This window comes from Sphaeramia orbicularis, chromosome 14 (genome assembly GCF_902148855.1).
Source record: "Sphaeramia orbicularis chromosome 14, fSphaOr1.1, whole genome shotgun sequence".
NCBI classification, from domain to species: domain Eukaryota; kingdom Metazoa; phylum Chordata; class Actinopteri; order Kurtiformes; family Apogonidae; genus Sphaeramia; species Sphaeramia orbicularis.
The window spans coordinates 8715286-8786054 of NC_043970.1; the positions used below are offsets into that span (position 1 = coordinate 8715286).

Sequence of the window (70769 nt, forward strand, 5' to 3'; positions counted from 1 at the left end):
ATATACAGAAATGTATGCAAGAATGTGGTTATAATACATGGCTTTGTTTAATATTACATTTGTACTTGACTTTGTAAATGTACATACATGCTTTCCACTGGGTAGTTTTGCACAATTGCTCTCCTGATGACCACACTGGTACTCTGAGGTCATATAGACCGACCTACAGTCAGTGATGTAGCAACAAAGCTGCCCAGAGGGAAACGTGAAATGGCAGTGGCGTTAATAGATAAACCCAGAAAGCCACAGTCATCCTGCTGGTGAGCACAGCCAATCAGACCAGCTCTTGATTCTCTGGACAAATTTAACATAAATATATAACATTTCCTACTAATTTTATTTGCATACATTAGGCCTATATTACATCTCAACAATCTTTAAATCACAAAAATCTGTAATTTAATTTATTGCAATGGTCCATTTAATTTTCTCATCATATGCCTTTTACTAATGTTAATCCTACTATTTAACGACTACCTCTGGATATATCATTGGAATATAACAACATAACACAAATATATATCACTATATAATGTTAGTAGGGTGACATGGTGGTGCAGTGGATAGCACTCATGCCTAACAGCAAGAAGGTCCTGGGTTCGATTCCAACACCAGTCGACGGGGAGTGGGACCTTTCTGTATGGAGTTTGCATGTTCTCCCCGTGTCTGCGTGGGTTCTCTCCGGGTAGTCCGGCTTCCTCCCACCATCCAAAGACATGCACTGATAGGTTAATTGGTTAATCTAAATTGCCCATAGGTGTGAATGTGAGAGTGACTGTTTGTCTCTATATGTCAGCCCTGTGATGAACTGGCGACTTGTCCAGGGTGTACCCCGCCTTCGCCCCTTTGTAGCTGGGATAGGTTCCAAGCGACCCCCATGACCCTAGTGAGGATAAAGTGGGTTCAGATAATGAATGAATGATTGAATAATGTTAGTAAAGCTTTAATACATTATCTTATCCGTAAACACAACTATAATGGCAGTGCAAACCAATTACTAAATAGTTTATTATTGTTTTGATACAGAGATCCCCTAGTGGGAGAAATTACATACTGAGTTTTTACACAATAAAATGCACAAATTCAGTAAATATTTAGCCACTGTTTAGAATGATATCATCACATGTGCTAAATATGTTTATGTTGCTCACATATAAACCTAACTAGCTAGCTTTGGCATCTCAATCCATAATGGTCGTCACTGTCCAGGTCAGTAGGCGGTTTTATATAAAGACATCCTGAACTGATAGATGTTGAGCAGTCAGTGATGTTAGACATGATCCAAACACCCCAGCAGCATAGCCAACTGGGCAGAGAGAAGGTGGGGGAGAGGCTGGGAGGCTGGAAGAAAAAAGATGAAGTGAAATAAAAGTTTGTGTCCAGATCACATGGTGACAGCAGTGATAAATGACAATTAGTGCATTGACCCATGGGGATCCATGGGTTGTAGATGTGGTAATAATGAAAATAATGGATTCGATTTCTATAGCGCTTTTCAAGGCCTCCAAAGCGCTTTAAATTATTAATCCATTTTTCATTCTCTCTCACATTCACAATCTGGTGGTGGTAAACTACGTTTGTAGCCACAGCTGCCCTGGGACAGGCTCATGGAAGCGTAGCTGCCAGTCTGTGCTAAACGGCCACTCCGACCACCACCAAACATTTATACGCATTCATACACTAGTGTGAGTGACAGTGGAGGCAAGGTAGCTGCGTTGTCTCGCCCAAGAACACAACGGCACATCACTAGAAAAGAGCGAGATTTGAAACGCAAACCCTTTGGTTATTTGACAACCCGCTCTACCTCCTGAGCCATGGCCGCCCTAAATATGACCCGTGCCCATGGTACACAGTAAAAAACAGAGTGTCAATTTAACTCTTAGAGAGTTGAATTTAGCTCTGTTTCAGATAACAGTTGGTCCCACTCAAAATAAGAGTAAAATTTACTCTATGGCCAGCGTGAAATTTTCAGAGTTAATTCTTCTCAATTCAGTGAAAAAATTAACAAGGAAATGTATTAAAAATTTTAATACTGTAGTGTTTTCACACTGTTGAGAGTAATATGATTGCACTTTATAGAGCTATTTTTACTCCAAAATTAGTTTAAAAATTACTCAGTAATATGTCAATATTTATTTCTCTTCAGTGTTATTTTCTTCATCAGTTAGCCTCCTCCGCTAATATTGAAACAATGTAGAACTGCAGGGGTTCCCAAGATGGGGGTCGTGAGATGATTTTCAGCAAATTCTAGAGATAGTGCTTGAAGTGGTAATGATAATTTAGTGTTAAGCTAACAATTTAAGGGGAGAAAATTTGGGAATGCTTTTACTTGTTCTCCTTGCTTTTGATAAAAAAACAGTTTCTCTGTGACAATCAGGTAAGGCGTTGTTCTACCTACAGGTTTGACTAATGTTGTCACATGAAAAAAAAACATAAAAAGACCAATAAATGTTGTAAAACAGACACATTAAATAAACATAAACACAGCCCCCCCCTTGAACCCTTTCACATGAAATAGAACACGAGTAAAATGTCCAGTACCCACAATGCAATGTGGCCAATTGGCACTAATTATCACTCTGTAGAGTTGAATTTTACACTGCATCTGTGCAAAACTTTACACTGACTTTTAACTCTGCTGTTAGAGGTGGTTTACTCTCCATAGAGCTATAAATACTCTATTTAGGTTTAAATAGCTTGACTCTGAAATATTGACACTGCATTTTTTACTGTGTAGCGTTTATGCTGTTATGAATTCATGCGTGCTGTACCATATTTGTCCAGTAGTCACCACCAAAGCATTCTGGCCATAGCAACGGGATTGTAAGGGTATAGAGGGTATGCACGTGATGTCACCACTAGCGGAAGTCACCGCGGTTACACCCACTGAGTGGCAGAAAGAGGGAGATGAGTGGCAGCATTGGCTTCAATACTGTCTAAACTTAAGAACAATATTCAATAAAAAAAAATGGGGAAGAGCTGTTGTGCGATTGATTGCATGAACAGGTTTGAAAAGCAGTTGGAGCTATCGTTTTACAGGCACTGAAAGACAAAGAAAAGAGAGGTAGATAGATCCACAAATCCAGGAAACCAAACCTAGATTTGTGGATCCTGTTTTGTGTCAGGTAACATTAATTTATGCTGTATTTTTGGGTAAAATCAGCCCTTAAATGACTGAGTGAATGAATGTTTTGGCAAACGTTACTTCTTAGTAAAGCTCTTGGTTTTATGATCAGATCTTTCATGGTTGTTGTCTTCATTTTGTGATTATGAACCTTGTGTCATGACTCATCAGATTTGTTAATTATGTTAATGTTTAGTGTTTCATGTCTCATCTCTGGTTTTCAGTGTTTTGTCTTTGTTTCATTTTATGTTAAGTTAGAGTTTCACATTTTGTCCTGTTTTGCACTTCCTGTTTTATTTTGTACACATTTCTTCACTCTTTTTCAGACCCTGTCTTCCTCCCTTTGTGTGTTTTCCCGCCAGTGTGATTGTCTCAGCCCCACCCCTGATTGTTGTCACCTGTGTTCCCCTACCTCATGTATAAATAGTCTTGTTTCCCTTTGTCTTGTGCCAGTTCGTCTGATTCCGTCATTGTGTTTCACATCAAGCTGCCTACCAGGTTTTTCCATGTTTGTCAAATTTTATGCTTCAAGTTATCCTGTAAGAGTTTTGTTCATCATAGAGATTTGTTTGTAGTTTTTTATATCCTCCTTGTGAGCACTTTTTGTTAATCACTTTTTCATAATTAAAAAAACTTTTGTTAAACTCTTCAGTTTTTGTGAGTTGTGCATTTGAGTCCACCATTTCATGTGTCAAGGAGTTCTAACAGAACGAACTGGCCTGAAAATGGACTCAGCCGACTCAAAGACAATTCAAACCGCCCTCTCTGCACAGGGCGTCATGATTTATCAGCATGAGACACAGCTGAACTCCATCAGTCAAGGACCTTACAGAGAATCAGCAGGATTTCCAATCCATGGTCACCTCACAGGTAAACCTCCTGGCTGGGCAACTGCACCAAGTCCTCACTCACCTGAGAATTACTCCTTCTTTAACTCCACCTGCTGAGAATCCTGCTGCTGGACTGATCACAAACCCAGCTGCTCCATTGCCCCTGCATCTGGCCTCCCCGGAAAAGTTTTCAGGAGATGCAGGTGATTGTAAAACCTTTTTAGTTCAGTGTGACTTACATTTTAAACACAACCCAGCAGCTTTTGAATCAGAACAGTCCAAAGTGGCATTCATAGTATCCCATTTAACTGGCAGAGTTGTTGAATGGGCTACTAAAGAGTGGTTCAGAGACTCTGATATTTGCCAGTCACTCACAGTTTTCAAACATGTCATGAGTAAGACATTTGACCGTACCTCTCCGGGCAGAGAAGCCTCTCAAGCCCTCATGCATATTAATCGGTGCCAGCGTCAAGTAGTTGACTACGCCATAGAGTTCTGCACTGTAGCAGCAGACAGTGGATGGAGCACATGAGTTTTAATAGACTCTTTTGTAAGTGGACTTTTGGGTCCCATTAAGGATCATTTAGCACTCTTTGAGCTTCCCCAGGATCTCAAAGCCATCATAGCTGTGGCATCCCGAGTGGACAACAGGCTCCAACAGGCTCCAGAGCGGTGCTGAACGGGAGCTCCCCCTCCCAGTCACCGGGGGCACACTCAAGAAATCCAACCTCTATCGACTTCATTACTCACGTCAGCAAGTTTCCGGACAGCCAGCACCACCATGTGCACTGGAGGAACCAATGCAGCTGGGAAGGACCAGGGTTTCTCCTGAGGAAAGGTGACGCCGTCTGCAGGAGGGATGCTGTTTCTACTGCGGACAGTTGGGCCATCGACTTGCCATCTGCCTGGGAAAAGGTAGCTCACCAGCCATGAAGAGGGCACTGGTGAGTAAGTTTACCTCTGCTTTTACCCCTCGATCACTGACTAAAGTAAGACTTTCCTATAATAACCAGACTGTATCTCAGGGAGTGTTAATTGACTCTGGGGCTGACGAGAGTCTCATGGATTGGAATCGGGCCCAACAGAACTGGATTGAGACCATTTCACTGAGCCGTCCTGTTAATGCCAGAGCCTTGGATGGACAGCATTTGTTTAAAGTGACTCATTGTACTGAACCTATTCGGGTGACACTAAATAACAACCACATGCAGTTTCATGCAGTTTCATGCAGTTTCATTTGTTTCACTCAGCACAGCATCCGATAGTCTTAGGTTTTCCGTGGCAAAAAAAAACACAACCCCCACACTGATTGGCGCTTAGGCAAGATTCTGGCATGGGGAAGTCAATGTGAATATTCATGTAAGGTTAATCATGAGACACGGACTGACATCTCTGAGACTCCAATGACTGAACTCAGCTTAGACAGTGACTCTGATTACCTAGATTTATCAAGTGTACCCTCGTGCTATCATGACCTAAAAGAAGTTTTTAGCAAGACAAGAGCCATATCACTCCCCCCTCATCGACCTTTCGACTGTGCCATCGACCTGTTGCCTGGTGCGCCCATCCCCAAAGGGTGTCTGTACTCCATCTCTGGGCCTGGAGAGAGTGGCCATGAATGCGTATATCAACTCTTCACTCAAGGCGGGAATAATCCGTCCGTCCTCCTCCCCAGCTGGTGTAGGCTTCTTTTTCGTGGGTAAGAAGGATGGCTCACTCAGGCTGTGCACAGACTATAGCCCTTTGAATGACATAATCATTAAGAACAGATATCCCCTCCCACTGATCTCCTCTGCATTTGAACTGCTTCAAGAAGCCAAAGTCTTCACCAAGCTAGATCTTAGGAATGATTATCATCTCAGGATTAGAGAAGGAGATGAATGGAAGACTGGTTTTAACATTCCTAACGGACATTACGAATATCTAGTATTGCCCTTTGGACTATGCAATACTCCCGCTTTTTTTCAAACATTTGTCAATGATGTGTTGAGAGAGTTTCTGAACGTATATGTGTTTGTGTACCTCAACGACATTCTGATTTTTTCTCCAGACACTGAAACCCATGTAACTCATGTTTGGAATGTCCTCCAGAAACTGTTGGAGTGTACCTCGAGGACATTCTGATTTTTTTCTCCAGACACTGAAACCCATGTAACTCATGTTTGGAATGTCCTCCAGAAACTGTTGGAGAATCATCTCTACGTCAAAGCTGAAAAATGTGATTTTAATGCAGCCACCGTCTCTTTCCTGGGCTATGTCATCTGTGCAAACCAGATACAAATGGACCCTGCTAAGGTCAGTGCTGTGGCCAACTGGCCAACCCTGGACACCCAGAAAAAGATACAACAGTTCCTAGGATTTGCAAATTTTTACAGTAAGTTCATTCTAAACTTTAGTTCTGTGGCTGCACCCCTGCATGCACTCACCTCTTCCAAGGTATAATTTCAGTGGACCCCCCAGGCGGAGAAGGCTTTCCAGTGCCTCAAGGAAAGGTTCACAATGGCACCGGTGCTTACTGTACCTGACCCCCAGCGTCAGTTTGTGGTTGAGGTGGACGCATCTGATGGGGGAATTGGGGCAGTATTGTCCCAGAGGTCAGCAAAGGACAACAGGATGCATCCCTGTGCCTACCTGTCATGTAAGTTGACCTCAGCCGAGAAGAATTATGATGTAGGAAATAAGGAACTGTCAAGGCAGCGTTGGAAGAGTGGAGGCATTGGTTGGAGGGGGCAGAGCAGCCATTTTTAATGTGGACAGATCATAAAAATCTGGAATACATCAGGAAAGCTGAGAGACTCAATTCATGCCAGGCCCGATGGACTCTATTCTTTAACAGGTTCAATTTCACACTATCTTTTCAACCAGGCTCACAAAATGCTAAGCCATATGCTCTGTCCCACCTTTACAATGCTGAACCTGTTGCCAAAGAACCCAAAACAATCCTTCCACTGAACAGGGTGGTTGGAACGGTTTCTTGTATCATAATCTGGCTCTAGGCCATGAAAAAAAGATGGGAGAAATACACAGTGCTAAAGTAATCCAAAATATTTATTAAAGTATAAAGCAAGATAATCAAAATATACAAATAAATATGGTCATAAATAATATCATAAGTGTGCATGTGTGGATTGTGTAAGTGTAAGGTTGTGAAAGAAACGAAAGGTAAAGCAAACAAAAGGTGCCGGTAGGGGGGAGAGAGAGAGAAGAGAGAGAAGAGACGTCGCGCCACGTCGGATCTGGCAGTTTTATGGTCATCAGGAACACCGGGCCCAGGTGCTCCCAATCACTGTGATGCATCAGCTGATCACCTTGGAAGAGAACACAGAATGATGTCACAGCCAAGCACATACCAGACTTAGCCACCTAAGCAGGGGCCGTCACCCCCCCCCCCCCCCCCCCATAAAGTCGGTGTCCCCAAGGGAACACCAGCACTCTAACAAAATGAACATCAAAATTCCAACTAAAAAAACCTTCAAAGAAAACACTGAGGAAAATGATCACTAAACTCATCTGAAAAATAAAAAAAAAACACAAAAAAACTAAAGTTACTCAAAAAAAAAAAAAAAAAACACCTACCAAAAACACATAACCTTCATCTTGCTCTTGTCCTCCAACCCCCCATCCTCAGCAAACCCAGTACCTAAGAAGCACATTTAAGAGAACAGGCACAGTGAAACATGACAAGAAGCAGTACGAGATGGCATCATGTGATCACAATACCCATTCTTGGCTCGAAAGCCAAAAATTTAGAGCATCAGGGCGAGCGACAATAATATTATCAGCTCCTTTAATGTGCTGAATGTCAAGGCTATAGGCCTGCAGGAAAAGAGACCATCTCATCAGTCTCTGATTTGGACACCTCAGCGAACGCAGAATTGTCAGAGGATTGTGATCGGTATAAACCACAAACGGCGCACATCCTCTGACATAGACCTCGAAGTTCTGCAATGCCCAAATCAACGCCAATGCTTCCTTTTCGATTACAGAATAATTAGACTGATAACGATTGACTTTCTTGGAAAAGAAGCTGACTGGCCTCACCACCCCCTGGTCATCCTCTTGAAGCAAGACGGCACCTGCTCCAACCTGGCTGGCATCCACCTGAAGCACAAAGGTCTGATCAAAACATGGAGCTGCCAGTACAGGGGAAGAGCAGAGCAAAGACTTAATTTTATCAAACGCTTGCTGACACTCCAAAGACCAAATGAATTTTGCTTTGGCCTTCAGAAGTTCAGTAAGTGGAAACACCACAGAAGAAAAGTTTTTGCAAAAGCTTCTACAGGAGGTCCTCGGGTTACGCGGTACTCGACCTATGCTGTTTTGACTTTACGACGCCTGTGTCTCGTCCGCCGTTTTGTCTCCAGCCCCATAGTGTAGAGTGTCTGTGTTTGTGCTCTGTAATTTTCTCGGTATCCTCGCCTTTTTCACCCTCCTTTTTCACATCATGGCCCCAAAAAAGAAAGCAGGATCTTCTAGCGATGCTGGTCCAGCCAAGAGGAAAGCCATTACGATGGAAACGAAGCTGGATATCATCAAAAGGTCGGAGAAAGGCGAGACGCCAACGAACATCGGTAAAGACTTAGGCTTCAGTCGGTCGACCGTGGCGACCACTATTAAGGACAGGGGGTATTAAAGGGTTAATTCCGACTTACGTGGAAATTCGGGTTACATTGCCAGCGTAGGAACGGAACTCGTTCGTAACCCGAGGACCTCCTGTATAGTATCTGACCAGACCCAGAAACTGCTGTAGTTCCTTCTTTGTTGTAGGCTGTGGATACTTTTCAACGGCCATAACTTTTGCTTTGACCGGAGCTACACGACCTTGTCCTACCACCTGACCCAGATAAGTTACGGTCGCTTTGGCAAACTGGCACTTGGCCAAGTTAACGGTGTGCCTCGCCTCCGCCAGCCGCTCAAACAGGGCACGGATACACTGTAAATGGGAAGGCCGAATGTTGCTGTATATCACCAAATCATCCAAGTACACAGAACAGCCCTCTAACCCAGACAAAACTCAGTTCATTAAGCGCTGAAATGTCGCAGGCGCATGTCTCAACCTGAACGGTATTATTGTATATGAATAGAGACCTGAAGGCGTAACAAATGCTGCAATCTCCTGAGCATGCTCAGACAGAGGTACCTGCCAATATCCTTTGAGCAGATCGAATTTGCTCACAAATTTAGCAGGCCCAACCTGATCAATACAGTCGTCCATCCTTGGTAAAGGAAAAGAGTCTTGTTTAGTAATTGAATTTACCTTTCTCATGTCAGTACAGAACCTAGGTGTTTGGTCCTATTTTGGTACCAAAATGCATGGCGAGGCCCAGCTAGATGATGACGGCACCGCAATATTGTTTTCAAGCTTGTAAGCAACTTCAGCATCAAGGTGTTTAAGCCTCCACGGTGACATGCAATAACAACGCTATTTAATAAGCTGCGCGTCCGCCACATCAGTGTCATGCTCCACCCAATCACTGCACGAAGGGATGTCACCAAACAAACAGGGATATCCTCGCACCAACTCAGTCAATTCAACACATTTAGACTCAGGCAAATCTGACAACAACTTATCCAAATTACCAAGAGACTCTGAATTTTTCAAACGACCATACAACAAACTGTGATCAGGCTGAGGCACCCCATCCTCATGCGTCACAGCAACTGAACTGACCATCAGAGCCGGCCGCACGGGACCATCAGATCACTACCCCGGGTGTAATAAGGTTTCAGAAGGTTGACGTGACAGAGCTGCCTCGACTTTCTCCGTCCTGGTGTAGCAACTAAATAGTTAAGATCAGAAACCTTCTCAGTGATAGTATAACAGTGGCGATTTCTCATAGACTGCAAGGGAAGCCCGGCTTCCCCTAAAATTACAAAAATTAAATGGTTAAATATGTACGTTTGTGTTGACATTTTATTGACCACAAATGTGTTAGAACATGTTCATCTCAAAGATGAGTTCGTTCAGAATCCGCTTTATCACAAATCAATAGACTCGATGTTGTTCACTTCTCATACATTCCAGTTGCGCTGTTTTCTCATACGATCTCTGTTCAGTGTATTTGCCCATAGACGCTGGGCGTCTATGGGCTTCAATGGGACTGAGTGGAACAGTTTTTTTCATTGCCTCAAAACTGGACGGTAATTGGATAAATGCCACTATGTTGTCCCGCCCCCAAACGCCCGGCGTCTCTGGGGGTGAATGGAGCTGTGGGCAGACCTCGGCCAGGCTGGATGCCAGAATCCCACATGCTGATTGGATGATCACTCAAAAGGCTGAATCCCGTTTGATTGACAGCTATTTTGAGATCTACTCCTTCACTGACAGAGTTCAGTTTAATACCATCGTGCATTCTGCTGTGAAATCGAGAGAGAAACCACTACGAAATTACTCGTTCATTTCTTGCACTGTAAATAAAACACACTCATTGGACTTCCTTGTTTCAATTTAACATAATTTCAGCGTTTTCTTGTTTCAGTTACATAATTTAATCATTTCTTGTTCAAGCTTAATATTGTTTTGTAGATAGTTAAATCAATCAAACTGTCGGCTAGGTCGGAGTGAAAGGAGCATCTCTAGTTAAAAAAAAGGCTGAAGTCTTACACTCGCAACACAATAGGCCAAGGCCGTCTAAGCAGCCTAGCTCTGCTGGCCATTGACAGGACACTGGTCAAGTCCCTGGAAAAGACACCTACTTGGTACAAAATGACTTGTTCATTTCTTGCACTGTAAATAAAACACACTCATTGGACTTCCTTGTTTCAATTTAACATAATTTCAGCGTTTTCTTGTTTAGTTGGTACGATAAGGTCACTGACCATTTTCTTAAAAAGGAACGGAGGGCCGAATTTATGTTTTAATAACTTGACAAATTTTTTTTTGATGTAAGCCGACAATGAGCTTCCCCTGTCTGAAAGATGAGCAGCCACCACTGTAGTATAAGGGCCGGTATACTTAGCCTGAAATGGCGAGCCCACAATAGGCATGAGCACCAAAACTTGGTCTCCTGGACTAAACTCCTGGCACTGTGTCCGATGATCATAATTTTTCTTCATTCAGCTCTCTGATAACTGCAGCTTCTCCCGTGCCATACCACCTGCTATATACAATCAGTGCCGAAACCTGTTAACAAAATCAATCAAGTTTTTCGGCGGCTCAGCCTCCACCCAGTTACCCTTTAACACAGCCAAAGGTCCCCGCACCGTATGACCAAACACTAACTCGTTCGGGCTAAACCCAGTACTCTCCTGCACGGCCTCCCTCGAAACCAACATCAGCCATAGGAGCCCTTCCTCCCAGTCCCGATCTAACTTGGTGCAATATGCACGCAGGAGAGACTTGAGAGTCTGATGGAACCTCTCTAAGGTGCCCTAACTTTGCATGTGGTAAGCAGACAACTGCTTATGTTTGATGCGCAATAGTATCAACACTTGGTCAAACATATTAGATGAAAAATTTGACCCCTGGTCGCTCTGGATAACCTTCAGGATGCCAAACACTGAGATAAACTGGGACAATGCCTTCACCACTGCCATAGTAGTTATTGACCTCAACGGGTACGCGGCAGGATACTTGGTACTTTGGCACATAACTGTCAGGAGATACTTACAGCCAGACTTTGAGCACAGCAATGGACCAGCACAATCAACTATCAAATACTTGAATGGTTCACTTATGACAGGATAGGTTGCAAAGGGACCCAGCTAAGAGAGACCTTGGGGAGGCGACAATGGCTGTTAAGTGAAACAATGCAAAGTATAGGCTGAACTATAACCAAATCGGCGGTTACAACCATACCTGAGGGAGCACAGCACAGGTGCAACCAGACAATGTGGAGGCTCGCAGCAAGGCAAATGGGAAGTGAGTTACCATCAGTGTCAAAGAGCAGAAGGGGTGTCACATGGCAAACCCCCCTTTTTATATGGAGCTGACCCACAGCGACTGGCCACTAAGCAAGATAATCCGAGCTCAAATCAACCACCCAGCATGGCATATCTTGCTGCCACATTGTTCTCTCCAAAAATGACAGATTAGCTATATGTGATAAATGTTTGCACTCAGAAGAGGAAGTTTTACACAAGATTACAACAATGATGCAAACAAATAAATCAGAAAATGTGATGGCTGTTTAGTGATATCCCTGCTGTTGCTATGTATATTAGTGTTGAAGTAAAATACTGAGTCCTCTTTGTCCAAAACAATGTTGAATAAAAATAGGGTACTGACTGAGATGAAACCTGTAAAAGTGGTCCTGAGTCCAATCTCAGGATTAATACTGATCTTGAGTTCAACAACAACATATCACTACAAATGGGAGTCAAAATAATGGAAGGTGTTGTGATGCTTACATTTGTTAATGATGTTTATTAATGATAATCAAACTATCGCTATATTGGAATTAGATTTTGAATTTTTATAAGTTTAATTTATAGTCACCTAAGGGAAATTCTATCTTTGTAATTGATTTCTTTTAATACACTAAAACACTAGAAGAAGTGAACTGCCACTGATTGGTATCTAACAGTGTGCTTTGGTCAATATTCATTGAGAGGAGAATATACCTAGCATACCTGGTTTGGATGGCAGGGTAAACAAGAAGACCTGGAGGAAATCCTTGTGTCTTTATGAAACAACAGTTAATCATTTTAGGGCTACAGGGAGTCAGTTTTCACCTTGGTATGGCATATTATTAGAGCTAAAAAAGACAAACTTTTATCACATAAAAAAGATTTTATTTTTCTATCTTCATTTTGATGGAACTGTTTGAAGACAGGAGGACCTGCTTGAGGTAAGTATACTGTGAAAATTAAAATGGTGCTGCTAAAAGGTACAAATATTCTCAAATATTTAAAGGATTTCTTCTGGTAGATATGGCCTTTGGGGTTTTAATAATCCAAATTCTCTGTAATCTCTCAGTGAGATTCCATTCATTTTACAGACTGACCAAATAGACTTTTAAAATGTAAACTCCATACAGGATCACATTTTTAGTTGTGAGGGGACAGTGTTAACCACTGAGCTACTATGCCAAATCTTTTGTATTTCAACAGTCATAGGGTAGCATCATTTAAATACACATGTTAATCATGACCTTGCCGTACACCACAAAAATTAAACCAAACATCAATTTAAATCAATGTAAGTGCTGAACCACTTGTCACATTACAACAAATGTCTTGACAGGCAGAATGTTGGAAACAAAACTAAATTCTGAAGCCATTATTAAAATGCCACCAAGCTTCTGTGACTGACATATTTCAGATGACAGTCACAGGCCTGCCTGTCTGCTGAACCCTACTGAACAAGACAAGCAGTGCTTAAACTGAGGCCTTCCCTCAGCTATGAATATAATGCAACTCAGCTCCCTCTGGTTCTTTTCTGCTGCTGCAGTAGCTCCTTACTTGATCCAGCAACCTGCAGCCCAGATGCTGCATCCTGTAAACACACCAGGTCCTTGTTTTCATTCAGACCTGGAGTTAATTCAGTAGTGTCCCTGGACTCTGTAATAATCCTGAGCCTGTAATCAAACAATAGCAGGGCTCTATGAGATGCACCAGCTTTTATCTTTATTTATATGAATGACACTTACCACCCTGTGTGCCATGCAGCTCCTGGCACACAAAACAATACACAAACCAAACCCTTTTTTTCTCTAAACCGCATACATATTTGTATTATAGAAGCATACCAAAGGATGAGCTTTGTGATTGTTCTTTACCATTTTTCAGGAAGGTATTAGTTTCTATTCATTTTCATATGGTACAAAAAGTGCATTTCCAAGACTTGAAACATGTGAGATGGATAATTCACCACAGCTTGTCTGCTTTGATTAAAGTGAGAGTTACATTATTGTCTTTTAATGAACTGCAGACTTTCCAAATCAATCATTAAAGTCAGATCCTGGTAAGAGTTGGATTCCCAAAACAATGTAGCATGCTTGGTATGAAGTAAAATATGCAAGATTTCTGACTATGAGAAATTCTTAAACCCATACAGAACCCATTTTTATAATTACACGTCAAATAAAATTCAGACTTGCAGAGACGAACCACTGTCAAATAACTGACCCAACAGGTTCAATCTAAAATATGGGCTGAGGGTTGATTGCTTTCAGACCACTGTTGCTGTGAAACTTGGATCAGAAATACTAGCACAAGATGCTGAATGTTTTCCCTTTATTCCCAACAATTGATGAATATCCTATCTTCTTTTTAGAAATGCCTCCAGACCATACCCATGCCACTGTTTGGCTTCAGGCCCAGTGTTTTGTGTCATTGTGGTCCACGGTAACCACAAGTCATCCAAACTGCTACATGTAATAAACTCATTGCATCTGCCACAGCTAAATAGTAACCGGGTAAACCAAATTCTGGCTAACAGTGGTGTAATGTGATGATATGTAAAGATAGTTTTTCATACAAGGTAATACACTGCCCAGCCAAAAAAAAAGTTGCATATGCAATATTTCACTGCACCAACTGTGGTTTTGATTACAGGAAACAGTCACTGTGACATCTTTTTTGTCAGAGAATGCTTAGGTAGTGTCACAATGAGGTTCATAATATTTTTTCCATCCATAGTTGCATTCATTTTTCATTTTTGATGATGAAGAATCGGACCGCTGCATCAAGTCTTCATAACATCCCAAATTACACTCTGGATTTTATGGGGGCTAATCCATGTGTGAAAATGATGTCTCATTCTAGCTGACCCATTCTGTCACAAGCCTGATGATCCTGATCAATCCTGGCACTGTCCAATCGTTTTGACATTAAAGACATGAGAGGCTACTTACTGCATCAGTTAGAGTTAAATAAACAGCCTGGACAAAAAAAGTAACTGCCTGGATTTAACTAAGCAAATAGTTCCTTCCATTGGTAAGTACTGCAGTGGTTAAAGGTGCAGTATGTAGGAATTATGTTCTAGGTAATTATAAAATGGCCTTGACTGTCACCAGACATTAAGGAATCATGTTCATTTCAAACACTGATATCACTGACAGTAGTAGTTCAGCCTGAATATTTGCATTTGAAAAGTTAAGTGTCAGCCCCAAAATGATGTTTATGTTGTCATTGTGTGTTTTGGTCCGATGCTCCACCCATCACTTGTCTTCCAATCACCAAGTCAGCAGCCTTTCAGCATCCAGGCTGCCAGTTCCCACTGAGCTGCAGCTGGAACATTTCTGATCATAAATGTCTGACGTTAATAAACCTAAAAGGCCTCTTATTATTCCCAAATACAAAGTGAGAAACAAAACAAGGGCATGTATGGGAGATGCTTTTGAAACATGGAGACGGCTGAAAGCGGAAAAGAATTTGAAGACCGACGCCGGCTCTCCCTTAATGGGGGGGGTATGGTAGCGATCTGTGCCGCTTGTACTTCGCCGAAGTAAAAGTGAAACTTAAGGCCCATTTACCTTTTCCCTATCTCCTGAATCTTCGCAAACTGTCATTTGAGTGAGCAGGACATTTGTCCAGGCCTATTATATATTATGCTTATGTATAATAAGTCTGGTGATGGTTTTTTTGTATGAAATTTAGGGTGTGGTAGCAAGGATTAGTGGAAACGCTAGTAGTAGACGCTCATGCTGGATCTGGCAACCCCTAGTCTGGGGGGAGGCGGAGAGGATACCACTCTCTACAGTATTTTGAATGTGATTGCAGTACCAGTTTTGGCCACAATCCTACATACGGCACGTTTAATAATGTTTCAGCTGTAACAAGTTATTTAACTCTAACTGATGCAGCAAAAATCAAAAATGAATGCAACTATGAATGGATAAAACCTTATTGTGACACTACATAAGCATTACGTTGCAAAAAAAGATGTCACAGTGAATATCTCCTGTAATCAAAACCAAAGGTGGCGCGGTGAAATATTGCATGTGCGACTTTTTTTGGCCAGGCAGTGTATTTTCATAGTTAGTTAAAAAATATCTAGTCAGTCTTAAAAGTGATGCAACTTAAATGAAAGCTTATAAATTCTGTAACATGCAGAATGATTAAAAAAAAAAAACTAAGTGAGTGAGTGAGTGAGTGAGTGAGTGAGAGTGAGTGAGTGAGTGAGTTGAAGCTTACTGTTACTACCAGAAACTTGATTCCTTCTGGGCTTTATAGAGAGTGAATATAAATATAGCCTTTGGTTTCAGTACTATTGAAATTTTAAAAAAATTACAACAGCTCTCCTATATATTATATGTCTTGTGTTTTTCATATCAAATCTAATATTAGCTACTGAGCTAACCACTAGTGTTAGCAGGTATTGGCTGCTGCAATGATTTTCTGATCAAAGATGCAACCTTAGTATATTGATCAGTTATTATCTATGAACCATTTTCTATCTTGCCAACTTTAGCTAGCAAGCCACCAGCAGCAAACACTTACTAGTAAGCTAAGTATAGTTCAAAAGTTGAATCAGACTTAAAGGAAATTACACAATAAGTATGAGTCATTTTATAAATATGACACACTCAGAACCCTTCTGAAAACCTTCAGCTAATAAGGAATATCTAATCCTCTATTTCAATTGCACCATATATTAGACACACTATCAATGATAACTAACATAGCATAGCCTAATATTTTGGGTATACATAGACCAAAATGGATTTCTAGCATGACAGCACAGTTTCCAAAGCTGAATATGTGTTGAAAAAGTATTTGTAGCACTGTACATAAGTCCTAGGCCAACATTAGTTTTGTTGGTTTAGTAAAGTTCTATATGGCAAGTATGCACAGTAGTACGACCAAAGGTTTCAGGGAAAAAAATAGCTTCTGCAAGCCAAATTGCTAGTATTTAGTGTGACCACCCTTTGCATCTTACATGTTTTTAACCCTTTTGTTCAGACAATATGAGATTTATTTCATTAATTTTCTGATGTTTTATACCAGATGTCAGTCAGCATGTCAGAAGTTTCTGTTTGTGTCTTGTCATGGGGAAAAGTGGTCACACTGAATCATAACTTTAACCTCTGCAACTCATTTAGTGATTTTGTCATTATTTTTGCATGTCTTTTAAGGCTGTGCACATATTTGCTGTATTTTGTTGTTGTACCTGACGAAAAGATCATGAGAAACAAATAGCCTATGTATGCTCATTTCAACCCTGAAAAAATAACAGAGCTTAAGGAGGCGTAGACTTTTGCACAGTGGTGTATTTAATTTCTCTGTGCAATTGTAGTCTCTTGTGGATGTTTTGAACAGAAAACACAAACTAACAGGATGGTAGAGAACTTGTAAGACACAGTAAACAAAGAAGAAAAACTACAGTTTCAATTGATTTAAATGTGTGCCTAGAAGCAGTTAAGTCTAGTTTGTAAGGTTTTTGTCGTTTCATGGTTTATAGTAATTTTGGAAGTTGAAGCACTGAGGACATTATAAAACTGAAAGCATTTATCAATAGTATATTAGTCTCTGTTATTTCTGATAAAATGATACAAACCTAAATTCAAGCCTTTTAAATTATGAGGTACAATTTAGAGAAATCTTGAGTAAATAAATCATGGGGTGATCAAATGACACTGTATAACAGGAATAGTGCATACAGTGACATGCTAGGTTATACATCTTTACCCTCTGTAGCACAAGACCTATTCAGACCTTTTAATAAACTTGAGACATGATTTAATTTTGTGTTAATCCAGTCCTAATAGTAGTTGTTATTTTAAGGAATCTCTTTCTGCTCTAGTGGAAAAAAACAGAGTAAATTAGGTTATGCACTACCTGACACATGAGGGCAAAACAGTTTCACAATGCAGAAATTTTAAAGGTGTGGGATATAATTTTCCATTATCTCTTCTTTTGTAGTTTAAAGCATTGTTATCAGTTGACCAACAAAGAAAATCAAAGGACTGAAGGTACCGGCCTTGCTGAGACAAGTACTTGGGCAAAAAAAGTGTAAACTCATTAAAATAATTATACATCCACAGGCATACTGGAAACACAAAAAGCTAGTGCCAAAAGAAAAACATTTTATTTGAAGCTTCTGCAAATATGTTATGTTGGTTATGTTGGGTGGCTGTGGCTCAGGAGGTAGAGCAGGTTGTCCAATAACCAAAGGGTTGGCGGTTCGAACCGCTCTGTCCTAGTCATGTGCTGTTGTGTCCTTCGGCAAGACACTTCACCCTCCTTGCCTCCAGTGCTGTTACTCACACTGTGTATGAATGTGTGTGAGTGTTCGGTGATGATCAGAGAGGCTGTAGGCGCAAATTGGCAGCCACACTACCCCATGGCAGCTGTGGCTACATTTGTAGCTTACCACCACCAGAGTGTGAATGTGTGAGTAAATGAATAATGGATCCATTGGATCCATGAATATGCATTCATAGAAAAGTGCTATATAAATCTGATCCATTATTATTATATTATTATGTCTGACATAAAATACATCGTCTTTATTGTTGAGAAGTGAAGTGATTTGGTGTTGAATTATTGTTTATGTATTAGTGTTTGTTTTTGTTACTGTAGTCCTGTATTCAACCAATACCAGGCTTAATTCATCCACTGTCTAGTAAAGAAAGACCTGCATCACTAACACTCCAGAAAAATTAAAGGACACACTTAAGGTACCTCTGTAACACATCAACTACTTGGTCTCTCCAGGTAAAAGGACAGGCCATAGGTTTCAAATCCATCTAAACTTCCTAGTTCTACCATTTACAAAAAAAAACCTAGTGCGTTGACCCATGGGGAACCACAGGTTCTTGATCCTGGACTTCATCATTGTCAATACCAAGGGTGGGATGCAAAAAGGGGGAGTGTTTTTAAAATCCACATCTCGACCCTGAGGGGCAACATCCCGGGCCACCAGGACGGATATTTGTTGTGTATTCACACATGCTGTACCACATTTGTCCAGCTGTCACTACCAAAGCATTCACGTGATTCTGGGCATAGCAATGTGAATTGTGAGGCTACTCTATTCCACAATTACTAACATCTCCCAAAATAGTGGTCCTATCAACTTGCCAATTTTGCTAGTTTCTTCCTTGACCAAAAATACATAAATATGCCGAACTGCAGCAGTCATCTCTTTCCATATTTTGTGTGATGCCCGAGACACACACACACACACACACACACACACACACACAACAGGGGGCAAGTATCTGTTTTTATTGAAGTGGACTTTTCTGATGCTACAGATTCATGCTTGTCTTCGGTTAATTTATCATTTATATGTGTTTCTCCACAGTTTAGTCTAATCAAATTAGTTTCAGGGAGGTATGGTTTACAGGATGTCCTGTCACTAGGTCCATGCTTCTTCCTTTTGTCACCATTTTCAAAGTGAAAGAACAGCCAACACATCAGATCTTCAACTACACACTGTAAATGGCAAGTTTTTATAACTTTTTGTGAGGCATTGTTTTTGCGTTTTAATGCCACTGTTGGCTTTCCCATGTATACATGTTCCACCAAAAGAACTTCTTCCAAGACATTATTTTTCAAAGGCACTTGTCATTGCAAACTGCACTTAGCACTGGACAAGACAAGTGTGATTGTTTAAAGAAATACACACTAACCACACAACCCCCCCACCACCACCACCCTCCTTTGGGCCTTTAAAACCAAAATAGTTCTTGAACTGTTTTCATTCAGGATTCTTGGAACCAACCTGCATTTCCATCAGCTTTAATCAGAACCGTTGTAATTGAGTATCAGTCAACCCCACCTAGCTCCATTTATTCACAGAGATACTCCTTACTTTTTAGTTTATTTACCATCTGTTCTTGAGTTAAGCTTTAACCAACTCTCTGACCAGTACAACTTAGGATACAGCTTATTGAATCTTGTGACAATTTCTAGCTTTGTGTGAAACTCCATAGATAACTAAAATATCACCAAGCACCAGTCTTGTCAGAAGACTACTGGACTTTTTCCTTCCCACTAGTTTTCAGACTTCTTCAATGTTGCTGTCTTTTCCATACTTTCCCCCTTTCCAACCAGTAGAATATGACAATGATTGGCACTTCACAAGGGTCAAGGGAAAACCTAGTATTTGTCCCTCTGGGAGTGAACTTTGTTAATGCACTTATATACTTATAAACCAAGCCAATGCAGGATTATCTGTATATGACAAATGGTTCAAGTGTAACAAACTAGCTTTGAATTTAAAAAAAATATATATTTATATGATTTTTAGTGGTAAAAAAAAAAAAAACATTTTCAACGAGCCCTAAGCTCAACATTGCTTCTGTTGAAATAGCTCATGTCTCATACACCAGGTTCCTGGGTGGTGTTGTAGATGAGAACCTAAATCAGAAAGAGCACGTTGACTGGGTGACTAGAAAAATAAATATATTACTTGGCATTGTAGGAAAAGTTTGTCATCATGTTCATACAAAATGTACACTCGCTTTATATTACAGTTTAATTCATCCATCTGTCTTATTGTAATATAGTTTGGGCAAGCACTTTCCCATCAACTTTAAATAAAATATTGATCTTGCAAAAGTTCTTTGTTTGAATTGCAATCCATTCTAAACCACTGACCTCTTCTGCTAATTTATTCTTCAAACTAAATTTGCTAAATATTTTTGATATTAATATTTATTAGTATTTCTATGTATAAAATTCAGTATAATCAAATTACCTTGCCTGAGCATTTCATTTTGTATTTTGCAACCAATGCTGCTGTTCATAGATACAATACTTATCAGAATCAACAATTTAATTTGCCTAAATGTGTCACATCAAGAGCTCAATTTTGTATAAGGTTTAGAGGATGTAAATTGTAGAGCCAATTTTTGCATGTGCTCGGAAATAGCACATCCTTTAAGAAATATTTAAGGAAATCAATAATGATATTGCATTGATATATATATATATATATATATATATATATATATATATATATATATATATATATATATTCTTTCTTTTTTTAATGAGTTCTGAATGTGTATGGACTATGGAAGTTTCATAACCTTTAAAATGTTTATGTATTTATAAGGTGGAGGCTTTAAAACAAGCCATTTTAGGCTTTCTGCCTGTCACTGCACCTTTACTGTTTTATTATGCCTTTCATTAATGTTATAAATAAATATTCCAAACCAGTAACTTGTGTAACAGCAACTTGCTGTTTCTAACAACAGGTCCTTCAACAACAGTCTTTCTCAGATGAACATCAGTGGAAAAACATGTGAATATGGCTGATGTGTCTTATTTCTATGCTGCTTCAAAATGTCTTTCATTTTCTACAATGGCAATACAGAAATCTAGATTCTGGTAACTATACTGACTTTCAATTCAAATTAGGCAGAACCCAATTGTTGTCTTTGTAAATGTATGCCTTACCACTGTAATAAATCTCTAGCTCATCACTCTGATTTATGGAGCGAGAGATTTATTACAAAAGACTGGATCACATGCAAGGGGGAAAAAAAATCATTTGGTCAATAAGTACATGCTGTTGCAAGCCCAAGTACAATAGCATGAATTACTATAATTATATGTGTCCTGAGAAAATGATACAATTAATCGCTGAGAGCCTCTGCACCACAGTAATTCTGACAAAGTTGACACGTGACTGTCATTTTGGGATTAGTGACAGTGCTGAATCGAGCTGCAGTAACATCACTGCCGAGTTCTGAGTGTGTCTGTGATTAAAACACACCAAAGGGAGTTGTGGGTGGCTGAATAAAGAACAAAGACTACTGTACGAAGGAACACACTTTATTTATTTAAAAAAGAGCCAATGATCTGACATCTCCACTCGTCCAAACCCCTAGGCTGCAGCAGTGATACCTTTACACAGAAAAGCAGAAACGCTAAGCCTTACCTTTTGCCCTTTTGCTGCTGCTGCTCTCCTTGAACTACAAGTTGACAACCATTTTCTTTATGTATCAAATCTCACATTTTGTATTAAAATACTTGTTTTGTATTTTAAAATCACTGTAAAAATACTTACATGTATGTATGTATGTATGTATGTATGTATGTATGTATGTATATACAGTATGTATGTATGTAAAATAATACTTTACATCACAAAAGTGTAAAACAGACACAATGATGGATTGGACCGCTGTCTAATTGGCCCAGATGCGTTGAGATCTCTAAAACTGAAAAGCTGATTCAGTGGAAAATGAGTAATGATAAGTAAAATTTTTGGTTTGTTTCTTAAATGATATTGTAGCTGCATACTGTGCAAAAAGAATACAAATGATTTTTTTTTTGGACATATTTTACGGTAGTTTTTATTCTACCTTACTTACCTTTTGTATATTCCATTTTATATTTTATATATACAAAAGCGAGACCTGGGTAACTACATTTCATTCTATCATACCATTGATCAAATGACAATAAAGCTTAGTCTGAGTCTGAATAAATTACAATAACCGAAATATCTTCATGCTGTTGCCATCATTCTGCCATTCTTGAAAAGCTGCTCTGAAGTGCAACATTAGGTAACTGATGTCGACCTCATCTGGGTTACACATCCAACTTGAAAGTCAATGTTAGCTAACTGTACTTGCAGCCTTTGCTATTAATATGAACTTGCCACCTTCTATTACAAGCTTGCATGTGCCATCAGAAAACATAGTATATGATGTTGTATATGAAGTTCATCCACTGCTTGAATCCTATTGGTAGAGGTATTGCACATGCCAATGTATTTTTTTCCCAGCAACTGTATTATGATTCTGATAAAACACACAAATAATATTGTTAAATTACTAAACATGGCTAAAACTTTCATCTTGTTTAAAACACTTCCTTCACTCTAAGTAGCAAAATAAAAGATATGTAATTCTAATTCTGGTAGTGTCCAGTGTTGACAACATTTGAAAGAAGAGGAAAGCAAAATATGTAATCAATGATTTCAAAAGAAATTGTAAATGCCAACCAACAGAATATTGAAACAAGAGATCTGGCATATTTAAATCAGAATTTTTCAAGAATGAGATGAATGCCAACCCAAAAACATCATGAACACAATGAATCAAGCTGTCACCACTCACAGTTCAGTCTGATGTATGTTTTAATATTGCATGGCATTACAAAAAGAAAATGGACACCTCAATACATAGAGGAGCAGATGTGGCATTACGGAAGAAGCTATATCATAATACTGGAAGGTCTCAGAGCATGTGTGTGTGTGTGTGTGTGTGTGTGTGTGTGTGTGTGTGTGTGTGTGTGTGTGTGTGTGTGTGTGTGTGTGTGTGTGTGTGTCGGCACAGTTCTGAGAAACTGAGGCATTTTTAACTGGCCAATTTGGTACCAACTGTTGGGGAATAATCCCATCTCCACATTAAATATCTCGGCAAGTTGAATGGACCAATATTTTAGGAAATATTTGTAATTTTGGAATACAGTAGTCTCACAATCATTTTGCTCAGTTGACCGGAAGTGCAGTACCATGCTGCATGAAATTAAGTTAAAAACAGGTCTGACATATTTACTAACTTCGGTCCCTAGATGTCAGTATTAATATAACCCGGTCAACGTCTTAGAACTGTAATATTCTTTTAGTGAGATTTGTCGAAACCAAAGGAATAGCTTTACACTTTCCATTGTATTTAGGTATTTTGGGGGCATGTATTCTTTGACTGACTGTGAAACGAGTAATTTATCTCTCCAATAAAGTGACAAATAAATATTCTAACCTCTTAATGTTATAGCCATTTATAAACTACAGGGTGGGGAAGCAATATTTGCAATATTTTGAGGCAGGGATTGAAAGACAGTGTATGACCAATTAGTTTATTGAAAGTTATGAGAATTTAAATCTTCAAATCATATTTTACTGCATTTCTAACGGTCTTGTTGTCTACCTCAAGTTCAGTTGCCATTTTTCTCATGGATTTGGTTGGATCCTTTAGGATTTTGGATTTGAGAGCTTTAATAAAAGCTTTGGTACATTTTTTGTTGCTTCCTCCACTTCCAGACTTTCTCGTAATAGTTTTGCTCATAGTCATTCTCTTCTTTCCACTATAAACAGTCTTTATGGACTCTCCAACTATTTTTGAAATCTCCTTTGGTGTGACGAGTGCATTCAGCAAATCACACACTCTTTGACGTTTGCTTTCCTGATTACTCATATGGGCAAAAGTTTCTGAAAAGGTATGGATAATAGTGTTAGGTATGATTATGACATCAATATATGTTTGGTTTCAAAACAATTGACGTAGTGCCTGCTGAGAAAAAACAACTAAATGTTCATTGTAAATTTTGCTTCCCCACCCTGTAATCAGCCTGTCTAAACATACATTTTTACTAAGTAGAAAACAGGCATTTTTCAGAAGTCTTGAACAGTTTTTTCATGGCACTGTGATGGATGTCTGTGTTATGAAGTTTCTCTGTTGCTAATGCTTCACTAACTCAGACATCCATTACATGGATCCCCTTATATCCCAGATAAAATGTGCTTTCCTTTCCCTTAATGACAACTTGTCCTGTAAATGGAAGAGGACAGCGTGAAACAGTCATTTATCAGCAAAACAGACAACAATGTGTTTCCATTCACACAGATGAGAACAGTCTGACATCGTCCAGTAGCCTCATGGGGAAAAAAGTACATTTGATCAAATAACAAATGCCATACAAATGTCTCTGCAAATGTTAAGCTTCCAGTTGCTTTTTTGGCACAAAGCGCTCACTGTGATTACTATCAGCAGTCAGTCTACAGCAAAAACTCACAACAGAAGAGCCAGTATGTTAGAGGCTGGCCTGTGCTCTTGCCCTGGAGACATCATGAAGAAGACTTAAACCAAGTCTATGACCTTGTTATCGTTATTTGCCAGTGCCTTGCTACAACTACTGGTCCCCCACCTCACACTGTCCAGTCTTGTCATCCCCACATGGTCTGGGGGTGAAACTACATGTCACAAACCAGAGGAGAAATATGGGCTGCTATCATGCACAGCTGCCTCTTGGTAAAAGCCCAGAAAACCCTCTCTCGTCCAACTCACTCCAGTCTGTTTCCTCTTCTGTTGCTCCCAGGGTCACTAGACATTTATGCTGGGGAGAATTATTGTTTTTCCATCTTAAGGTATAATCAAAAAAAGAGAGCAAAAAAGGCAGCGTTAACCCTCTCCACCTGTCCTGTCTGCCTCATCTATTCTCAACTCTATTTCTGTCCACTGTCTTTGTTTTCCATTTACTCCCATCCACCTCTGCCACCCCCTCCCCCTTTCTTCCCCATTCCCTCCCCTGTCTGACTCCTTGTTCTTGTGAGTGAGTGTGTGCACAAACTGGACTGCTGGCGGTGCAGAATTAGTAGGTGAAGCTGAAAACAGATTAAGGAGCCAGAATCCAGGGAGTTCACTAATGGGAGGGCTGGCTTGGGCCGCCTGCCGCTTCTGGCCCTCAGCTGAGGCCAATTATCAGAAGGGGCTACATCTGGTCTCGTCTGCCTCAGCTCAGCCTTGTACCAATGGTCATATGGTCACTCAGAGAATCACCCCTGTTTATTCACAGAGTTGAGGAGGGTGGGTAAAGTAAGTGGTTGGCTAAATGATTAAGGAATCGGGAGGAAATGAATGGTTTCAGTGATTTATTAAAGGTTCAATGTGAATATTTTTCACATTTTGCTTGTGTGATGTTGGTGTTGTACTGGTGTACATCTGTTTACATTAACACTGAGCTCGTTTACATGCACACTGATTCTCGGATCATTATCTGATTTCTGGAATTATCTGATTATTCAAGGGATCATGTAAACAGGATAATCCAAAATACTCCATTAACAGCAGTAATCTGATTATGAGAAATCGGATTAACACACCAGGATTTCTCCTCAATATTTTGATGTCTACAATGCAATGCATGTATACAATTAATTAATACTATGCTATATTAGTCTGATTTACTTTGTTCTGACATCTTTGCATGTGTAAAAACAACAACAAAAAAAATCATAGAAAACAGAAGTTACATAGCCAAATGTGAGTGGAAGTCAATCACAGGAAGTTTGAGTCTACCATCACTATATCTGTACATATTCTGAAAGGAATAATGGACTGGAGCATCTAAACCGGGGTTTGTCGATGATCACGTTTCTTGAGTGCATGTAAATGTGTCAAATCTGATTATTACAATTATCTGATTACTTCCAGTTATCTGATTTTTATGGTCATGTAAACAGGCTCATTGTTGCAAAAGATATTTTTAGTTAAGACAAAATATTTCAGTTTTGTCCATTTCACCGTCGATTAAGTTAACTTAAGCCTATATGTGTGATTCCCTGTATTTGATAATGATTGGTTGCTAGACCGGTGTTTGACAGACTGTTCATTTGGCTCTTGTTTACCATTTTCTCTTTTTGTGTATCTTGCATCTTCTTTTGTTTACCCTATCTAACTTTCTATGAGTGATGGGAAAGTCTGAACTGAACCCTCCAAATTGTTTTCAGACAGTAAATGAACCAGACCATGGCTTAATATGATCTGGACCAAAGACCACCTCTTTTGGTCAGACTTAAGAGCAGCTGTTTGTTCTGCACTGTGATCCAGGGGTGGTTTCACATTTGAAAATCTGGTTTAGATGGAATTATCCAAATGTCCAGACTAAATGAGGTAGGTGTGAAAGCATTAACCCCATCGCTGACCCTAACTCATAAGGCTAAAAGGACCAAATTTATGCTGCAGGAAATCATCATATATGGACTTTACTGCTAAAAAAAAAATTGGTATACAGAACAAGACAAGAGAAATAGCCTACTGAAGTATATCTACAGTATGGATACAGTGATTTGGTTCCAACTACACGGTTTTCTGCTATTGTGGCGCGGTCTTTTAAAAGGTGAAGGAACGATGCACACACAGCAGCCCCATCTGACTCATCCTTTACCAAATTGTAACTCAAATAAATCCCCTTTCTACTGACTTTGACCCCTTCCTAATTTTTGCTCTACTTTTCAGGGCCAAAAGCAGAACATGTGGTCTGATGAAGGACCGACAGGAAGAAAGAATATCCTCTGGATCCTTGGCAAGTACCAGACAGACTATTGCAACATAATTACTCTGTTCCCAATTCCATGTGTGAAAATAAATACTGCTGAAAACAAGAAAACCACGATACACAAAAAGAGATTAAATCTGCCACAATCAGTGAGTGAAGGAATACTGATTCTGAACCGCAAAGTCAGGTTTTTTTTTTTTTAAAGCTTCATTTATTCAAGTGTCAAACTGAATTTAAGGGTCAGGTCAGTGCAGGTAATTCAATCAATTACAGATGCAATAACATTTAACAAAATCAAAGCTTTATTTTTTTTCAGAAAGCTTCTACAAAATGCAAACAGAATATAACTCACAGTTGTTGACAAAGCAAAGTCATTGACTGAAAGCAGTGAAATTAGAAAAAAAAGGCAAATATCAATCCAACTTTCTCATGGGAACAAAAAGCATTACATATTACATAGAAAGTGAAATTTTGTCGATAAACTTGGCCATTTTGACATCCCTCTTTGACAGTCCTCCACAGTCATGTGTAGTCAGTGTAATCTGGACCTGCATGGACACACAAGCTGTGCTTAGAATAATGCATAACTTCAAATGCAGTTATATTTAGCAGGACAATCACCAGTGATTTAGGAACTGATTTTGTTGGGATTCTTATATTCCTACATAATTATATTTTGTTAACACTTGAATGACACATTCAAATCCTTTAAATCCACATGTTTGTTATAGCTGCATATGTAGCCTGTAGGCCAGGGCCATATTTTTTTTTGCTCAGTTGTAAATTACACAAAATATGCCAACCATATTTTTTTTTCTTGTCTATAACATTTCTGTGGATTTTTGGCTGAGAGAGACAAATTTAGGGACAAACTATTCTTTGGAAACTCACACACTGTTCGCAAGTTACACGACTGTGGTTTTTGTTGCTCTTTTATCAAATTAGTCCAAGGAGATTCAGGGCTCTGTGGCTCTTCTTGTGAACTGGAAAGTGTGGCTTCTATAGATATATCCCAGGTCAAAAGGTCAAAAAGGGCAGTGATTTAGCAGATCATTGTATTTGACTAAAATTATCTCAAGTTGTTAGTATGCATTAACAGATAACATCAAATCTTCAACTTTTATACTGAACCTTTTGATAAAACGTCTCTCAGACTCATGACTCATCATTCAGCAAATCAGCTACATAGAGCTGGTTGAACAGCCTAAACTGACGGCTAAACAGCCATGAGCAGCTGCTGTCAGAAACTTGGTCTGCATTGGAAAAACAGTCTGTTGGAGCTCTTACAATCTCTTCATCCTGGTGTGTTCATGGGATAGGGATACAGCTGGATCAGGTATCAGTGACAGAGGAACCAATGTATTCAGTTTATTTCAATTTGTGGAAAGAAAGCTAATCTAACCAGCAAAGCTGCAGCATGAAAGTCAACAGAAAAGCAGTCAGCAGGGGTGACCATTGAGTCAAGCCCTGGCACTTAAAAATGTCTTGTTTTAGTCTAAGATAAGATATACTTTACTGATCCACCAAGGGGGGAAATTCAAATTCTCCCAAAACATCACTGAAGTCACACAAAAAATGTATAGTGACTAAAATTATTTATCCACTAAACTCATAATTTAACCACATCTGATGTAGAGTGGGTGTTAATTTTGCCACAGTGTATATGTTTTCTGATATCAAAACTTTGCGTTAATGGGTCTATGAGTACTTAACTTGACAAACAAGACAAGCCGTCTATTGCATGGAAATCCTTGGACCATGTGATGAACTGCTTGCAATTCTTGTTGTAATTTTATTCAGTTCACATAGCCATTGTTTCAGGTTTGGGGTACTGTTACTATTATGGTCATGGTGAGGACTGTGCTTATCCTAATCTGTCATATGATCTAGCTTTCAGAGGGATCATACAGATATCATTAAAAAATTAATAGCAGTGCTGTCAAAACTTTCCTACTACCAAACATTAATTATAAATGGCCTGTTTATTAGTGTAATTACAGTATTTTACAGAGTGTCTTGCACTAACAAATAGGTTTGCAGTTTGTAGTTATTGTCATTATGCTAGGTTAGTGAGTTTATTTCAGTCCATTACTGCAACACTTTAGCTTCTGACTGCACTGAAGTGTTAGGGTTTAGTCCTCAATAACTTGTGGTTTCTGCAACATTTTGTTTTGCTGCTGCTGAAGAAATAATCCTGAAGAATCTGTAAAGATATGATTTCTGAACTCCACAGTGTAATGTGTCTGGTTGACATAAATAATTTAGAGTTATGGTGGAGTTAGGGCTCCACGATTTTGGCCACACATAAAATCCCAATTTTTTCCTCTAAAAACTCGATTTTCGATTTCGATTTTTGGGTAAAACTACAAAAGACAACAGAAGTCAGCATGTCATTTTTGTGAGCAGCCCACAATGCAAGGCACTGCTCCCTACCTCAAATCTGTGATGGTATCACGTGATGGGCCCACAGAAGTTATACCAATGAAAGTCAGTGACAGGCATCAGTCACGTGTTCGTGTGCGTGAGAATGGACCACATAATATGAGTGATCCCCATGCAGTTAAATTTAAATTGGGGGATCCGTGCGTGAAGGAGACCGACCCAGAACAAGCTGGAGGGATTAGTTCTCTGGGCTGGCATGGGAACGCCGTGAGATTCCCCCAGAGCTGGTGGATGTGGCTAGGGAGAGGGCTGTCTTGGCTACTCTGCTGAGGCTGAGGCTGCTGCCCCTGTGACCTGGACCTGGACCCAGATTGGAAGAAAACGGTACGGTACAGATCTGTTCAGGACAATGTAAGCTGACTGATGCCTATGCAGTTATATTTGAATTGGGGGATCTGTGCGTGAAACCACAGCTTACACTGGTATCCCTATTACGGGCCCATCACAGATCCGTGGTCATTACATGGACTTCTGTGAAAGACCGCTCTCACAGATAGGAGGAGGAGCCTACAGTAGCCCGCAGGCGCATGGCCTGGAGGCATGTGGCTCATGCAGCCCTAGGTGGAGTGTAATCACACTTTGGATTCATGATCAAACTCTGTTGGCACAAATTAGCCTGCCAGAGTCTAGGTAGTTAATAGAAACACTGCACTCATATGTAGAGGAAAATGTGGACTTCTGTTCACTTCATCTACATATTGTCAACATTTTAATAATGCCAGAGTTTCTTGTCTAGACACAACAACAAACAACCATCACACACAACCACCAGAGAAAACTAGAGGAAAAGTTACTTTGGTTGTCACTAGGGGTGTAACAGTGCACTTGTTTGTACTGAACCCTTTTGGTTTGGGGCTTTCGATACAATACGGAAGTGTACCGAACAAATACATGTAGCCTATGTGAAGAACGCAAACACTCGCCTTAAGTTTCTACACAAACCTTGAAGTGAAACGCAAACTGTATAAGCAGAGGGACTGCAAGCAGAACCCATGTGCAGGGTTTCCCCTATATACATTCAGCAGCAGCATGGCACCACTGCTGAATTCTCAGCACTGCTGCAAAAAAAAAAACCTCAACTAAACAATCTATTCTGAGGCTGGGGCGCCGATAAGGGCATGACAACAGTGAGTATAACAGAGGCACAGAAGCCAGGTAGGATGTTTGAAGCATGTTAAGTTTCACTTTCGGTTTTCTGTAGTTATGGAGCGCACCACCCCTATCACCTCCCCCCCACACACACACACACACACACACACACACACACACTGGTCTCCTTCACTGTACCAAAAACGTATCGAAAATGTATCAAACCTAAGTCCCCTGTACCAAGAACATACCGAACCAAAATTTTTCTGTACTGTTACACCCCTAGTTGTAATTCACTTGCATTTTATAGGAGGTGAGAACAGTGTGATTCAGATCATGGATGTGATTCTATGGATAATATTTTTAAGCACTGATATAACATCCTGTCCTTATCTTTGGTGTGACTTGTGATATACACTAATTCATGCAGCCACCTATTGATTCAATGATGTAGTTACTTCCTGTAGTTCAGCTGTGCCCCACAAGAATGTTTAGAAAACTATCAACTTCATAGAGGCCGCCAAGAAAACAGTATAATACCTGATGGAATATTAACAGAATATTAGCAGTGGCTCAGCATATAGCATCTATTTTGTTGAGGCTGAACCTCAGTCAGTGTGGGATTTATGTGTAAGTGTCTGGTGGAAAGTGCTGTGGGGGCCCAGAGACCTGTAGCACCGTTCAACAGCCACTTTAATAAAGAGTGGATTAGGAGCAGCATTCCTCTCCGAGCAGCTCGCTCCACCACACAGTAACTCAGTGGCTACAACTTAATGCTGTGAGATTTTCAGAGACTGGCTTTGTCATATCAAGCACTACTTTATTTCTGAGGCCGAGTGAGAGTGTGTGTGTGAGAATATGGGGGCTACACTCACAGAGCTTTTCACAACAAAAACAATGGGATTACAGCATGAAGCTACTGCCTTTTCCTTTTTTAAAAATTCTGCTTGTCACTCCAACAAGCTGTGTGTTTTCAGTGCTGAGACTGTTTGACATGAAAACATGTCTTGATGTGTCTTTAATTTGTTACAAGCCAACCAACTGTAGCACTGTAACTATATCAGCAACTTAAACACATAGTTGGGATAACTGATTTTTGTAATAAACAAAAAACAAATACATAACTGTAAATGATACCACAACCAACACTGGGAAGAAGGTCATTACCTTATTGTAAACATTGAACCACTCTGGGTGATGGTTCATCTTCTCTGCCTGTAGAGCAACTCGTGACATGAAGCCGAATGCCTGTAATGAAGAGAAATGATGACACATTTAATTGCAAAGTCGATTTGAAAAGCCTCCTGTGAAAAAAGTTTCTCAGTCCCTGTATCAAGACGTACACGGAAATCATAGAAATATGTACGCAGCATTGAAAACAATTTTAAAAATTGATTTTACAGAAAGTTACAAATTATTTATTTTATATCTATTATTATTTCTTTGCATTAAATCCATTATTCAATCCCTCAATAGTCACACACTGGTGGTGGTAAACTACATCTGTATCAATAGTGGCCCTGGCACAGATTGATGGAAACATCGAACACTCACTCACATTCATACAGTAGTGTGAGTGATACTGGAGGCAAGGCACATGGACATAACGGCACATGACCAGGACGGAGCAGGATTTGAACTGCCAACCCTCTGATGACCTGCTTTAGCTCCTGAGCCACAACCACCTCAATTTAGTGTGTACTCTCATTTTGAAAAGATAATGTGGCATTACCTGCACTGATCCATGTGTTCTTTATGGTTACACACTTGAACAACAACCAGCTGACCAGCTATAACAAAAACATCAAAGTGTAAACCATAAAGGAAGAAAATATGTGGATATTTGATTATTATTCTCTGGAACTTCTTCTCTCAACCACAAGAATAAAGCTGCCATTTTCCTACAACACAAACTCAAAAAAACAGCCTCTAATTATTTTTTGTGACGCAATATCATGATAATATACATAATAAATGCCACTTAGCCTACATGGCAAGAGTCGGATGACAATGATTAGGATTGACTGTGATACTGTAAACAAGGCCATATTTTGCAATTTTAAAGAAGTATTATATGAAAATGTATTTCATAAAGAATGCACCACATCAGAAGAATCTTCTCATTTTTAACCATTCACAGCAGTCTGCATTTATGTAGCGGAAAGACAAATTTAACACAGTTAACAGGGCTTTTTTTTTCAGGCTTTAAAAAAACTCTCATGATGGGAGGGTTTGGCTGCTAGTATGTTTGCATACAGGTAAAAAGGTTGCATTCATGACCAATGGCTCTAACTACCGTCTGCTGTAATTGTGGCTTAATTTTTCCACAAGAACGTGAAACAATGCAAGATCATCCATCCTTATAGTTATTGTTTTTATTTGGACAGATGAGAGAGGTGCAGAAGGAAGGAGTGTATTTACCAGTCATGGAATTTCCACCTTTTGACTTCGGCTCCTGCAGATTTAACTAGGAGGCAAAAGAGTGCAAAAACCTACCAAGGCAACTAAATAACCTTTGGTGACATTTCCACCATGCTTAGAGAAATGCAGGGCATTTCACTTCAGGTTTTATTTTACATTGTGCAAAATATCATCATGTATCATTATGCATGAGCTAAAATTTGAGAGAAATATATTCCTAAAATCTTGAGAGACCGTGACTGTTCAAGGTCTCTCAAGGTCTCCATTTTTGTTGTATTAAAGCTTGATATTATCTGTGTATTAAAGTAGAATTACAGAGACAGGTATACAAATTTCCTATGAATTTTTCCTGACCTTAATGTTTGACCTATAAGAGCCAAAATGTAATCATTAAAACTCACTGTCATCAGGATCTCACATAAAAAAAGATCAGTAGCAAAAAACAGTACTTTAAAGAATCAAGTTCAGCATTTTAAAAAACGTGGAATGATTCATTTTTTACTGAAAGATCACATTAAAAAGCTGAGGTTAAAAAAAAGCGTCTAACATGCATGTAGCTGGAGATACCTGTAGCCCAAGGAACAATGCTGCCATCTGAGGCACAGAGGAGCATAAGACTGTTTCTGCGCATACAAAAAACTCTCCTGGATATCTGTGTACACCCTCCCTCACCCACATCTAGACCAGAGAGCATGCACACACACAAACACACTCTTCATATTTCACCATATTTCACGTTCAGCATACGTCTCCCTCCAATCAGAGGCCATCCAGGGAGTGATTAGGGTTATTCTAATTATTGGCAAAGAAGAGAGTGAAATCCCTCGTCATGCCCACTGTGAAAAGAGGAGGAAAAAAAAATCAGGTAGACCTATTTCAGAGCAATTTCCCACTGCAATCTCAATTAAGCCCCTAAATACTTCCTCCCTGCGTAATTAAATCAACTGAAATGCCATTGTTTACAGGCTGTGGCTGCAGCACCGACCGCCACCTGACATGACGAAACAGAATTACTCTTGTGCAGGAAATTGAGTTGAGCCTTTTTATTACATTGTAACCAATTTTGGAGACGTCCTCCTTGGTGCCAATGCAGTAAGTCACGTGTAACACGATCAGCAGCTCGATCAAATTGGTTATCAAGGAAACAGCCTCCTGATCAATTTAAGTAATTGGCATATTCCTGCAACTTGACCCCACTGGCACCAATTTGGGGAACAAGGCGGTCTGTGTTTTCTCAGCTCTCATTGGTTCTAATGGAGATGGTTAAGCAGCCTGTCATGCCAGGTGTTGTCCAAACATGTCTTCTTCCCAGGGCAGAGCTCAGGCTAATGTGCAGGAACACTGAGTGACAGCTAAAAGGTTTTTGTGTGAACACTTAAGGGATCCTGCACATAGTCCCATTTCAAGAACTTACTTTATAGCCTGGGGCAAAAGTCAGGCCTGCAACTAACAATTTGTTTAGTCAATTAATGTATTTTTTTTTTATGTTTTGTCATTTTGCATTTGTGCTAAATTATAGGACCATGCTAGTACATTTGTTTTATTAACCTATGACTCATCTCAGTTAGTTGATTAGTTGTCAAAAAATATTTAGTTGAGGAAAAAAGAACACCGGGAATGAAAAGTCATTGTCCATGTATTGTCCATTGTATGAAAAGAAAAGTCTTTAAAAGAACAGTATTTTGATAGAGAAACTGTATGTTTGGCTAACAATACATGTTAACTCACTGACATTACTAGTTAGTGTTAATGTTCAATCTCAGAGTCAGCAAATTTCATTATTGCTGTGAAATACCTTTATAAGAAAAACTAAGGTTGGTGAAACCTACATTTCAGATGCTTTTTATATTCATGATTTAATCGTAGTTTTATTTCCAAATACTTGATTTTGATTGGTCATTGACAGTATTCTATGGTCCATTATTTCATTTATTTCTGTTCTGTTAATGATAAAAGACACATTGGGGCTAACCCAGTAAAGTGAGTGGGCCCCAGAAGACCAACTCTAAGTCTAAACCAGTACTCAGATCAAGAGCACTGATAGCAGAAATAACCTAAAATACATGGTTTTCTTTTTTGCTGGGTGAAGAAACCGGAGGATCCACAAGAAACTCATAGAACGTGGGGAAGGGACCTGTTCTCAGTAAATTCGAAGCCACAACGTTCTTGCTGTGACACAACAGTGCTGACCAGCTTGCTGTATGTTATCGGTCCAGGATAATCATATTATAAGACATTTTTATAAATGTGGGTCCTGAGGACACACACATTTTTTGTGCAGGCCTAATTAGTCACTGTGTTACTTATACTGTGCTATAAATTACTCTGGACAGTTTTTAGTATGGTTTCTTTCACTACCTTGTTCCAAGTGTAAATGTACTAGTATTATATGCAGTGGAAAGTTGCATTGACATACTTGTGATTAGCATCTGCTCTACAAAGTCTTTGTTGCCCTGCAAGAACTCAACTTTTTTTTCACTCCATCACTCCAGCCTTACTTAAGACTGTTAATTCATTTTTAGACAATTGACAGAACCTTAATTTTTTCAGTTTGTAAATTCTCAACTATAATTGGCCTCACAAGCGTAACACTGGCCTGGTTCTACTCTAACCATTAAATATCTTGGCTCCATATAAGGACTTTTGTGAGGAGTCCAAATGGTTTATGCTTTTATTGGCCAAACTACATACATAAGTGTAAAAAAAGGAACTTGATTGGATCATTTTCACTTGTGAATCACTTTATTTCTGGAGATGGAGCGATTTCAGTGTTTTGGCCTTGTCAGCATGTGAGTATAATGGGTGTTCTTCCCTCTTTAATACAGGGAGGATCTGTTTTACACCACACAGCCGCCAACTGGGTCACACCACTCCAGAAATAATACTATCACAACAACAGTGTAGTCAGTGACATTACCGCAGGTCCACAACTACAAACATCTGCACACACATATGTAGTATACATTTCTATAGATTTCATATGTTGGAGGAACTTCCAGTCTGGAAAAAAAATGGTCACTTCAAATCAGTTTCAAGAAATGTATTTTTCTGAAATGCCGGCTCATGGCATGATCAAGTTTGCCACTGATTAGGAACAAATGCTGCATTAGTGTCTAAATAAATGTGTTTTTTATTTCAATCAGTCAAATTGACCCTGCTACAGCTCATTAGCCAAACTTGAAAGTTCTGAACAATACATGGGCCCCACAGCTTTTACCAAGAGAAATGTCACACTTCACAAAAACGTACAGATCCCTATTTTTACTTCACTGATGTGCGATGAACCACAGAGCAAAATGTAATGAATGTGAAACAGAAGATGACAAGTTATATATATGGAACATGAAACCTGACAAAGAAAAAAAAGCTCTCAGGAAGGTAGAAATGATGGAGAGAAAAAGCACAGGCAGCGGTAATCTCCCAATACAAATGGACTGGAGTTGAATGTCCTGAAATGTTGAAAAGGCCTGAAAAGTCATGCCCCACATCTCCCTTCTCTCACGGGTGGTGGTCCCTTGGGGGTGGTAAGGAGAGCGGATGGACACAATGCTAAAGAAGTGTTTGGTGCTATGTGTGTCTATCACTGGCGGGGGTCACCTCAACGCCCTCCACTTGGGGGAAAATATGAAAATAAACCCGAGCTTCAAGTCCCAGCTGAGGCCTTATGTCAACAGAGGTCAAGGACTCTTCTCAAAATACTTTGTTTGGCTTGTTCGTATTGTCCGGGCCACACTTCTCCAGCCAGCAGGTCAGCTATCCATGCTTTTCAGCCAGCCAGCTTTCTCCAACAAGCTGTAGCTGTCAAACACCGATAATTTGACATGACATTACGCAGGCCCCCATCTCAAATAATCATAACCACCCCTCAACAGACCCCTGCTATGCCCCTTTACCCCCTCCTCCCCCTCCCACATTTTGAGGAGCCATTTTGGTGCTATTACAGCATGATTGTCATACAACACTGGATGAGACAATTTGACGTGGAACGGAGTGGTGTTCTCTCTCTCATTGCGGCCGTGGGCTGGAATACAGGACTCAGTTTCAAACACATGTGTCTGTTATTTACAGATCAGTTTTCCACCGCCACGCCATCCAGGGCTTAGAAACGCCTGCTTTGCCTTGCCAGGACTAAGTGCATGCAGATTGTGCCTACTCTAGGTATACACACATGCACTTGAGAATGCTATGTGCAAATGCAAACCTCCTCAGTATGCGTGCACGTACATGGATGCAGACAGGAATTCTTGCTTTGCAGCCACTCTTCTCCTTTAAACACCACCATGACTATCCCGTGATTACCCTGGGAACCCAATCATCACCCCCATCAGCGTCAGCTCCCTGGAAAACCTTTGCTCCTCCGCAGTGAAAGGCAAGAACGTTGTGAATTGCACAGTGGTGGTGGTGGTGGTGATGATGATGACCACACCTCTTATGTCTCATTTTTCTTCTTTCCCCAAACAGCTCTTCAGAGGCTTCCAGCTGGCCAACAAGGGTGCCCGCTAAAGTTGTAACTTAACGCAAAATATTAAAAAAATATGAGGCAGCGCTGCCAAGATGAGGCTCTGTCATATAGTTGAAAGAGCTCTGCTGAGCATGTGTAACATCAGCAATATTAATCTTTTAAAATTAAGGCCCTTAAAGTTGAAGATCTTTAACTTGATACTCTGACAAAGGTAATGCATGCCCTTCCACCCCGTGATCACTCATTAAGTGACTAATGTCCCCTGTTACAAATGTTCACACACGTCAGCTCCTATTTATGTAAAGAGTGTCATGTAATGCTCAAGCACAGCATTAAAGCCAACTCATGCAAACCCCTCATTAACTGCAGGGTTACCAGCCAAGGCTTAAAAAGACATTGGGCTCATGAAAAGACAGTAGACGTCAGGGCCATCTTGGCTTACCCAAGGACTGATAGCCAGATTATCTAACCACCTCCGCTTGGGCGCCACACCTCATGGCTCCCCTCCAGTCATTTCCACAATGTGAGATGAAGGTGGGATGCCTTTAGTTCCCAGGAAAAGTTCCCTTTTTGGAGACGGAGGTGGGAACTGAACACCACTGAGCCGATTAACCAGTCTCTCACTCTGAGAAAGGGATACAGTGTGAGTGTTTGTTGGGTCAATTACATCGAGTATGTAGGTACCACTTTACAATAACACTTCTCTTATAAAAGGATTCTCAAATGGCTATGATTAGTCTGTAAACACCTTGTAAATCATTATTAAGCTGTTATAATACATAAAAAAAAAGGAAAATTTGTCCAGTTTTTTGCCAAATGGTGAGCCATAAATGGGGATGCCTTTTAACTCAACTCATAAAAAAATGGCCTAACAAGCTCACAGGTAAATGGACAAGTTAAAATAACTTGCAGGATCTTAGACTTCACTAGTTAGATAGATTAAATGTGCAGCAGAACACTGGTCTTGATAGTGAGCCTGAACCAATGTATGAAAACTATTGGTATTTATTGATGACTTTAAGTACTTCCAGCCTTATCAATTATCTAATGATAAAAACTTCAAATCCTGTGAAAGCGCACTCATATAAGTACCGATATGGGTGCTTTAAACTGTTATGGACACATATGGAGCTTGGAGTGAACTGAAGGTTTTTTTGGAAATTTAGTACCTGTTAAAATTGTTTTCATTTTTTTGAACACTTTAGTTCTACAAAATATGCAAGTTTTCAATGTTTTTCCCAGATTTCTTTTAAACACATGTCTTAGAACACCAAAATTGGAGGCTAGCAGCTCTTTAAAGTTAGTTGGTTGCCTCCTCACACCCTTTATGTAGCTGAGAAAGTCTACAAAACTGGGATAACAAGACAAACTGGAATTAGCAAAAAGAAAGGTCTGGCTCTTGGTGCTGACTGGGTGAGCATACTTTACCTGTGCAACCAATTGATAAATTTAAATATTTGTTTGTTGTGAATTTTGGTGGAGGAGCGGAGGAGCGAACAACATGGACAGGATAGAAGAACCAGCAAAATGAAAGAGTGACAACAAAAACTCAGATGCTGCTGACAGAGAGAAATCATCAGTGATATAAAAAAAAGGGTATGTCAGTACCCTGGTAGTAATACTACTATCCAAATTAGGAAAGGAGGAGATGCTAGAGCAAAATAATTGCTTTTGACACATGCAATTAAAGCCGGCTGTTGGAGCTGAAATGTTTATTTTGCATATGTTGTTTTTTTGTTTTGGCATACGACATTTTTGGTTCCTATCACCAACAGTGGCTGGCACAGGGGGTGGTTCAACCTGACTTTACATCTTCATTTCTGAGAACCTGTTCAGACATCTTTAAAAGAAATTATTATGACACTGTTAGTGTCCACATGATGCAAATCAGCTGATTATCCATTCATTCAATACATCCCAGGATAGTTCAGAGTGCTGCAAGAATGTGAACATATGCATCCCAAACCACCAAATATGTCCTGGAATGCATTTTGATTGTGTTCAGACCTTGAAGTAAAGTAATTCATCTGTCTAACTCCACGTGCATGTCTACTGTGTGTTGGTGAGCAGTAAGAGGATAGCGAGTTCGGTTTACTCAGTGGCTCAGTTTAGTTATAGGACAACTTATTCAACACAAGCAGAGCAAGGCCCATAACAAGAGGCAGAGGCTGGAAGAGCTTTGGTAAAGAACCCCCTGACTGAATATAAAAGGGGTTGGAGGGGATCAGCTTCAGAGAACCGAGTACAGGGAGCTGTGGGAGTCATCTGAACACAGCAGCACTCTCTCCTCAGAAATCACAGCAGCCGCCTTGGTCTTTTTCTACATGAGCCAACTCTTTCCTTTTGCTGGTAATGCAGCTTTTGTCTGTGGTGAACCACAGTTGTGGTGTGTTCTTTGTCCCCAGTATGTCATATTCCTTTGTTTTTTGTTTTTTGTTTTTTGCAGCAGGATTTTACGCACAATGATTATATCTGTTACAAGGCTGGGCGATCTCATAATCTTAGATCTTAATTTGTCATATGATCCACTTTTCAGAGGGACCATACATATCTTGTCTTAAAAATAACAGTGCTGTCAAAATTTTCCTACTCAGTTAACAGGTTCTAAATAGCCCATTTATTTGCGTAATTACAGTATTTTACAGAGAGTATTGCACACTGGCGTTGCACTAACCTATGGGTTTATAGCATTAAAGTTGCTTTTTGATCCATTATAAAACTCCAGTGGGACAAATTAGTCTCCCACAGTGTGGGTAATTAATAGAAACACTGCAGCTGCATGTACAGGAAAATATGGACTTGTGGCTTAACTTCAGACAGATATTGTCAATACTGTACTAATATTGGTCTAAAATTATTTGTATTCAGATACAATGAAAAAAAGCCATCATTCACAACCTAGGCTTCCATAAACTACAGAAAAGTAGAGGAAAACTTGTCATAACTCACCTACATTTTAAAATAGGTGAGAAAATTATGATTCAGTTCATACATGAAAAGATTATTGTATGATGTTCTGTCCAGATCAACTAACCCTAACCTGTCATATTTGTTGAAATCGCAATGGTTGGACACTGCTTCACACTTAAGGTTAAAGCAGAGACACTTACTTACTTACTTACTATTGTATGTAATACACAAAATCTTTCACAGTTAAAATTACAATATGTTACAGTAACAAATAGTGTGTCCTTGTACTGTATATGCAATATTACAAAACATCACAATACACAAGTGAGCTATTTTGTACATCCCTATTTTATGATTGTAAAATTGTAAAGCTTTCAGTTCACTTACACAGACACACATACATTTTAAAAGAACCATAAACCAGGAAAAACACAGTATTTTACAGGATGTTTGAATCATGGTTTGTTTCTAGCATTACAAGTGGTAAATATGAGAGTATTTTTAAGCTTATATTGATTTGAAAGACGCAGTCCACTGTAACCAGCAGGAGTTTGTGTTACATCAGTACTGTGGCATCTCCAGTGTATTTAGCTGGCAAATGAAAATGAGTCAAGCCCTAATGTAGATAAATATAATGTGATAATCAGACATCACGGTTTAAAAAAAATAATAATTATTTCATACAGCAGCGAACAGCAGTGACTTCAGCCAAATTCAAACACACAAACCACCTACTACAGGCATGGAATACACAAAAGTATAGCAGGCTGTAAAAAGACTCATTTTTAGTACCTGTTACACTGCTACATCCACAGCTTCATCATCTGCTTTACATTGTCTCTAGTCTAGACAACAGTTGTCTCCCACTAAAAACATGCTGGAAACCTGAAAAGATTGCTGTGCACAGCTTATGCATTAACCTAGAATATTAATGAGTATGAATTAAATTGGTTACTATTGAGTTCAGAATGTTCTCATGTGCACCCCTGAATAAGAGAAACACTGAACCATCAGCAGTAGACCTGTATACCTGATGGCCCCAGAAACCGCGTGATAGATATATTATTTAAGACATGACACCAATCAGATCCATTAATGTAATGACTTTTCAAATATTTCAAAATTTTGATTCATCGATAATCCAGAAATGTTGATATGAAATGTATTTTTGATTCAGAGATATTTAGATTACCCATGGTTTACAGAAACATAAAAAAAACTTTTTTGTGGCAACCAGTTTCCATTCAGAACACAGTTTTTGGGTGACTCTTTTCCATCTCTGAATGACTGGATATTTGCAGAGAAAGATGGATGCCATCATTGTCAACCTCAGCTAACACAACCAAACAGCTGAAAATGGACAGCTCACCTCTCCCACATAAACTGCATTTCAGGGCATTCTATGTGTGTCGCATGAATGCTCCCACTGCATGTGGTGAAATGAAAAGCAGATGGTCATCTGTAAACAAACAAAACATAAAGCTTGATGTGTAAACAATACCAGTGACTGCAACTTTTTAAAAAACTTGCGCAATTCAAAACCAGACTTTACAGTATTAAAGACACACACACACACACACACACAAACACATATACATATACATATACACAGATGTTTCCAAATATGATTGCAGGGATTCTCACTGACCAAAGCAACTCCAGAAAGAGGATTTCACCTCTCAAACCTGATTAAATACTACTGGACTTGACAAGGAAAATAACTCCATTACCTCTCAGACTACTGCCACTAACTACACACTATATACCCACATGCCACAGATAGATTATTGAGAGGGTTTCAACAGCATCATAGCACTTTCCACTTGCTGTAATCACAGAAAAATAAACTCTACAGGAGCAAGTCCAGCTGTCATGTTCTTTTTTAGTTAATTTGGAGATGTAAGTGGCACCATGCCTCCATGTATACAGCTCCACTTCAGCACAATGCCGCTGTAGCTTTGTGTCCAAGGGTACAGCTCTACTGCCCTCTACAGACCACAACAGGGATGTTTTTCAACTCTCAAAGAAGGGGATTTGTTATTCTCATTATAAACTCTTGGGGATCTGATTTCCTCAAGCATATCACTCGGAGATAAGTGGTGAATGGAAATCATCCAGCGTGTCACTCCTCATCTCCATTCTCCTCTTGTAAAAGCCTCTTTTAAGGATGGCAATGAAAAATGAGCTTGGGATTTCGTGAAAAATACATCTGAGAATGGAGGGGTGGCTGGAGCAAGACTAAAAGACAAGAGGAAAAAGGATGCAGATGGAGAGAGTTGCCAGGATGTCAAATTGGAACAACATGAGCTCATTCCCCCAATAACATGGGGCACAAACTGAGAATGAGACACAAGGACACAGAGGCAGTGATTGGGAAGGGAGGGTGGCAATGACTGAAAAGAAAAAAACAAAAACCAACAGACAGAAAAGCACATCTACCAGAAGGAATGATGGGGCTGTTAGTGGTTTGTGAACCAGATGAAACATTTTAACCAATTTGATTGTTTGTGAAAGAAATCGTTCTGATCGAAACCCCAATTGCTGCCAACTGGCCGCCTGGTGTGCCTCAGGGTAATGCAGCCTGACGTGTTGGGGTAAGAGGAGAGGCTTTAGAGCCAGGAGGAGCAGATGGGGGAGGTCAGCAGCTGCCTTGCGACTTCAAACGCGGGGAAGTGTAAAAACGGACTATTTTAGGGGCTAAAACAACTAACGGCAGGATTAGAGGAAGTCCACTAAGTGGCCTTGGGCTGCAGTCAAGCTAAGGCAAAGAGAAAGAAACCTCTACCCGCATTTTAGAGTTTTTTACTCTCATTTAAATAGTTAGTATCAGTTTCTGTGGTATCATCTGACTTGTTGTGACCCCCACCAGTCTGTTGTTGTGTTAAAATAAATAATAATGCAGTCCACAAAGTACAGTCCATTACACAAGGGAAACAGATTGTCAAAAGGCATTAACAACACAAGCATGCTACACATACTGTTTATTCAAGCCTCAATTAAAATTTATTGTTACTAAGAACACAAATGTATGACTAATATTTTTAGGTCAATAGGAGCTGCTCAATTTTTTCCATCTTTTCTAATTTCTATCACATCTTTACAATTTCTAATTTTAATTCACATATAAGTAAGACTTTGCAGATCATGAAAGTGACTTAAAGACATTTAAAATCTGGAGATAAATCATTTATCTGTTCATTTATTATCTCAGATGTGCAGGTTCTTATGTTGATAAGTGAGTTTTTGGACAAGTATTTTTTGTTTCACACAAATTCATTCCCTCTTCGTCATAGTGTAAATTACTACTGTCATTTGTAATCTATTTAAGTAATAGCTACTATACAAGTGTTTTAGACTCTAAATATGAGATTTGCTGTGTTTTTCCATTAGTCTTAACACAGTGGACCTTTCACATGGGAGGTAAACATGATAACCACTACACTACGGAAACAGATACAGGAGCTTGAAGGGTCAGTTCGTACAAAATAAATGAACCATGAGCTACTTTAGATTATTAGGACATGAGAAGAGTAGAAAACCATGAAGGCTAAAGCAAAAAGTAAGATAAATAAAATATGAAGATTAGACAACACATTAAGCACTGAAATATGACAATAACACATTATGTAGAGGATTATGAAAACTTTTTTTGCTTCGTTATATAAAACAGAACTTTACTGTGAGATTATGTCCTGTGTATTGACATAAACTGAACACAAGTCCTGTAAAGGTGAACATTATTTTAAAAAAGTAAAATGTCAAACTGAAAGTTCCTCTTTATATTGCAGATTATGACATTCATTTTTAAGCTCTTTAAGCAATACCTACTACACAGCACTGATGTTTACATATAGTACCTTTAAAAGCACTGGGGGACTTTTCTCATGTAAGGTGAAAATGATGCCGACTACACTACAGCAACTGCTGTTTGGGGGACAATTCATACACAAATGTGCTAGTTGTGCTTTTGTAGAAGGACAAAGATCAGGAAAACTCCAAAAAAAATCTTAAGCTAAATGTAAAATAAGAAGACCAAACAACCCAATCTGTATTTACCATGGTCTTTCAAGTTGAATAGGTGTACTGATATAAACTGAAACACTCCTACTGTAGGTTGCCCTTTTTCAAAAGAGCAAAATGTATAAAGGCTTCACTAAGCTCTAATTGGATTTTGGGTTATTTTATTTCACAATAATTCATTACTTCTTAATATTGTAAATTATTACATTAATTTCTGAGATACAACAATTTCTAAGATAACAACCATTATTGAGATGGGCGACTGCAGTCTGCGCAGTGTCGATGAACTCAGAAGGGGAAGATGCAAACACATTCTGTCCATGCAAATCCTCATCAATTAGTTTGTGAGAGGAAAAAAGAAACTCACAAGTTTACTGCAAAATTTAACGTTCACCTGTTGCCCACATTGATACACATAAACCAAAACCCCAAAATGACTAGTCATTTTAGAAGGTGTATTCAGACAAGTCTTCATTTTCATGACATAACATACTTTTTATATGTGGATGAGAGGCCCAAATGTAGAAAAAAATGTTTTGCAAAGTATCTATATTAGAGTGAGCAAGGCATAAATGTAATTGGTAAAAACATAATCAGAATAAGTGACAAATTAACCATACTTTGCAAAACTGTCTCAACTGTATGTAACCAACTTGGCTGAGATTTATAGTACTGTGCAAAAGTCTTAAGCCACCTTTAGCTTTGTTGTTTTTGCAGGGTTGAAATGAGCATAGAAATTTATTTCTCACCCTCTTTTCTTCAGACACAACAAGTAAATACAGGAAGTATGTACACAGCCATAAAAGACGCACGTAAAATAAATGGGTTGTAATGGTTAACTATTTAGTGTGACCCCTGACCCTATGACAAGAAGCAGAACAAACACTTAGAAACATCTGACATGTGCTGAATGAAACCTGGTATAATACATCAGAAAATGAATGAATCAATCTCATATTGCCTGAACAAAAGGGTTAAAAACATGTTAAGTGCAAAGGGAGGTCACACTCAATACTATTACTCTGGTTTAATATTTTAAGCTGTTTCATCTCTGAAACTTTTGTTTAAAGACCCAAACACCCACTACTGACCAAAAGCATCTACTGATCTAAAATGTTAAACACCTGTTGATCCATCAATCCTATCAATATATAAATCATTTTTTAAAAATTGGTGTAAAATGCAGTTTTTCATTTTTTCATGGTCATCAGATATGACCCATTTGGACATTCAGAGGCTCCATAGTGTACGTGGAAACACAGTCATCTTCTACAATATTGATTCACCAGTAAAATCTATGGAGTTTGATAAATGACAGGGGATGGACACACTAGTTTTTATGTTCAGTAAATTATATCTTTACTGAAAGTCACTTTTTCTTCAGTTTTCTCTGTTTTATATTATAACCTTTGGATTTACTCTGAGATTCAATGAATATCTACATGATCAGTGAATTAAATATAGAAAAATGCATGATTTAAATTGAAAAACTAAAAAAAAAAGATGATAATATTACAATAAATGTGATAAATCCCTTAAGGAAAGTTAAATATAAAGAAAAATTTATTTGAGCACTGTCATAAAAGTAGCACTGGGTCTTTATAGGTTAATGCTATACATACTCCCCATATATCTAGATCCAGATCTATAAAATTGTATCTTAACACAGAGACTGAGAAATGCTTATGTGTGGCCATTAGTACTTTACTCTACCAACCAAACTACTATTAGCCTCACACTATTGCACAGTACTGTACACTAACATCATGACACACCTGATTAAAGGTTTTAAAGTGGAGTTCTTTGAAGACAGCATCACGGTCCTCCACCTGCACCCAGCCCATGGATCTGAGCTCCATCAGCACCTGCTCCCGGTCAGCTGGAGAGAGCCAGTGAGCATCTGATGACTGCAGACAAACACACAACAAACAGGCTTCTATCATCTACTGTCTCCACCTGAAAAGCTGTACAAATGTTAAGTGCAGCGTTGGGTTTTCTTGACATGTTTGTTACTGATGTTGAAATGGTGACAGAGGGAACAAATACATAAATATAAAATGTCAAACAGTTCACTTATCCAATTCAAACACCGATTCAGTTTTTCCTGTGATGTGCAGCCAACATGACTCTGTCCGCAAGGTGGCAGTCTAACACCAGCAATCGGTGCTAACCTGGTGCTGATCTTTGCCTTATTACAACGCACACTAAAGGAAAGCTCTTGTAGGAGTTATATTGTGTAAATGACCTTTGGTCATATTGCTGGGATATTCACATGCATCTGAATTTAATAACTGTTCCTTAAGCTACATTTCATCTGGATCACTTAAAAATGGATCAAATCAATAACAAAATGTGTTCGTATAGGGAATGGGGACACTTAATTCAGCTACAACATAAAAAACAAAACAAGACATCACTTACAATCCAAACTTATTAAACTACGAATGTGATCAAACCGAAGCAAAGACTGACGAAATAAACAGAAGGAATGACGTCAAAATACTAAATAAAACTACAAAATGTAGGTGTATAACTTAATTTTAGTCCTCCGAATTGAAGACCACGACATCCAACTCGGGAAACACAAATTTGGTGTGTAACTTGTGTCGTCGTAGAAATGTGCAATTAAACATTAACTCGAAGACCCAGCGCTACTTTTGTGGCAGGTCCTAAATGAGTTTTCCCTCTATATTCAACCTTTCCTAAGTGATTTATCACCATTAATTGTACTTTTAACTTCTTTAATTGTCTTTTTTCTGTGAAAATCAGTTATTTTCCTATATTTAAATTACTACTCATGTTCATAAAAGCTCAGATTAAAGTTGAGGGTTATTATATCAAAAACAAAGGAAACTGAAGAAAAATTGAATTTTTCAGCAAAAATATCATCAACTGAACATAAACCAAGTGTCTCCATCCACTGTCATTGATCCAACTCCATGGGATTTACTGGTGAAACAATGTTGTGGAAGATGACGGTGTTTTCACGTTCATAACAGAGCCTCTGAACGTCCAAATGGATCACATCTCATGAGCATGAAAAGACGACAAACTGTATTTTTACACCAATTATTTAAACTTATTAATAGGTTTAGTGGTTCAGAAGTTATTAAACATTTTACATCAGTAGATGATTTTGGTCGATCCTGGATGTTTGGGTCTTTATGAGTTAAAATTAGAAGTTTATTGAGGAAGTCTGGCTAACGGATGTTTACAGAGGTTGTCACTTGCGATTCAGAGTTACATTGCACACTATTTGACAAACCTCGTGAAATGACACGCTCATACTTTCAGAACCTAAGCGTGGTTTGTACATTAATAAGATGCTCTACTTCAGAGGCTAATGCTAACTGACTGTTAAGCGGCTCACTCACCATCACAGTGGAGTTGTTCCGGGGGAGCGGCGGCAGCAGCAGTCCGCCCAGCCTGCACAGACAGCCGCGGGGCCAGGAGGAGCTCGTCCTCAGGGTAAATATTAACCCAGACATGGGAACCGCCTCGTCACTTCTCCAGCTGTCCCCCTGTCCCTCCGCCTCGGTCTGCTGAGTGCTCTCACGCGCCTTACTGGTCCTCCGTCTGTTTGTTTATGGCTGTTCAACTCACCGCCTGATCAGAAACTGTGTCTGTGATTTGTAGTCTTTAATGTGCCTGCAAGTGTTTCATCTAAAACATAACAAATTAACAAGAGAGTATAGTTTCAAAATTAACAAGAGAGTATAGTTGCAAAATGAAGAACACAAATATCATAAATGCATATATTACTTCCAGTGATGTAAAGCATATTTAATACTCATTTACTGAGTATTTTTTTTACATGATGCGTTTAATTTCTGTGGTCTCTATTTAGTCTTATGTAAATATGTATGTAGTTTATAAAGTTTTATTACTTTTTTTTTTTTATGTATTGTTTGTCTCCTGCACTATCTTTATATCTCTATGCATGCATGCATGTACACAAATATCTAAAATACCTTTCTTGTCTTTCATTGCCCCCTCCCAACCTTTTGGAGATAGGTTGCTGCCATCAAATTTAGGCTTTTTTTCCCCTTAAAACTGCACATTTTCTCAGTTGCAACATTTGATATTTTCTTTATTATTCTCAATTGCTACATTTTCTTTGTTCTATTGTGAATAAAATATGGGTTGATGAGACTGGCAAATTATTGCATTCTGCTTATATTTACTTTTTCCACAGCATCCTAATTTTTTTGGAACTGGGGTTTTAATTTCAATACAGTACAAGGCAATTTGAAGTTTAAGAAAATAGAAGAAAATGTCAATTTGGATCTGAGAATCTCAGTTCCAACTGGCTGACATGTGTACATTAAACGTTGTTAATAATAATAATAATTAGAGTTCTATAGCACTTTTCAAGGCATCAAATCGCTTTACATTATTGATCCATTATTCATTCATTCTCACATTCACACTCTGGTGGTGGTAAACTACGTTTGTAGCCACAGCTGCCCTGGTGGTAAACTACGTTTGTAGCCACAGCTGCCCTGGGGCAGGCTGATGGAAGTGTGGCTGCCAATTCGCACCTAACGGCCCCTCCGACCACCACCAAACATTCATACACCAGTTTAAGTGGCATTGGAGGCAAGGTGGTTGAAGTGTCTTGCCCAAGGACACAACAGACTGACTAGGATAGAAGGGGATTTGAAACAGCAATCCTTCAGTTGTTGGACGACCCACTCTCCCTCCTGTGCCATGGCCACCACTAGACAACAGCTATATGATGCAGGTGGATGTCTACAGGTCTAAATAAATACACTGAATTCTACAGAAATGGTAATTTGATTAATCGCTTGGAGCCACTCAAATGTGTTTTAGAAATTTGGTATTTACATATGGCAGGGGTGTCAAACTCATTTTAGTCCAGGGGCCACATTCACCCCTATTCAATCTCAAGCGGGCCAAACCATTAAAATAATAGCATAATGACCTGTAAATAATGACAACTCCAATTTTTTCTCTTGGTTTTAGTGCCATGAAAAACATTAAATTATGAAAATATTTACATTTACAAACTATCCAAACAAAAAAGATGTGAATAACTAGCAAAAAATACCAGAAAAAAACAGAAAAATGAGTGATTTTTTTTTAATATTGTGCCTCAACTTTTCACTTGTACTTGTGCATTACACACAATATTACACAAACATTTGGCAACAGTCATATTATTGTTGAAATTTGGAAGTTTGGAATTTAGAACTAAAATAAGAGTAACTTCTACAATATTATATGTCATCTTATTATTAACTCAACTTACAGATCGGATCTACAAATACAACATTTAGTAACAGGCAGAATATTGTTAAAATTGTACTTCTCTTAAGACATTTCAGGTTGTTCATATTTGTTCAGGTTATTCACATTTTTTGTTTTAGTGTATATACATGAAAATATTTACATTTACAAAGAGAAACACTTGGAGTTTTCATTATTTATATGTTATTATGATAGTATTTTACTGAATCCTGCCCACTTTAGATTGAATTAGTCTGAATGTGGAACCTGAACTAAAAGAATTGTTAATATCTTAGTGTAATTCATCGGCCCTTTGGCGGGCCGGATTTGGCCCCCAGGCTGCATGTTTGACACCTGTGACATATGGGGAGGCCTTTTAAGGGTTTGAATTTACAGGTTTCTTTGACAACTGCAGGGTAATGAGAGAGTGGAAATGTGACCAAAATTGAACAGAAAGGTAAAGATCCAGGGCATGATAGTTTCTTTTTTTTGTGCCAGTGGGAAAATATTCCACAATTACCTTTCAGTACATTGTAATTCAAGTGGTCTGAGAACACACGAGACCTTTGCATCTACTCCTTACCTGTATTTTTAGGCTATAGTAAACCTATCCCAGTGCAGAGTTTGTCTAATCACAGGTGATTCTAGACAAGTGAGAATGTTGAATATGTGAATGATAGTTGTAATAGACCTTTTTCACAGCAAATATTTTGACTCTTTAAGGAAGGAAACATAGATGTAATTGGAGTTGTGGTAAATGATTGCATCCCACTGTGCTGTATCTGTTCAGGGCTTGAAATTGTTAAAGCTTATTCATTGGAAAAGCCTCCAGGGAAAACTAAATTGAACAAAGCCATCATTAAAATTATCAGTATGTGATGTGTGAAGCCAACATGTCTGTTGTGAAAAAATGTCTATTACCATCTCCATCAGACATGATTCTGCTGCTCTACTGCATATCTCAGCATAAATGCTTGGAAAAGTAGCTTCACTTTGTCATATCAACATAAGATGGACTCAGGCCATCTGTATTTATATTTTGTCTTTTGATTTAGACAGAGAGAAGACAGCTGCAGGAGGATGTTTTTCCAATTAGTTTAAGCTCCTGCTCGTTTAAGAAAACATGAGAAGAGAATCCACATGACAGCCTGTTCTTCATCTCCAAATTAGAGGTCATAATTGTGGACCAAACCACTTCTCACCTCTGTTTCAGAGAACAGAATACACCATCAAGCTTACTATTATTATGTGCTTTTTACTAAAAATTAGACACCATCACTAACATAAAGTAGTTTCTTCAGCAAACATCAAAATTTAGCAAATTACCAAATGTTTTAAAAGCAAACTCAGTAGGTTATCCAACAAATTTGTACATCTAGTGACTTGCAGTCTCTATTTTCAGTCCTGATGCTCATGCTCCTGTCCTGGTATGAGCCAGCGAATGCTGTCTGTCCGCAGGATGGCATACATTGTGAAGCCAGTGATGAAAAGGACAGAGAAGACCAGCAACCAATCAATGTTCTTCACAGCAACGCTGGAAAGTGGACCGAGGCGGTCTGCTTCTGTCACGTTTCTGTCTGGACCAGCTTCAATCCCTGCAGCACAAAAATATTATCTCATCAACTTATGGGTAGTATAGAACCCCAACCATATGATCACTTATCATGTAAAACATTATGGGTTAGTTCAGACAAGGCACTAATACAAATAATTCTCAGGAGTACCGACATGGAAACTAAGCAATATACTGTTGTGGATGGTGGCAGCAAACTAACTAAAAATGCCAACCTTTAAATAAACAAATAAATAAATATTAGTTAAATCTTTACATTTCTGTATTCTCAGGTAGCCCTTATAAATCACCAATCAATCAATCAATCAATCTTTATTTATATAGCACTTTTTCATACAGTGAAATGTAGCACAAAGTGCTTTACATATAAAATCAGTACACCACCACCACCACCACCACCACACATTCACACACACACACACATACAAGCACATACACACCCCGCCACCCATGTATTCAGTGTTAATACCCATAAATAACGGTAAAACAAAAAGAAATAGACAAAGAAATCAAGGAAAGAAACAGGCTGAGCATGGGGGGGACCATAAAGCAACAGAGAGGAGGCGCTATCACAGGTAGCCACCTGCACCAGGGGTCAGAAACAGCCACCAGCAACCAAGTGCCGCCATCATAGAGCTGAATCCTGACCGGTGAGGGAGGGCGAAACCGCCACCACATCCCGGTGGCAGGGACCCCACCCCACCAGGGAGGAACAAACCCAGAGAGAGTGCCACAACCACCAGAGCCCACAGCTGCCCCCCGGTGCGGCAGGCAAATGCGAACAGGTAAGAACCTTCCATTGGATAATTACTGAAGTGAGCAGGGAGCATAAAGACTGGACCATGGAGCAATGGGAATTTGGCATGTGGTCTAATCAGTCCAGTGTTTTCTAGCAGCATAAACATAAAGTATCTCCTTTTGTCTGTACCTGTCTGATTAACAAGGAAGGACATAAGCGTCTCCAGTGTCCTCTCTGTGTGGTTGAAGCGGGCCATGGGTTTGGCTCCTTGGAAGAGCAGGATGTTGGGAACCGCCACTGTCCCAAACCTCGTGGAAAGGCTGCCAAGAGACAGGGGACAACTGATGATATATTTTAAGTTATTCCAGCATCCCTGGTATGGTCTAATTCAGTGAATAACAGACAAAACCCCACAGAATTTATCATAATGACCTTTCAAGTACTCAGATTTAATTACTTTTGTAGCCTGTAGTTAACAGTGCTTCAGTGATAGTCTGCTTTACGGTTCATTTCAAGGTGTTTATAATGGTGCATATAATAGATAAATACAATCCCATTTTACAGCACAACATCGTGATGGGAGTAAATATTAAAGAATAAAATTACGATGTCACATCAATATAAAAAAATAATCCAAAGCTTTTAAATTCAGGATTCTTTGCCCAGCATAAAAAGTAATGTTGCTTTACAATTACATAAAAGTATGTAGTACTCAGGGTTTCACAGTTGGGTAATTCCGTGCCAAATCACTAGATTTTAGAGAAAGTTCCCGACTCACCATCTTAGATTTGCTTCATAATATTTTATTTTGATGCCCTAGAAACTAATAAGTACTGTGCAAAATTTGAGGCCAATATCTCCACTAGTTTTGGAGATATTAAGCCTACAAAAAAGGGGTGTGGCCCCATATTTTAAGTGTTACAATCAAACATCCATAGTTAGAGGGCTAATAACTTTTGAACTATTTATACTAAATGGTTCAAATTTTCACACCTAATTCCTGGATATAATATGGCTAGGTACACATATGGAGAGCTTTGTATGTGACATATTTGCAGATTTATAGCATGCCAAACATAGCTTCCTGGAATGCCCATTTGTCCATGGTAGCACTTTTGGCTCTCTATATCTCCAGATTTAATGACACCAGATGTTTGATTCTTTTTAATATATGAGACAAGTTATAGTACTGCCAGAAAAACATGTTATATCTGTGACAAAAATTATATTCTCACATGTACATGCCCCTAAAAATGGGGGGGGGGGGGGGACGTGTTGAGTCTGTATTTTGACTGCTTATAGCAAATGTCTGACTAGGTCTACCAGAAAACAAATTATATCAGTAAAAAGAACTAGGTCTAATTGATATATGTACCAATTATGAAGTTGGTGCTGTGAAGGAAACTATTTCATTCAAGCTGTTGAATATAGAAGCTTTATGACATGCGAGAATGTCATTCTCAAGGCTACATCACATACTGTATTATGTCATTATTAATTCAAATTGTTTTGCATATACATAACATGTTGTATATTTGTAAATCTCACAGAAGCCAAAACTTGAAAATAAAATATTTGACCAGTGAGATTACAATTCTGGGTCATCACTTTTTGGATGTCTGCTGCTGTAGCAAGACTGGTATCTGATGTCATCATCAGCCTTGGCAGTCTGCTACTGTAGCACTTTTGGGTCTGATATCATCACCTTGTGAAATCGTATTGGCCTGCTTCCCAGAATAAAAAACATGCTGACTTGCTAAAAAGATTCAGTTGAAGTAGCCTATTGTGGGGTGCACTTATCATATTGTTCCATGCTGAATTTCAGGCTTGTAACATTAATATGGCTTCATCAATGTTACCATGTTTTATTGGAGAGAAGCTTCAATGTAGTGATGACTGTCACAAAGTGGATTATGTGAAAAACCTCAAAAGGTAAGGCTTTTAATTTAGAAATGATTGGAATTATCAATAACTGTCACATTTAAGATTTTATTTCAACCTTTATAAATACAAGGTATATACAACAGTACAGTATTTCTTATGCAGAAGGTGTTCGAGTAATAATTTAGGAGCATTTCAATATAGAAAGAAAACACAATTTTTTAAAAATTTGTTCTGTGAATAGTAATGTAAATGTTTCAGTGTAGTGTCTATAATACAGAGATCTATGCCAACTTTGGACAAGCAGAAAGAGTAGTCTTGGATGAGTAAAAGAGTAGATCATGCTGGGGAATATGTAGACATATGTAGCTGTTTCCATAGTATCTTATGATAAAGCATGTAAGAAAGTTATGTTATTTTCAAGTTTTGGCTTCTGTGAGATTTACAAATATACAACATGTTATGTATATGCAAAACAATTTGAATTAATAATGACATTAATAATTTTTAAATTAATAATGACTGCTATCAGCAGTCAAAATACAGACTCAACACGCTTTTTTCCATTTTTAGGGGCATGTATATGAGAGAATATAATTTTTGTCACAGATATAACATGTTTTTCTGGCAGTACTATAACTTGTCTCATATATTAAAAAGAATCCGACATCTGGTGTCATTAAATCTGGAGATATAGAGAGCCAAAAGTGCTACCATGGACAAATGTGCATTCCAGGAAGCCATGTTTGGCATGCCATAAATCTGCAAATATGTCACATACAAAGCTCTCCATATGTGTACCTAGCCTTATTATATCCAGGAATTAGGTGTGAAAATTTGAACCATTTAGTATGAATAGTTCAAAAGTTATTAGCCCTCTAACTATGGATGTTTGATTGTAACACTTAAAATATGGGGCCACACCCCTTTTTTGTAGGCTTAATATCTCCAAAACTAGTGGAGATATTGGCCTCAAATTTTGCACAGTACTTATTAGTTACAAGGGCATCAAAATAAAAAATTATGAAGCAAATCTGAGATGGTGTGTCAGGAGCCTTCCAGTGATTTGGCACGGAATTACCCAGTTATAACAGCAACAAAAGACATAGCAGTAGATAATGTTCTGAAGTAGAGTGAGACCATGAGAGTTGTTGTCTTTAATATTACTAAAAATCTGTCTGGTGCGAATCAGGTAGAAATAATGTTTACAGATGTAGTAATTTATTCATTAAATTTACTAACTAACTTTTGTTCATATTCTGTCATGTCATTCAAATGAAACAAACATAAGTAACATTAAAAGTTCACTTTAGTAAAAGGGTCAGGATAGAATTTACAGGCAACAAAATGAAACAGGCAATCACACTGAATATAACTACATCCTTCTCTGAATTTGAATGTTGGAAATGTTGGATACATTAACATTTAATAAATGCACAAATTAGCAAAATATATGATGTAAGCTTAGTCAAAAATGCTGCACATTATAGTTTTAAAGTTAATTAATAGGATTTGAAAATATCTGTTATATTACTTAAACTACGACAAAAAAAACTTTCAAATCTCTGAAAGTTCCTTTAAAGGGAATAGATTCTTACTAAGAAGGGAAATCACCTGCTGTGCTGAGAGGCATCCAGTGCCAAGAAGTGCATACTGGGAAACACTCGAGGCAGGGCATTGAAGTGTGGTGCCAGGGTTGCTGAAAACTGGCACCAGGTGGTGAAGAACAGCACCACAGAGCACTCTGTACTGTTGGCATTCAGGAAATCTGTTAAGTCCTGAAAGAAAGGAGGAATAAGAATGCAGACTGACGACTGGATTTAAGTGTTACCTGAAAAAAAGGACAATTGAAATCCTCTTTGAGCTGTTAAACAGTTAATCTTAGAATAAGCTTCTATTTCAGGGTCAAATCTTGTTTCTCTCCTTAGGCAAGGAAATGTGTTTTTAACCTTTTTTGGGGATACTTTTTCTGCTTTTGATAGTATATATTTACAGTAGATAGCAAAGATTGACACAAAACTGGGGCAAAAGAGGGAAGGGATGACCAAAATTAACAAGGCTTGCACTCTCCAGATATTCTACACATGTTGGTCCCCTGAAGTAGAACAGAATTAGGCCAAAATCCTTCCACACTTTTCCCTTTCTTCCATAATAACATGTACATGTACAATATGAGGGAATCTACTTCAACTTCAAAAGGGTTGATAAAAATCAATGAAAACCATGAAGAAATTGTACCTGCTTTACATTGCAATTGGAGTTGTTTTTGATCTAGCATTGTGCTGTATATTAAGTTTACATTGTATTCATTCATTTATAATGTGTGTCTTATTGTCAGAGTTTATCGTTTTAGCAATGTTGAGACTGGTTTCTTGGCTGGGACACCCTTGACAAAAGACTATAATCTCATAGAGAATTTATCTGGTTAGATAAAGACAGTTACAGATTGCAAGATTTCTGCAGTCTCATAGGTTTATTGGGGATTAACCCAAACCCTAACCCCAACCCTAACCCTAACCTCACTGTCTGACATGGAATAATCAACCTCCCCTTTGGTATCATGGTAAACAATAATGGTAAATTACAAACCTTTAAAATTACAATAGATTCAGGAAGAACAATGTGGTTTTCAACCCAGTCGTGGAATATTGGACCGTTCCTCTACAGGGTCCTACAGAGTTCATGGGAGTTTGCCCATCCGATCTACATGTGTTTTGTAGATTTGGAGAAGGCCTTGGACTGTGTCCCTTGGGATATGCTATGGGGGGTGTTTTGGGAGTATGGAGTCCATGGCCTGCTGCTATGGGGTATTAGGTCCTCGTACAACTGGAGTCAGAGCTGGGTGCGCATTGCTGGTAGAAAGTCGGATTCGATCCCAGTGCAGGTTGGACTCTACCAGGGCTGCCCTTTGTCACTAGTACTTTTCATTCACTGTTAATGCTTATGGACAGAATTTCTAGGGCCGCCAGGGGGTAGAGGGGTTCTGGTTTGGGGGCTTCAGAGTCACATCTCGTTTTTTTGCAGATGATGTAGTCTTGTTGGTTTCATCAAACTGTCACCTCCTGCTTGCATTGAGCTGTAGAAATGGGTTTCCTCTGCAGGGTGGCTGGGTTCTCCCTTGGGGATAGGGTAAGGAGTTGAGCCATCCCAGAGAGGCTCAGAGTACAGCCAATGCTCCTCCACATCAAGAGAAGCCAGTTGAGGTGGTCCAGTCATCTGGTTATGATGCCTCCTGGACTCCTCCCTGGGGAGGTGTTCCGGGCATGTCCATCAGGGAGGAGAACCCGGGGCAGACCCAGGACATGCTGGAGGGATTATATCTCTCAGCTGGCCTGGGAACGCCTTGGAATCCCCCCAAAGGAACTAGAGGAGGTGGTCAGGAAGAAGGAAATCTAGACTTCTTTACTTAAGCTGCTACCCCCACAACCCGGACCCGAATAAGTGGGAGAAGATGGATGGATGAATGGATCAATGGTAAACATAAACATATGTGTCGTCTTAATCAGTCATTTCATGCTGCACACCTTGATTTCTCAATTGATTGACTGCTTAAGAGAAGATGAAGAATTTTGACAGTTCCTGCCACACTCATAATATGACAAGGTAAGACAAAGGTAACATAGGTTATCTTTTGTCTGGGACTTCCCAGAATCACACAGTTTCTGCCTGCCTCATATATATATATATATATATATATATATATATATATATATATATATATATATATATATATATATATGTATTTATATAGTTACCTGTGTAGCATTGAGGATTTGCACTGTGAAGGTGTCCATTCCTGTGGTGTTCCTTTTATCACAGTTGACCTTGTACATCTTTGCTGTCTCTGTGGTGTTTTGCTCCTCAGTTGCTATAACGTCTGCATGTACCATTTCCAGAGTCACCTGGAAAAAAATATGAATAATTTCATTAAGTGTTAGCATGGTTCTTAGGTGTTAATATTTCCCACTGAAAGGATCATCAACGGGTTACAACAGCTGTCTAAACCAGAACAATTTTTTATGCCCAGGAAAGTCTCTTGAGATTGATGTGGTTACATGACGCCTATTTTAACATCTCTTGGTGGACTACAAATGCTGTGCCAATGCTGTAGGCAGGTCTGGCACACTCCACTGTTGTTCTTTAATAGGGCTACTAGTTATCTGGGTTGTTTGTCTAGGTCTTGGGCGGTGTTGAGTGCAGGTCACATAAACAGTGCATTTGCAAAATAGTGTCAGGAGAGAAGTTGCTTTGGTGTAACATATGTGGATGGGGAGGTGTGCCATGGTATTAAAATGAGAAAATCTCTACAAGAGAAAACATGTGTCTTAGTCAAAACGTGCGCCTTTCAGTTTACAGTTGCAGCTCTGAGGTGAGTTTGTTCTTTCACATTATGAGGGAAACTTTCAACATGGAAACACACAGAAAGAGGAAGGAAGGATAATGAAAATCCTGCCACTGTGAGACGAAAATATTTACCCATTTTCTGGAAGACTACATCCAGCAAGTCAAACTAGGGTCCACCTAAACACAGCTAATGATTCCTAAGTAGATGATGCTTTTCTATCTAGTTGTCACTAGTGATATCAATATTGTTGCTTAATTATCCAATGTAATATTGGGTAAAAAGCAAGGTTATTATAAAACTAAGACCAAAAAAAAAAAAAAAAAAGCATAAAACTTATAACGCTGAACAATGCACCTCAAACAAACAAAATAAAATTGCAGTTAAAATCAACAAGTTAATGGGTCATGTTTTACAAAAATAAAGTTATCAATGTGCATTATGGGACCTCTGATAAACAATGGTTTTGTAAATCGTATCCGATGTTAGATCCTATCTTTTCAGTTTGTTTAAATGAAGCCCCTCCTCCTAATATTCTCCTGGAAAGCTAAAACCACATAAAAACTGAACTGATACTATTCATTTCCTAAAAACTAAACTAAACTGATGTCAATATCGAAGTGAAACACTAAATAAACTAAATACTAGATGTAAACTGAAAAATGAAAAATAAACTAATGAGTGTTTAAAAACTATAACAATTCTGGAAATTCAGCACCAAACTAGTAGTGACCTGCTGTGGTAATTTTGTGTTCCTCTCGTCCAGTGACACTCCTTCAGTGCTCAGATCGGGTGAAGCACACTGGCCCTCATCACAAGGCGGGGAGAAACCTGTCTGGTAGTTCTTCATATTTTTAGGGAAGAGAGACTCAATGTCAGATGGATCGATGGGGGCTTCAGTCCCCATCACAGCATCTGCAATCTCAGCTGTCTTGAACTGCCTCTTTGGCAAAGAGTCCTGCTCTTCAGACTCCACAAATTTGGGGATGTTCTCCAAGTCAGACGCTTCATCATCTGCTGACCCAAACTGCAGTAGGTCATCATTTTCTGGAAACATAAACAGTACATGAATTTGTGTACATACATATGACCTTTTTCAAGTGCTGCTTGAAACCGCATGAAAAAAAGAAGGACAGTAAAAGAGTAAAGGTTAAAGCAGCGTATGACATTCATCACCAATTTTTCATCAAATCTGTAAAACCCGAGTGATAGCCTAAGTATCACGAATCTGGCAGTCTTTCTGTGATCATGCACCTGAATCACTTCCCTCATGGTGAACAACTTCGAAGTTGACTCCTCAAGTAGTCCATTTGTGTACATACCAAACCAAAACCAAACCGTACATTTCTGGAATTCCACACAGCCACAGCAGCAAGAAGCAATGAAGCTGTTTCTGTGTTTGTTGCTGCTGTGGCCATACTGCAGCTGTGTGGAATTTCAAAAAGGTCCAAGTGACGCTTTGGTTTCGGTTTGGTATGTAAACAAATGGACAGCTTGTGATGGAGTCAACTTCGAAGTTGGACAGTTGGACATAGTTGTGAGGTAAGTGATTCAGGTGCATAATCACGGAAAGACTAACAGATTCGTGATACTTAGGCTATCGTGTAGGTTTCACAGATTTGGTGAGAAATTGGTGACAAACGTTATACAGGGCAAAATCAGAAAAATTATTCTTTTACATTCTTTGGAAGTATATAGGGTAGAAAAGTCATTATATTACTTTACAGCATAAAAAAATTGTGATTTGACTCATTATTCCTAACCTCAAACATAATCATAAAGCTTTGATTACATTATGGACCTTATAATCGCAAAGAGGAAAATTTAACAAATATTATTCTTCTGAGTGTATTTAATTTGAGAATCAATGACTTAACCTTTAAGACATGCAAAATGGGTAAATGTACACTATTTTAAAGAATCATTTTCTGCCCCTTTTGCAGACTTCTATCCTTCATTATGTTTACATGCATTACTTTCATATTTTATACAATGTGACTATTTTATCATGTTTTGTACATTTGTCCATTTTATACACCCTACAGTGTATTTATACATTCATAGCAATTACTCTGTATACACAGATGGAATATCTATGATCATACTGTTCAATAAAAACCGAACACGAAAACAGGTTGATCAACATTACTGAAACGATCAACCTATTTGTTTTGCCAATGAATTCAATCGAGTGTAGCAGCTTTACTTAAGACGTAAACATGTACTATTACGTTTCAACGTGTTGGTTATGTGCAATACAAAGTGTCTCCTTGGCTTTTTCTTTCGTTATCTGATCATTTAAAGCGGGTTCATGTTAGCAGCAGCGGGCTAGCTGCATTCGCACTGTAACTATCTCCACTAATTTTACCACCATGGACATTGTTTGGTGATATAATACTAAACAACAGTGCTACGATTTAAAGGCAAACTACAAACGTTAGCTATCTTTTTGTCGTGTTTTGCTACCACTGTTAAGCTAAAAAAAAAAAAAAAAAAAAAAGATAATTTAATTAACTGACACTTACCTTGTGTTATCGCAGACCTCAAAACATTTGAAAGGTACAGCATAAATAATAAAATGTGCGAAGTGTTAAGTTTGTTTAAAACCCCGTTCATGTTTTTGGAGCTCAGCAAAAAGGAACAGTAAAAGAAGTATCGCAAAATAAAAGTATGAATCACAGCATGATGTTGTTTTGATAGCGGGAACCAATATTTCAGTTTGCAGCGGGACAATTACGCTGTGACACTGGTGACAATTTCCGACAGCCACTTCCGGGTTTGCTTTACGTTTCACACACTTCTACTTCTTGTGCTTTTCGGCAGACTCCGTTTAACACACATACATACAACACATTTTGATTTATTTTAGATTTATATAATTCAGCCTTATGGAATAATCGAGTTATTACATTGAATAGGAAATCAGTATTTAAAAATGATTGGTACCAAAGGAGCATTATATTTGTTACATATTTAATGGATTGTGATGGTAACCCTCTAAGATAAGCAGATTTTGTGGAAGAGTACAATTTAGATTGTTCTATGAGTGAAAAAAATGTGTAATGCGATCCCTTTACCTTTACTCCATCTGATTCGAAACTTCTTAAGTTATAATACATTTGTACCAAAATTACCAAAAACATTGATAGGTAAATGAAATCTGTTTGAAAGAAAATGTAACAATAGATTCATTAGTACTGTGTTGAAGTCTAGGTTGTGTCATGATTATTGTAGAGAGATCAGATGGCAGAGACCCACCTCTCTAACATCTTGTGCACTGAACAAAGCACAGTCTAAATGTATGAAATGGCCAATCTTGTCATCTCGTCACTTTAAAATTATAAACAGGAATTATCCTGTGGCAGAGTTCCTTAAGAAAAGATTTAAGTTTGAGGTGGATCAATGCTCCTGCAGGGGTAGGGATGAAACCTTAGAACACTTATTTTTCTTGTGTCCTGCATTACACTGTGTTTGGTCAGACTTAAAAAAAAAAAAAAAAAACTGGATTTCACTTAAAATTATTATTCCATGTTTTGAATGATATATTATTTTTTACATGGATAATTTAGCCTCATCTGTTTCAGATATCATTAACATAATTGTATTATTGGGTAAAGATCACATCCACTGTGCGAAATGGAGAAATAACAAGACCTTCTTTTCTGGATTTACAAATTAATTTAAAATGTTTGTCTTGTGCCTAAGAAAATTTGAAAAAAACAAAACTGCAATGAAAACAAGAAAAGCACTCGGAGAGCACAGACCTCCGCCAAGACAGATCTGCCCCCCACCCCCCAAATCACCACCAAAATGTAATCATTTCTTCCTTGTGCCAGTATCAACATTTCCTGAAAATTTCATGAAAATCCATCCATAACTTTTTGAGTTATCTTGTTAACAAACAAACAAACAAACAAACAAAGACGCCCGCACACAAAGCAAAGTGATCACAATACCTCCTGGCAGAGGTAATAAGGTAGAAAATTGCTCGTTATTTATTATTTTAATTTAAAGACTCTGTTGCATGTCTGCTCCTATACATTAATTTACAATGCCTAATTATTTGCACTGTATTGTATTTAAATGTATTTTTGCTCTTGCCTTATATATCCCCATGATTTTTTGTACTTTATTTTACTTATGTTCATTTGTATTACTGTATTATTATCCTTGTTGAGAGTTTGCACTTTTCACTAGTTCAATAAACAAACAAAAAAAAAATTTTCTTCTTTTTTTTTTAAACTTGTCTTGTCCAGCATCATAACAGCAGAATGGTAGTCTGACTGACTGCCTTTTGGTGCTGAACAGATTTGCTTTGCCAAGGGAAACTTCATAAAGTATATGAAGCTCCCTTGATTTTCTTTATTATGAGTTTTGTTGAACCACATTTCGATGCCGGACCTGACGGGGGGGGGGGGGGGGGGTTGACGGGGAGAGAGCAAGAAACAAGAAGGTGGCGAAGACCCTCACAAGAAAGTATCAACAATACAAACAGTAACAACCATGGTGATAATTATAATGGTAATAATAACTACAACCAGAACTGAGTAAACTGGGCAGAAGAGAAATAAAAGAAACAAAACAAACAAACAATCAAAACTACAATAAAATAGAATAAAATACATAAGACCTATTAAATGATGAATATAAGAAAAGAAAGCATGAACATATCAAGCATGAATATCATACACCACACCCGCCCAAATAATACCAGTAACAAATCCACACATCAGTTGTCCACATTAATCTGCTGTGACAGAGTGACTGCATCAGAATAAAGCAAAGAGAACAAGGCAAAGAGACTGAGGTGAAGAACACAGACATGCAACTGCAACCGCACTCCCTCCAAGGACCAGGGGACAACAAAGAGGGCCCCAAGGCCTAGCCAACCAGCAGACACCACAGAGAGGGGGGATCCAGCCCACCCCTCCGAGAGGTGACAGTGCGCCCGCCCTGAAGATAGTCAAGGGAGGGCCCAGCCAGAGGCCCCACAACAGCCGAGCACAGGCCCCAGGGGTACCACAGAGGGGGGCCGTTTTAGTGACCCCCCCCCCCCCCCCCCCCGCAGTACCCCCTCAGTGCATGCACACTCCCCAAGGCCCTACATGCTTTGTGTTTATTTTTTCTAATTATTTTTTATTGAGACAAATATGCACCACCTACAACTCACTCCTACACTCTTTTGTTTGAAAAGTAAACTTTGGAAAAGAATCAGAATATTGCATTCCTTGAAAATTAAGGAAAGCAGAGTTAACACTAGCTGGTAAAAGAAAAGGTCAGAACATATCTATACACCTTACTCTCAACTTCATAATTATGCGAAATTGTTGTTTTGTTTTGTTTTGTTTTGTTTCCTATTTTATTTTCATACATACTGTAGATTCCGGCTGTTACCCAGTGTAACTATGGAGCTTTATACTGCAAATTAACACACAAGAAACCCTTCCTTTCCTGGAAGAAGTGCGCCCCGATCTCAAAATGTGAAGATAGATGTAAGCTACTGCAGACAAGCTTGCATTCCTCAGATCAGTGAATAAACGTAAAGGAAACGGGCAGAGCATAACTTTTATTAGGGAACACAAAAGTAACAGTAAGGAAAACTCAAATGAAGAAATGGCAAAGCTTGACCATGAAAAACTGATCACTTTAATCTATCTGGACCTTTTTAAATACCCAGTGACTACTCTCTGTGGACACGACTACTGTATGAGCTGTATTACCAACTTCTGGGATGAGGAGGATCAGAAGAAAACACAGAGCTGCTCTCAGTGAAGACAGAGATTCATACCAAGGCCTGTTCTGGTGAAAAACACCAACCTAGCAGAGATAGTAGAAGACCAAAAAAGAGTCATACACCAGGCAGCTTTACCTGATCATTCCAGTGTTGGACAATGCTTGTGATTCCTGCACAAGGAGAGAGCTGAAAGGAGAGAGCTGAAAGCCTCCAAGTCCTGTCTGGTGGACGGCCTCTTATTGTGAAGAACACCTTCAGCCTCACATCCAAACACAACACACACATAGGCCTATGTTACTGTCTGAAGGGAACAGAGAGTAACTTTAATGAGACAAGACTTATTGTTTTTACGATTGGACTTGCATACAAAGATACTTGCAGAGAGGGAACTAGGGAACAGTTTGGATGCAATAAAAAGATCATGTCATTAAATTATGACAACTATCATTGTATTGACAAATGAGTATTACTACAAGGCAGAAATTATTGGAGAATAATTTTGGGTTTTTTGTCAGGCCTTTTGAGTGATTTATATTCATGTGTTCCTGCACAGATCAGTCATTATGTTTTTCAATACTTAATACAAGGTGATCAAAATTAAACATTTTTTATTTATATAAAATGTGTTGTATCATATCTAAGGCTTTTGCATCTTATAATTAGCAAGTGTAAGAGGCAAAATTCCTTCATTTTCTCAGTTTTAAAATATGAAATGTTTTCATTCTGTATTGACAATGTACACCAATATTAAGAATCACAAGGATTTTTCATTGTTTTTAATCAGTTTTAACTGTTTTTGTGATTACTTGTGGTTCATGCCACACAAACTCAGGCAGGCTGTCACAGTTCAAGTTACACCAATTTCTAATTTTTTTTTTACTGTATGGTTGTTGGAATTTATCACATCCAGAAACCTTAAGGATCATTCACAATAGGGATACAGTTAGTTACCTGAATGAAAAGGCTTTCATTGTAATAAATTAATATGTGCCTTGGCATGTGGTATTTGTTGAAGTTTTTCTACACAGCATTTATTAGAGAAAAAAAGTATACATTTTGTCCCCCATACACAGCATCATACTTCATACCCTGTTTTGGGAAATAATATACACTTCTATGATATCTTATGAAAAATATTTTCCCCTTGAAAATTGAAATGTATTTATTCTGAGAATATGCTACATCTAGACAAAACATACAGACATGTAAAAATTGTAGGACTCTCTAGCGAATATGATATATTGTTAAATCTGTCTGTAAAGTCAAAATAAAGTTGTTCTACGTATTAAATAAAATGTAGTTCTAATAAGACTAATATTGTTTTCTCCACTTTATCTAATGTTAAATGGAAACTTAATTATTAAATTCAGCCTACTGATGCTACTGACTAAACCACTGAGGTAAACATTTAAAGGAACATTCAAGTGGAATCAGTGGTTGTGTTACTTTCAGATTTATTACACAACTTTTGAACATTCCACAACAATCATGCAGGAGTAAAATGGGAGTTGTACAAAGCTTTACAGGCTTCGTCAATCACACTTTAGTAATAACTGGGCTTCATATCTTCTCAACAACACGCAAAATGTGAGGTAATATTCTTCAAATCATAGTTTACAGATGACAGACTGTGTGTTGAAAAAGAAATAACTTGAATTATGGAAATAACACAAAGTACAACAGTCTGTGTCTGATTTGACTTGAAATATTACAGGTGAAAATAACAGCAATGTCAGGAAATTTGAGTCCATTCTGCATTATATTCATTTTACCTTTTATCATTTGTGACAGTATCCTTTTCCACTGAGCCACAGAGAAATCGGTAAAATCTTCCCTGATGGGTCAAAATCCAAACACAAGTGCCTTCTTATGACTACAACAAAATGTTTTAAAGAGTGTGTTTAGGAGCATATGAGAGCTTGACAGTATACAGAAAGGTACATAGTTAAACATATGCAACAATAGTGGTCTTTACTGTTATTGTTAAAAAGAGTTCTGTTTTTTTTTTTTTTACAAGTTTACAACAAGTCTCTTAACAGAGTGTAAAACCAAAATAACTGAGATACTATACAGGTTCAATCAAATGAAGGGAAATGTCATTTCATTTGTAATTCTAACACAGAACTGGATTATCAACTGTAACCCTATTTTTCCCCTTCAGGCTCTGCACCATAACCTAAAAATCAAAAAAGAACAAAAATACAATACAAACCAAAACAATAAAATATGTTTAAAATGTTCAGATTGTGTGGCATTCAGGCACCCTAAACCATGAGCTCAAGATAAATAGTGGTTAAGTATCAAATATGGTTACATAAGAATTACATATAAAAGAGAATAACCTCTCCATATAAAAACAATGAAAAAAATGAATTAAGTTTACATTGTCATGTATATTTTTTATCCATTATACAGATTAGATGTGACACTTTAAAGGTTCTGAATGTATACAAACAATCGTAACATCTTTAAAGGTTCAATATGTAAGATTTGTGCATGTTAGCATTAGCTGACTCCTTTGTGAATTACAATTTAGTGTTGCACACTATTGCTGATATAGAGGAGCAGAATGCTGACAAGCTAATCAAGCTAGTGCCATAAAACGACTGCCTCCCAGCACGAAACAGATTCTAAAACAAACTTCACAAACACACTGGCACACTTGAAATATGGAGATTATGTCATGCTGGGAGGCAGTTATTTATTGACTAGTTAACTTTATTTCTAACCTAATGGTAACTAGCATTGTTACTGCTGTACAGATGCAGAAGAGGCATTGAACAACTCTGAAGCTGGCAGGAGTAATGCAGAAAAAACAAATGGAGTCTCCTGTGTACAGGATGTCAGCATAGAAATAGAGTTACTGTCAATAAACTACCAGCTCACAAAACAGACTCCAACACAAACTTCACATGAAACCATGAGCATGCATGGATTTTACACACTTAATATTTAGTATGCGTACATAAGTTTGGAGTGTGTGCTGGAATTCTGGGACAAAAGTCAGTGGGATTGACATTAGTTAATTAATGGTAATTTCATTTCTATGCTAACTGTAGCTAGTTTTGCACACTGTCGTAAATGAGCACAAGATAGACATTTACATATAAATAAAACATAATAATATATAATTAAAAAAAGTTATCTTGAATGTAGGTAACCAACATAGCTGTTCACTAAGAAACACAGTAAGCTAACATAACACACAACAATCTAACACACTGAACCTTTAATTCAACCATGATCTCTAAGTGCTTTTTCATATACATTTTACACTTTCATGCTGCGGTTATTTTATAAGATGTCACACTTTTTTATTAAATCAAATAGCATAAATGCCTACAGTTATATAACAGCACACTCTTTGGTAAAGGAGGGTGAAAAAAGATGGTTTTATGTGAAGGTTTAGTAACCTCTTTTAACACTACACACATAAAAAAAAACATGATCGAAGGCCTTAGACACAAGTATCAAAATACAATAGTAATAAAAATTGATAGTATCAAAGTTACCACAGTACAACACATACATACAGATTATTGCACCAACTTGAACATTTTAAAATGTGTTAGTTTTACTGTTTTGAAAGTTGAACTTATCACTTTCATCTAGTACCAAAATGTAATTTAAATTAAAAACAGAGTGAATGATCAACAGAGCACAGTGTCAAATTTACAGAAAAATATAAAACCTAGTCAATTCTTTGTTCGCCTTAAACTGCCACTTACCTGTTTTACTACAGTTGATCTATTTGTGGTGCATAAAACAAAACAAATATCAAATGGATAGATTCGTTCATCTATTCATGTCTGTCTTACACTTGTTTACACAACACTGTTTTATGTCACATCCAAATTTTCCAAAATTTTCCAAAAAAAAAATCTAACTCAGTCAATCAAGGGTTCTGCTAATTGTCTGATAAATTACCTAAAAAAACCCATATATATATATATATATATATATATATATATATATATATATATATATATATATATATATATATATATATATATATGTATATATATTTTATGGCGCCGTATGAATGTGTAATTTGAAAAACAACTTGAAGTTAAATAAAACAGCAACACATATTTTTCCCCTTTCATACACCATTTGTGATCACTATAACCAAACTAGACTATGATGAAAGTGATTTGATATTTTTTTCTCACATGATTTTAAGTGTCTCTTAAATGTGGGTTTCAGTTGCTTTTCAGAAAACCTCTTCTGTTTTTGTTTAGAGCAGAGGGTGAACATGCTGCAGCTGTTTCTTCCTTTAACACTTTAAAACAGTTTCCTTATGCTGCTGACAGAAAATCTGACTTTAGGAAAAGTCTGCCCTCTATCTGCAGATTTACCATAAAAACCCACATGGTGCTTCACAATGTAAAAACTCAGCTGCAGAGATGATCATGGTGTCAGTAGTTTACAATCACCTTGTTAATGGGATTAAATTAATATCCTTAAATGACACAAGTACTTTTGAATCTGTAATTGAAAAGCACATAATATACTTGAGTTTTGTTGTCTACACACAATGTAACTGCCTTTAATCATCATAGTTGGTGCATTCAGCAACATATTCATATAACACATAAGCTGACATTGTCAAAGTCAGTCTCTTCATTTAATAAACCACTAAAGGGAGGCATATCTTTAACTCCTTTTTTATAGTGGCTTCCACCAGCTTGTTTGGGATATTTGTACAACTGAGGCAACCAAATTTACAAAACAAAGTTAGGAAAATTATGAAAACGGATTGTTTTGGTTTTTGCACAAAATTAGAAATGGTATTTAAACAATACAAAGCCCAAGGCAAACTGGTTTCTATAACTGTAAACACTGTTCATCTAAACATTTATCTGCAGATAACTTTTCTATGGTGGAAAATGATCAAATGAGGCCTTCATGGTCAAAACAGCAATGAGAGAAAAAATGTTCTCATTAGGAGGTGAACTGCTGTATTTTAGTTTTATGCTTTTAGTGAAAAAGAAAGAAAGAAAGAAATATGAATTTGGTTGACAGCTGGACAGCACTATCTCAGTTACTCTGATCATATCTGCATGCTTGTGAACAATGCACAGACGCTAATGAAGTAAAACACAGCAGGAGTCCTGTGTTTTAGTGTTAAATCTGGGGTGTTATGGAAAATATTGGATAATTTGAGCTGTTAGCCTGCAGGACAATCAAAGTGAGCAGTGGTACCTTCTCATAGATCTACAGCAGGGGTCACCAACCCTAGTCATCGAGAGCTACTATCCTGCATGTTTTAGATACTTCCCTCTTCCAGCACACCTGAAGGTTGTTATCAGGCTTCTGCTGATGATAGGCTTATCATTTGAATCAGGTGTGTTGGAACAGGGCTACATCTACAACATGCTCTTGAGGACCACGGTGGTTGACCCCTGATCTATAGTATCTCTCAGATGCCAGTGAGAAAAGCACTTAACTCCCCACTGTTAATCTGAAGCAGCACAAAATAGAAAGCTGGAATTGAGACAACGATGTCCACACTTTACAAATGGGACACTGTCAAGTGCCACATCCATTGCAATTACAGATTTTTTCAGTTGCTTACTTTTCAAAATAACGTTGCCATACTCTTCCCCCAGTTTACTCCTTCAACTGTTTTCTACCGCACATGGACAAACATGATCAGATCAGAGTTGATCTGCATATTCTTTACATCATTACTCAATCCAACATCATGTTCCTTGTAGTCATTTCCTGCTTGTTGCCCTAGCCAACCCCAAGTGACATATGAATTCATTTCTTGGATGTAATTTTGGCTCCTGATGTTACAGCAGTTGAGTATTAATATTATTCTCCATTTATTTATATGAGTAAAATGTATCGTTATGGAGCTAAATTCCTGTCAAAATCTAACAAGCCAAAATGTTTTATCAATGCCCTGCAAGTTTCATTTGCAGATCCAAATGCAAAGTGCATCTCTAAAACATCATGCTACAAAAAACACTACAACTTCCTTTCCTTGATTTTCATAGTAAGCTAAAAAAGAAAAAAGAAGGGGCAAGATGGATCACTATGAATTTTTTTTTTTTTTTTTTAAGTCTGCATTAAAAGTCATGTGACAGTTTTCTTAATCTTAGCAGAATACATTTTATGTACTTTTAAGACATACTATAGTAGTTATAGAGGCATCATGTTTTAGAAATTGGGTGTGTATTTATTTTATATGCAATTTTTGTATTGGAAATCAAACTGCTTACATTTGTGAATGTTTTCTACTTGCAAACCATGCTGAGATGGCTAATGAATCATAACACAATTGTAAAAACATGTTGTTTTGTAAGTTTTGGCCAAAAATTTGCTCCATTTATTACACAGCTTTCACCAGTGCAGTGGACCATGCTGTAGTTCTGTGGCCTATTTTTATCACTTCATTTCAGGCTTTGACATGACATTTTCCGTTTTGCCAAATAAGTTAATTGCTGTTAACACAATATGAGACGTGTTTCAGTAGCTGTGAAATTAGGACAGATCCAATCTCTGTAATAAGATCTGTAATAAAGCTATGATAGCAAAGAAGTGGATATCATTCTTCCTGGTCACTTTAGTGGTGTCTAAATAAAACTATATCAACCATTCAGTGGTGTTAAAATGCTACATATAACATAAAACAATGATACTTGTCATGATCTATAGTTGAAACAAAACCCCTTCTGCAATGAACATCTAACATTATTTTTTTTCCAAGAAAAACATATCCAGAAATGTGTATTGAATACTTTTGTATGCTACAAATCTCCATTAGTAGCACTGAACATAAAACAGTATCATATAAGGTGGCAAGCACACAGATGACAACACAAATAACAGAAAATCTCCTTGTCTCACAGCAGACTGTAAAAGTTTACAGTCACCTCCTATGTCCAGCAGAAAACCTGTACACATGCGTCTCTTCCACTGACTGAGGGTGACTGGAGACTGAGTAAGAACGGTTACTCATTGGTTGTCTTGTCTTTGCAGGAAGGTTCACAGAGGATCTCTTTGTGTGGTAGTGGGTAGGGGAAGGCTGCTCCACTG

The 70769-nt window shown here is 38.3% G+C and overlaps 3 protein-coding genes across 4 annotated transcripts in view; all 3 read right to left on the reverse strand.

The window, feature by feature from the left end:
- Positions 1-27138: 27138 nt before the first annotated feature.
- LOC115433419 (pterin-4-alpha-carbinolamine dehydratase 2) lies at positions 27139-47794 on the reverse strand. The gene is made up of 4 exons (XM_030154811.1): positions 47578-47794; positions 45979-46110; positions 31558-31638; positions 27139-27407 (listed from the first exon to the last, which is right to left on the reverse strand). The coding sequence occupies exons 1-4, from the start codon at positions 47689-47691 to the stop codon at positions 27312-27314; spliced, it is 423 nt and encodes a 140-aa protein (XP_030010671.1). The 5' UTR covers positions 47692-47794; the 3' UTR covers positions 27139-27311.
- Positions 47795-50688: 2894 nt separating this feature from the next.
- txndc15 (thioredoxin domain containing 15) lies at positions 50689-60738 on the reverse strand. The gene is made up of 6 exons (XM_030154709.1): positions 60514-60738; positions 58722-59035; positions 57402-57548; positions 55261-55424; positions 51955-52085; positions 50689-51048 (listed from the first exon to the last, which is right to left on the reverse strand). Exons 1-6 carry the CDS (start codon positions 60602-60604, stop codon positions 50852-50854), a joined length of 1044 nt encoding a protein of 347 aa, XP_030010569.1. The 5' UTR covers positions 60605-60738; the 3' UTR covers positions 50689-50851.
- A 9505-nt stretch (positions 60739-70243) lies between these two features.
- Positions 70244-70769, reverse strand: part of c14h5orf24 (chromosome 14 C5orf24 homolog) — a 15844-nt gene continuing 15318 nt past the window's right edge. For both annotated transcript variants that reach the window (XM_030153812.1, XM_030153811.1), the window contains exon 2: positions 70244-70769. This exon is cut by the window's right edge. In XM_030153812.1, coding sequence (XP_030009672.1) covers positions 70685-70769 — 85 coding nt within the window. In that variant the 3' untranslated portion in view covers positions 70244-70684.

Bases quoted from the DNA above. Each gene is read 5' to 3' on its own strand.
- LOC115433419 (XM_030154811.1), bottom strand. From the start codon at position 47,691: ATGTCTGGGTTAATATTTACCCTGAGGACGAGCTCCTCCTGGCCCCGC. The intron at 46,111-47,577 runs GTGAGTGAGCCG...GTTTGTCTGCAG, and splicing joins GGAACAACTCCACTGTGATG to TCATCAGATGCTCACTGGCT. The intron at 27,408-31,557 runs GTAATGACCTTC...GTGTCCATGCAG, and splicing joins GGTTCAATGTTTACAATAAG to GTCCAGATTACACTGACTAC.
- txndc15 (XM_030154709.1), bottom strand. From the start codon at position 60,604: ATGAACGGGGTTTTAAACAAACTTAACACTTCGCACATTTTATTATTT. The intron at 59,036-60,513 runs GTAAGTGTCAGT...TTATGTTTCCAG, and splicing joins GAGGTCTGCGATAACACAAG to AAAATGATGACCTACTGCAG. The intron at 52,086-55,260 runs GTGATTTCCCTT...GTCTCTTGGCAG, and splicing joins GATGCCTCTCAGCACAGCAG to CCTTTCCACGAGGTTTGGGA.